Raw genomic sequence first — 72089 nt, forward strand, 5'->3', positions numbered from 1 at the left:
ACAATGGGGCCCCGACCCGCCGCCGTTGCGGGGCCGCGCACCGCCGCCGCCTCCCGCGCTCCCCCTCAACGCCGCGGCGACGGCACAAAGGCGGCGATGGCCGCCTCACGGCCCGGCGGGCACCCCGCGCCGCCGCGCGCTGCCCGGCGCCGGAGCCCCGCCCTCCTCGAGCGGGGGCGTGGCTTCGTGACAATCGGGGTGGGCGGGGCCGGGCGCTGGGGCTGCCCGAGCAACAGCTGCCGCGCGAGCGGTTTACAAACAGTGCCCCGAGCGCCAGCGCCGCCGAGTCCGGGCTCCGGCGGCACCGCGGGCGGGCTGGCGGGCGGGCGGCCACCCCCGCTCCCCTCCTCCCTCTGCCCCCACCTCAGGATGCCGGCCGGGGAGGCGGCTCAGGCACAGGTGAGGGAGGGCTGGGGGTCAACTTCCAGGAGGCTCCGGCCCCCGCTCCCGTCCTCCTCCCCCTCACAGGGGGCACCTGAGGGAGGCGCAGCCCCCTTCCCCTCGGGGCGGCCTCTGCCGTGAGGGGCCGGTTGTGTGACTGACCGGGGGGGAGGGGAGGGGGGGCAGCTGCCTTCCGGGACGTTTTAAGGGGGCTGGGGGGGGGGGGGGTATACCCCCTCTTTGTGAGGGGGGAGCTCCAGGGTACGGGCCCCCCCACCCCCGCAGAGCAGGGCCGCCCATCCCCGTGCTGTCCCGGCGCCTGGGAGGCTGGTGAGGCGCACTGACCGCCCCCGGGGAGAGGAGGAGGAAGGGCAGGTGTGGGGGGGGGCGCTCCCGGGGGCGGGGGGCCGGGGAGGGGGCCAGGTGTGTGGCAGCCGGCCCACCCCTGCTCGGCCTCGCCCCCTCACGCGGCGGAGCGGCGGCAGGTAACGAGCCCCTCCCGTCACCCCCGGGGGCCGGCCCGCAGCGCCCGCGGGCGGGCAGGGGAGCCAGCGGCAGCGGCGGGCGCGGAGAGAGGGAGGGAGAAGCCCTTCCCCTGCTCCCTCCCACCCGCAAACTTCTCGCTGTCCCCGGTTTCCTTCTCCTGCCCGGGATCGCCTCCCCCGCCCCTGCTGCCCCCCGCAAGTAGGTGTCCAAACTTGCATTGTATACCTGGGGATTTGCTCTTAAATACTCCGGGCCTCGAGCCTGGGCTGCCGGGGGGGGGGGGGGGGGGGGGGGGGCTGGAGCGGGAAGAGACTTATTTCTTTGTGAGTCAAAGATGTTCCTGGAAGAAGGATTTGTAGTAAGTGGCTCATGGAGGGGGGGGCTTGTGAGTGAAAAGTTTATTGATCCGCATTGCCAGGGTTTGTTTCATTTACCTTTGTCTTCAAAAGACTAAACCCTTCCCGGTAATTTCTTAGGCATCGTGTTTTTTTTTTTTTTTTTTTTTTAAGGGAGTAGGAAGTTTAGAAAATAAATAAATAAGCCTCAACTGACTTCTTAAACAACAAAAGAGGTTGCCAGGCGAGGACAATAAAATTCTAGAATATCTAGAGATTGGATTTCATTCCTGTTCCGTGATACCCACTGGACTTTCTGGGTGTGAGGTTTTGTTTGTTTCCCACACAGAAGACCTGCAGCCAAAGTAAGGTCTGTATGTACTCTAATGAGCCATCCCATAAAATGTGCTGTGTGACTCCCAGTAAGTATTTGAATTGAAGTGTAATAGTTTTGAAGTGGCGGTGAACAAAAATCTTTATGTTGGGTTATTGATCCGCTGATGAAAGGCGTTTGAATTTGAAAAGGGCTTGGTTTAGGGGTTTTGTGTGTTTAAAGGTTTTTTTAAGGCAATAACATTTTTTTTTCCATTTCTGAAATGACCTTGAGCTTTAAAACTACATCAGTTTCTACCAGTGGGTTTGAGGGGGAGGCCGTAGCAGAAGGATCTAGTGAAAATCGAAAATAGAAATAGGAACTGAAGTAGATGCAGTGAAATATTTTCTTATAGAAGTATGTGAAAAGGGAAGTTTTTGTAAGAATGTGTGAAAAAGGAGAGAGGGAAATAACGCAGTTTCAGATACAAGGAGAGAGAGGGAGCATATCATTCTTCACATTTTATTAGGCCCTGAAATGCAAGAGTGATATGATCTGGAAGACACAGAAATAAAACGCCTAACTACAAGTTGAATAGCAGGCATTGACTTGCTGACCAATGCTTACATGCTTGGTGGTTGGTGGGGGCTGGTTTTGTGTCTGCAAAGGTATCAGAGCACAGTGCTATGACAATGGCTTGCAAATGCTTTAACGCCATGTTTTATTGCTCTTAAGAGCTCTTACTAACTGTAGGTTTGGGAATAAGACTAATACTTAAATTAGTGATGTCCACACTAAGGTTTAAGCGTTTCCATGGATAATATAAAAGGACATTTTCAAATAAGTAGGATAAACTGCATTCTTTGGCAGAGGGGGAGGGAAGAGGGAAAGGGTGGAGGTTTTTTTCTTTTTTCTTCCTCTTACTAGTTCTGTAACTGAGACAATATTTTAAGATCTGTAGCAGGAATGTGGCTTTGTGATCACTAATTTTTCTGTAACATGTTTTTCATGAGCAATATTGTAATTCTGTGCAAAATATTTGGATTTTGTATCAAGTTCGTTCTTGAAATCAGTATGAGTTATCAAGTTTTGTTTTTTTTTAAGTTTTTAGGATGATGAATATGAAAAACAAATAACTTTAGAAACATGTTATTATAGTGATTATTGATTGGCTTGGCCTACAGCCAAGCAAACTCTTCTGCATGCACCAGAGTTGCTGATTTAAATCCTATAAATTCTTTTTCATATGTTGGCCTTTTTGAATCATTAAACAGTACGTATAGCTAATTTAAGATCAGTAGATCAGTTTTTAGTTAAGGTTGTTCAATTACGTCTTCATCGCTTTGGAGTTGGTTGAATGACTTGACATGAGATTAAGCACAACAAAAGAAAAGGCAGGGGAACAACAGCTGCCTTCCAGTACCAGAGCACTAGTATTCTGAGCAGTTAAGCATTCTACCTTTTAGTATTACGTGGTGTCAGGTTTAAATGTTAATATTTATATTTGTCTTTACAAGAATCTTGGGCATTCTGATAAAACATCAGACACTCAAATCCTGGTTATTCGTGTTTTGGCGTTGTTTGTCTCTTGCATTTGTAAGAAAATTATCTTAAGATCTTATACTGAGTGAATTGATCTCTTAACTTTTAAGACAAAAGTAGCAAACAGTCACCACTAGTTTGTACTTGTTTAGTTACTGTGTGGTAAGAACTTTAAGGTGTGTCCTTAATGGCAACTGACGATTCTTGCTGCGAAGCCTTGTTTATTTTAGGTAGATGTTTTATACAGAATTTCCAGTGGGACAAATTACTACACTGACTGCACTTATTCTTTCTGAAGACTGGCTGTAAGCATAAGAGAATGATTTTGCCATGCTGCAATCAATATATATTTTAAAATTGAAGCCATTAAGTTTTGCTGTGTATTTTGAGGCTTTTCTCCTACTTCCTTTGTTTAAACATTCTTAAACAGTGCATATCATATACGAATTTAAAACATTCATATGGCACTATTGGGGCTGAATTTAAATTTAAAATGAATACTTACATCCTTCTTGATCAAAATAGAAAAAACATTTCTTTAAATAAGTGGATGTTTTCTGGTTTTGAATGTGGTAAGAAGGCTATATTTGTATCTTGTAAACAAAGTTTCATATTAAGTAGTCTTTAGAGAATGGCTTCCAGGCTTTGGATTAGAGAATTTTCTTTCTTTTTTTTTTTTTTTCTTCGTTTTAAGTGAATAATGTTTTTTTTGTTTTGCTTTGTTTTGGTAGGGGTGGGGAGAGCAAGATTTAGGGTAGAGGCTAGAAAGAGGAAGATAATAAACTTTAGCACCTTTTATCAGGCTGTCTTACACAAAAGGTTACTTCATTTTGGTTTCCCCTTTCATTAGATCTCTCAAAAAATTCCTTTTTGAGCACTTATTTCTAATCTTCAGAATCTATCTTCTCCTTACTATATTTTCTTTTAGAACTATGTTGATAGATTAATATCATATTTTATCTGAACAAAGTGCTAAATTATTACTGTAATCAGGGGGAAATAATTTTAAAAGGGAACTGTGTGTTTCACTTAGACTTTCAAAACTGTGATTACAATAAGCTTTTAGTTACAAAAATTTGAGAGTTTGTAATTAAGCTCTGGGGAAATGTTAAGTACATTTTAACTTCCCTTTGTTCTTTGGGACTTTTTGTTGTCCCAACTCTTTCTAACCTGAATCTTGGTTTGGAATTCATTGTCCTAGTAAAAGATTCCATACACTGTATATGTAAATACACTCCCTCTTTCCTGTGTTATGAAATGCTGTAACTACTGCTGGCATATGGAAAGAACAGTCACCCCCCCTTTCCTTAAGGTAAAATGGGCTAAGCTTGCTTTTCTTTGCAAGAAGCTGAAAGAAGAGTTTGACCTTTGAACTCACCCTCACACTTCCACACTGCTTTCAGGATGATTAAATAACCAAGGATATTTGCCCGTGTCTTATGCTTATTTATCTCACTTAAAATGTTCTAATACTTAACTGTTGAGGTATTGTCTTTAAATATAGCAAGACAGTACATTTCAGTTACAGCAGGGCTGCCATTTGCCAGCTCAGCCCTCTTATTTCTGAGACTCTTGATTTAGAACATCAGCGTTCCAATCAGATATTCTTTCCACATCTCATAACTACATTAATTTCAAACTGCTATTTACTTTTAATGGACTTTGAGTAATTTCTGATGACCCCTGACCCCCCTTTTTTAAAGGTGACTTCAGTAACAAAAAAGTTTTTCTTTCTGGTGCATTAATACGATCAGGGGATTCTGCTGACTACTGTATGCATGCTTTTAGAGAGATGTGACTCATACCACAAGAGATTTGCAACTGAATACAAAAGTAAGGAAAAGGATATGACCAAGCTATGTAAGATTCTCAATATGCGTTGTATTTTAGGATTTAAAAAAACAAACACACTTCTCCAGCCTGAATTTACCTAGGTTTTTGTGCACCTCCAAACAGAAAGCTACTCTCAAAACTATTTGCTTTTAGAAATCAACTTTTTTTCAATGAAATTCCCAAATAATCTTGTTTTGTTGCTGATGAAAACTTGTTTATGGCAAACCTGGTTATATGGCAGTGGGGGGAAAAAATATTAAAATTTCTATTGTTGTAGTCATATGATTTTGGTCAGAGCATAGCTTATACTTTATCATAAATCTAGCTCTTGATTTTTCTTCCTTAACTTTTTTTTTTTAAGGGGGAGCAGTACTTTAAGTGGTATGATAAGAACAGACTTTCAATTTCAAAGTGTAACAATGTATGTGCTGGGAAAAAATGAGTTATAAATCAAAAATACAGGTGACATACTTCTTTCAAAATACAATGCCTTTGAGTTCATTGCAGAAGATTGAATTAGTTATCGGCCTGCCTTGAGAATTTCAAAAGAAAGTACAAGAGGAAATGTGGTTAGAACATGCAGGAAAATTATGTAGATCAGCATGACTTAAAGATTTGAGCAGAAACCCTTCCAAATATAAGTGAATAATTGACTGGATAGGGATTTTCTATGTGCTAAAGATTTTATGTAACTAAAAGTATCAAAGTCTGAGTTTGTTTATGCGCAATGGGTACACTTGCATTTTTCAGTGTAATAAAGTGAGTGCAGTTTACCTCTGCCATAAACTACATACGGGAAGTTAAAGGCACTTGTATTGTGCTTACGCTTTATCATGATAGTTGAGAACTGGTTTTGTGAAATCCTTGGGGTTATGTCAGCCTCTCTTTGTTCTGGTACACAGGTAGGAAGAAGCAAATTAGATGTACTCCAAAGACCATGATGATTAAGTACATTGTAAGGAAAACAGATGTAAAGATGGTCCAGAGAAGCCACAATTTCTGTTTATCTTTACTGGTTTTCTAACCTTTTTTTTCTTATGCTAGTAGAATTTGTATGTGAAACTGCCTGTTTGAAAGATCGGTTTCTTGAGGACGCTAACTGCCCTTTCTAGGTCAGTTTGGCACTGTGAAGCCCTGTAGGTTGGAGTACATCATCCCATACATCCCTTCAGTCCTCCAGTGGGAGGTAATGTAATGCTAGGCAATTAAAAAGTTTAGTCTCCATCAGTCTATTCGAGTCTGAAGGTCTCCCACCTGCATGGAAGAAAGGAGGCAGCTATTTGAAGTGTCTATTTCTAGCACTTTTCTATTTTAGTATCTTCAGATGCTAGTCCAGGGGATGACTTAAGTAGAAGTAAATGTCTTTCCCTAGGACTGCGTACCTTTTTCCATATTTCAAGACTGATTTTTGTAAATAAATAATTGTGGGTATGTTTGAAAGTGACAACTTCAAAGTGCTTTGCAGAGGGGAGGGGTAAGAAGTTACTGCTTTTTCTTCCAAGGTACAGGGTTTTAGCAGTGTTGGGCAAGAGATTCAGAGTTGAAATCAGGTGAGAGCACTAGGGAAGTTTAATGGCCTTAGCAAAGTGAACTCTTTGGAAGTGACTCCTTGTCTCAAATTCAGGAATAGTAGGAGAGTATCTCTTTTCCTGTTATTTCACCTATGGTGCCCAAAGGGATGCAACTTACCTATAATTGCTATGGAGGAACTCCTGGCTCTTGAGTAATAAGGAATTAAAGTCTAATTTGGTAAACTCTGAATTTACCACTTCTTTGTAGTTGTGGCTACTGGAGAGACCTAACATCCTTCTGCCAAGAAGTAAGAAAGTTGATTGTGCTTTTAAGGTCTCTGAAAATGCCTTCTTTCAGATGAGAACCAAGACTAAACACATAAGGCAGTCTATGTAAGGTGAGACTGACTCAACAGTAAAAATGTATCACTCATTCCACCAAGAGAGTCTTTACCTGCTGTGGAGAGAACAATAAACTGTTTTGTAAGGTAAGGGGTCATTGCCAGTTTAAGTGCATGTAACTTCTTGATTTAATGAAGTTGCATCATCTTATAGCAGTGGTGAAATGTGTCCCAGACTTGTTTAAAATAGGATCACTCTTGTGTCTTTCAGCCTTTCTACAACAGGTATTGGCTGCTTCATGTTGTCTAAAGTACACTTTGGTTTTGTGGTTGCTGAGAAATTCCCTTCTAATCAGAGGGGAAAAAAAGGAAAAAAAAATCTGGCTGTTAGAGCAGTCCTCCTGAACTTTAGAAGTCAATACTTATTTGTAGCACTTCCTCCTTTAATGCCAAGAATTAGTCTCTTTTATATTTGCTCTTGCTCAGTGGAGGAAAAACATGTGCAAAATGATGTGAGCTTATATGTTCTCTGCTTTAAAAGGAATAATTACATCTTTTGATAGAAGAGGCATTCAGCTCAATGAGGAGACACATTCAGCTCATCCATCCTCTGCCAAAACACTGTTAGACATATAGCCTTAAAGAAAAAGGGACTCCACAGGAAAAGGTTTTTTAGAGAAAGGATATCCTTTGTTTCTATTAGTATAGATGTCTGAAATGTGGGGGAGGAAGTTTTCCTAATATTGTTCATTATTAACTACTAGTTATTTTCCACTGGTGATTAAAATCCTGTTTGCTAGACTTCAGGAGGAAAATTACTTGCATGTATGTCTGTTTTATCTGACTGTAAAAGAGCTTTCAGCACAAAATCTAGTTTCTAAAGTGTTTGTGGAGAAATGCCTGGATAATAACATTCTTGCATTCTGGTGCGTATGTCTCTGTCTCTTCACTTTGTTTTTATGAATTGTCTTAGTATCATTGCATTGGAAAGCTTTGCAGTGGTGTTAGAAGGGTGTGTAACTGAGGAAAACAGAGTAGCCTCTCTCTTGGAGAGGATAAAAAGATAAGCCATAAAAAACCCTCTTAAGAGTTTAAGTTCAGGATAACTTCGAAAACTTCAAGCCTTGAGGATGAAGACTAACAAGGGGACTTAAGTTTGCAGATTTAGGGAGTGCGAATTCCAATTCGGGGTCATCTTTTATGCTCTCTTTTCAACCTGTAAGTCTTCCGTTCTGATCTTTCTGCAACTGAAACAAACAACTCTCTTCCTCCCCTCCTCCCCCTAAATCTCCATTTCCTTTAAAAGTATTCATGTTAGTTCTTTATCAGACTGAACTGTTAACAAACTATATAAAAACATTTTTGTTCTTGAGCACTTGGTGTAAAAATCTGTGTGTGGATGAGAAACAATTTTAGGTGTACTCAGGTGCTGCTCCATTAACAAAGAAATACACTGGGAAGTTGTGTTAAAATGATATACTGTTAAAAGCTAGAAGGGAGTAGCTCTCTTCCCTTCCCTAGAAAGCAATAGAACACACAGTAATGAAGAGTAAGTTATTGGCTTCATGTAGTGTTAGGAAGAAAAGCAGATTCTTCTGCTACTCTGCAAAATAATGTTTTATCTGTGCTGACTTTTATAGCTTTCCACTGTTTTAACTTAAGTCATAGGCAGATGGACAGTTGTACTCTCAGAAATAAGGCCACAGGCTGTGCAGCAAATAGTGTGTCATCTTCCCTAGATTTAGGGACTATCCTTCCTTCAGATTGGGGTAGAAAGGACGTTTCTGTCTAACAAAGGAAAACATCTTATTGCGTGAGGTGTGATGTGTATATGTTTCTTCTTAAATGGAGAAAGGAAGTTATGTGGTTCCCATAAACTCCCTAATACCTGTAGTGACAAACTTGAAATTTCATGCTGTGGATGTTTGGAAATCTGACTAATGTTTTGGAGCAGTTGGTAAATTAGAACCTCGCAATAACACTTTGCTTCCCTTTCTGACTAAACACAGGAGCCTATGAAGGCCACAGCACACCCGACGTGCTTGTACAATGGAACCATTGTCACCCATGGGTTCTGCAAACACTACGCTATAACCTGGGACACTATAGGTACTATCTGAAAAGTTTGGAGCTCTTGAATATTGTGAGCGACTACTTAGGGATGGTATTTCTGCTTAATAGTCTGTGTGTACACTAGGTGTGGTACAACTGGTTTAACTTTATGCAATGATACATATGTATATATAAAAAAAATGCACTACATAAACTAAGTTCAGCCTCTGCTCAGGCTTTTATTTGAGAATTTGAAGTTATATCTATTTATGCATGAGCCACTCTGCCTATGATCAGTATTATACCTGGATATAGATGTACCCTGACAAAATAGATAATACCCATAAGGTAGTTTTTTATTTGCGGTCTCAATGAGGAAAAAGTGATGTTAACTGGTTCATTTTATTTATGTTCATTAGACAGAACTGGAACCACTATTCTGAAAAAGCAAAACTTTTAGACTGAAATAAAGAAAAGTGCTTAAATAACTTGTGGTTTCCAATAAGCAACCAGCAGTATAAAATGTATTTCATTAGCAATGCCAAAGAGCAGCAACCTGTTCTGAGGTATAAACAAAAAAGAGAAAAGAATGTTTCATGTAAAATGACTCTTTATATCCTGAAACATCTTTAAACATGAGAAGTTAGGTTTTTTTTGTTTTAAAGGAGAATTGAGAGTTACCTAAAAATTTCTCAAGTCAAATAGACAGTAAAAATGAAGGTGGTTAATCTGCAGCAGCTGGTGCTCTGGTGGGTTTTTGAGTATGGGTTTCTTGTTCTTTGGCGCTGGATTATGTAGGACTTTGAAACTTTGTGGAACCTTAGGGTAGTGAAAGAAGCTCTGGGTGTCTTTTAAATGCTGGATCTGTTAAGAGTTTGTTCAGGTAGTTATGTCTGAGTACTTCTTGTACACAGAAAAGTAACTAATTATCATATAGTTAGTTGTAGCTTTTCTAGTTTTCTGGCTTCTATTTTTAAGGAAGTGTTGCAGCAACTAGGTAACTTCTGTAATTGTTCCAGCTTGCTTTTTATGGCTTAACGATAGTTTTGCTAGCATAGAATTAGCCAGCTATAGGGGTTTTTTTTCCTGGTACTAGCTGTGCAACTTTTATTCCCAGTGCTTTGTAGTGTTTTAAGATGAGAAATTCAATGGTTAGACTTTGCTGTTCTCTGAAAGGTGTGTCTAGAGTTTTTATTACATATTCATGGACATTTTGAAATGCAGGAAGTAGAAATGCAATAAAATTACTACTGATGGGTCATTTCCCAAAGAAATCTTAGAGAGAATGTAATATGTTGTCTTTGGTTGTGTAATTTAATAAAAAGAAATTAAACTTCTCTACAGGCATTTAATTAAAACTTTCTCTGTTTTAATAATCCATTTATATGCAGCAGCTTTTTGGTGTGGTTCTTTGGTTGTGTGGCAAGTGCAATGAAAACAAGATGTTCTCATCTGTCCAGTTCAATCTTTATATATGTTTTGTGGTGTTTATAAATATAATGGGTATCGCTGCAAACCTGTTGAAATATTTGACTAAAGGCCATATAGCCAAATATAAATCAGTTGTGAACTGAAGTTTGCTAAATGCTCAGGCTCTGGACTGTTGGAAGAATAAAGTACAATAGATGGCATCCTGCAGTTAAGAATTTGCTACTTCTGGACAGATTAGTCCAGGAAATGTCCATGTGTGCTGAGCAAGACGGGTTCGTCTGCCAGTCTCATTCACCGCAAGGCAGTTGCAGCAATCACTGGAACATGTGGGCACTGGACTCTGGGGTGACGTGCATATTGACATTTACAAATGGGTAGGGGAGTCGGAAGTCAGGGTTTCTTGACTTCACTTTATTGTGGGAAAGGATAGTAATTCTTTATTTTCAACCTTGAGATAATCTGTAGCTAATTTATCGCTTTTTCAGCTATTGGAAGGAAAGATTTCCTGTTTTGTTCTGTTCCTTTACTCAGTATCTCTTAATACTGGTGTGTTGTGTCTCTTCTTTTGTTTTCTGAAAGTGAAAGACAACAGAAGAAACCCCAGGTACTGCTGGCTGTGTGTTTGTTTTAAGCTAATATACAGAGCATCAGCCACAAATAGTTACCGTGCTCATCAAAACTGCAGGTTGTCCACTTGCTCAAGAAAGCAATAGTACAGAATTAAGGCAACTCTTGACAGTTTTGCTGCTGCCTACAGGGTTTTGAATAACAGGAATGTAATTAATCAGCATTTTTGGTTCTTAAATCCAAGACATAACATCTTCACTAGGAAGAAAGGCTTTGTTAATAATGGATAAAGTCCTAGTGTAGATACTTGGTTTGTAGTTTTAGCATGTGTTAGCTTGTCTAAACAGTAAGAATGTAAAATCATGCCTACTTATAAAAGCCATATATCTAATCAGTGGTGTGTAATCACCAAATACAAAAATAAGACTAGAACTTTGTAGCTCAACTCCTGACGCTAGTAGTAGTCTTTTTTCCTCTCATTTTAAAGATAATTCTAGTTGCCATCTGCAGTTCTCTTCAGAAATGCTACCTGCAGTTTTTATTCAGTCTGTAAGTACTATCTCCTGTATGTGATGGCATATCCAAGAAAAATAGTTGCCTGAACTGCAAATAGGCATTTCAGACTCCTAAAACAGGAATATCTTGCCCTCCTTTGCAATGCTGCCTAGAGCATGAGCTTGTGGCCAGTTCTTCCAAAGTGTTCAGAGCCTCCTGTTAAAAACAGTGAAAGCTTGAAAAGCATTCAGCAGCTGACATAGGTTGGTGGAGGTGCGTAAAGTGCATAGAAGAGCTATGGAAGAAGTCTCTGAATGGCTTGTTCAAACCTATTGATATCCACTAAAATTTGCTTCCAAACTCCTGTTAAACTCTTCATGATCCATGTGTTAGTTATATGCTCTGTATTTGTATGTGCAGTTGTGAGGACAGGTTTAGTTTTTTGGACAGCTGCAATAAGATTGAAACAGACCCATTTTCAAAGGGCTTACCAGAGAAAATGTTATTGATTGATTGAGGTGGATTTTTCACACATCAGTGACCAACCTAGGGCCTTCCCTAGGTTTGATCTATGCCCGTCCCTTAAATTCTAATAAATCTCGAAGCATATGGTTTTTACAAAATGTTTGTATTATCCTAGGTTAGGTTTGAGTAGAACCATGTGTGGTGGTCCGTGTTACAAGGATGTCTCTTCTACCCTCACCTCATCCCAGTATGCTGTAGAGGGTAGGGGACTGAGTGTGGATTTCTGCTGCTTTTCATCTGTTTTGTCTCTACAGTGACTTAATTTCTGTTTCTCTGTTTGTATATGTTGTAATGCCACAACGTGGGGAGCGTAATAAGCATAATTGGCTTTTTCTGTATTTGTAGACACTAGCAAGGAAATAGTTGGTGCAAATCTCAGCAGTTCAGTATGTGGGACTTAAGACGCTGGCATTTGTCTCTGACTTCATACCCCAGAAATGCCTCTGGCCTTTTTGTAGGATGATTCTTATACCTACTACTGCAGAGCGCTTACCTGTGTGTCTCAAAGTAAATGCATTAAACTCTTAAGTTCAATTTTTTTTATCTTGCCTAGATAGATATTCATTGTTAGGTGTTCAGGAGTCTTTCAAAGTTGAAGTTCATTTTTGGTTTGCAAATACTTTATTTTCAGGCAGATAGTCACCGTTTATGCACATGAGTTTTGCTGCAGCATGTTACCCTGTTGTGTAAAAAACGCCTCTTAAAACTACAGTAGAAATAGAACAAAACAGCAAGTTGAAACATGAAGTAAAACATGCTAACCAGCACCCTTTGATATGTTTTTCCTTATGTTTTACAAAAGGGAAAGCTTTTTGAATTACTTCAGCTTCAAACTTGTGTTATAGCTTCCTCACCTGCCTGTAGGGGGTGAGTGAAAGCCAGAAAGTCGAAACTGAGTAGGGAAGGTAGAAAGGCAAACACAAAGGCTGCAATAGAAGCAATTCCGAAGTGTCACACCATAGACTGAACCTACCTGCCTGTTACAAGAGATTCTTGAGTCATGATGCAGAGAGGAAGTGTTAATCATGGCAGTGATAAAACTGAACATGGGGGTAAAGGGTGTAGTTAGAAAGGAGACTGGCTGCAGAAAATCTAGCTTCTGTTACCATCAACCGGTCAGCCAGTGGCTTGTTCCCTCTTAGACTTTCTACCCTGCCCTGCAAGATCCCTCTGTTCACGCTTAACTTGGCTTATGATGAGTTTTTGGCCCAGGCCTGAAACAACTTGGGTTTAAAAAAAGCTAGAAGCTTCTTGGTATTAGACCTGATTGTTGTTTAGACCTGGATTAGAGGACTGTACAGTGAAGACACAAAGCTCTGAAGGTACAGAAAAAAATGGAAGACAAGCAACTGGCAACAATAACTTTATTCTGTATTGGTGGTCTGGTGTGGTTGTGGGTTTGTGTGTGTTGTGGTGGCTTTTTTTTTTTTTTTTTCTTCTTTCCCTTCCCCTTAAACCCATCTTCATGATGGTGGAGAAGGAGCTGCTAACTTTTCAAATTAAAACCAAAGAGTATTCTCGGGGCAAGGCTGTAGTGCAGGGAGTGGATAAAGTGTTTTAAGACGTTAGATCTGTGACTCCTGGCAATGTGTTGTCATGTTTCCTTTCCCAGGTGGTTATCTTGCCTGGACTTGACTGTTCTGTGGTAGGTGAAGGTATCCAATATAGTTGAAGGCATTGTATCACAACCTTATAGTCGCCTTTTCACTTCAGCTGGTTGAAGATCCTGTCCCATCAACCTCCTATGGGCTGTTAGATGTTCTGGTTCCGCTAGCAGGCGGCTTTACAGGAGCCTTCTCTGCAGATGTGTTTGGGCCACCAAACTATATAAACAGTTCAAGTCCTGGTGGCTGATTTCTAGTGAAATGGTTTAAGATTTAAGGGCTTAAGACCACCTTTTTCTCTCCAGCTAGCACTGCTGATGGGAAAAGGCAGGAGAAGGTAACCTCAGCTGCATAGATAACCACATCTTCACCTGCTATAATTAGTTGTTACGGAAATCTCTGTAGCCTGAACTATTACAGGGTTGTGGTTGGATTGCAACCCTTTCTTTGGCTTAAGTAAAGCAAAATATTTCCAACCCCCCCCCCCCCCCCCCCAAAAAAAAAAAAAAAAAGCAAGGCAGAGGTGGAAGTTGAGATGAATTTTAAAACCCTACTTTGCCTGTACTGTCTCCTGCTATAAGAGCTGTGAAGCCTATTGTATTTTAAGGCATAGTAATTCAAGTAACGTGAATTGCTGGCCAGCTGTCCTTTATGAAATAATTTTCTGAAAGTTTTACGTTTCAGCCAATTTTGAATGCATTCTTTTCATTAGATATTAATTTATTTGGAGATGTGCCTCATTTCAAAATTATTTATCTTCAGTTTATATAGTTTTGTGTTAGTTTGGTAGACTTTTCCTTTATTCAAAAACTTGATCAAGTGGAGTCCTGAGCTCTACAATACTATAATTTGCCAGCTTGAAGAGTGGTGGCCATTAATTGCTGCTAGCAGACATTATAACTCCTTTAGACTTAACTATATTATAAACCTTTTTATTCTTGTGAAACCTTAAACTTTCCCTTTTGAGTATAATTGATAAAGCACACTTTTTGTTGCATGCAGTTTGAAATGAGAAACATTTCCTTGAAGTAAACTGCTGTTCAGGGAACTATCATTCATTTATTTTGAACTTTGAGATGATCCAATTGTACCAGCCCAAAGCTGTCACAGATTGTAAAATGATAGTAAAAGCATCAGGAGTGGTATCAATGAATAGTTCTTAATGCAACAGTTTATACTGATTCTTACTGTGCACCGGAACTATGAAAACTAATTCCAAGCTGTCTAGTCTTGGGGGCGTGTGTGTGAAGTCTTCTGCTCAACAGCCTTTAGGGAGCAAACAAGTAAAGTTTTATTGAGCCTCTAAATACTGGTTTCACAGATTTGAGGAAAGGTTACTTTGGCTTGCTGCGTTTGCTTGTTAAGAATTCAGTAGTGCATGTATTGAAATACAGTTTCAGCAGCTTTGCGTAACTGGCTAAGAGTAGGTTTAGAATAGATAGTAGACAAAGTGTTGCTTTTGTATAGTGATCTTAATACAGAAGCCCAGCTTAAGGGATGTTCAAGACCATACTATTTCAACTGCAGCAGGTAGAAAAGTGACCAGAGTGCCTTCTAGCTGTTCCTCATAGACTATTAAAAGCATGCCTTCTGTGTTCAAAAGTATTTGATGGTTCTTTAGCCCTAATGTTTGTTACTTGGTATACTGTATTTTCATTTTCTTTTGAGAAGTCTGACTATTTTTTTCTCTTCTCCAGGTGCTGGAGTTCTTTGTGGCACTGAACTTGTCTGTGAGTGTATTTTGGCCAATGCAACTATTTGAAATGCTTATACAGAAAAAGTGCAACTGGCTGTTTCTATAGACTTGAAAAATTGGAAGAAAACTTCCTTCTGTCACTGAGAGAACCGAATAATACACTTGCAGTGACGTGTGAACACAGATAAAAATGAAAAAGAAGTAATTTTTGCATTTTCCTGGCAGAGGTTTTTTTAGCTTAGCAGACTTGTAAGCACATGTTGGAGAACTTTACAAGTGTCCTTATTGAGATCAGCGAGCATCCCCAAAGAACTGAAACTTACATTAAAACACGTAATAGGGAACAGAACGTAGGAAACATGCCAACTCAGCCTCTCTTGGCATACATGGATGGACCGGATGGAATAGCCAGTACTGTTGGTGCACAGATGGAGAATAGTGATGCCTCAATGACAATAAAAGGAACAAACACAATTTCTTACAAAAGCTTGCAAGAAAAGTTTCTCATGCAAGCTGAGGGTTGCATGCCTCTGGACTGCATGTTTTGTGATGAGACTTTTAAACATCCTGAAGAACTTGGTAAGCACGTTTTAACTCAGCATAGGCCCACTCTTTGTGAACCAGCTGTCCTGCGTGTTGAAGCAGAGTATCTTAGTCCTTTAGATAAATGCCAAGTAAGAACAAACTTGCCTTCACCGAACAATGGAAAGGACAGTGAAGAACTTAGTTGTGAAGTTTGTGGACAAACATTTGATGAGGCTTTTGATGTTGAGGCACACATGAAAAAGCATAAAGATTCTTTTACGTATTGGTGTAATGTATGTGGAAGAAGATTTAAAGAGCCATGGTTCCTCAAAAATCACATGCGAACACATACTGGAAAGCCTGGTTCTAGAAACAAGCACCAACAAGGTTCTGAAATCCCCGTAACAATAAATGAGGTGGTGCAGGAGCATGTAACTGAAAATGTAACGTCACCTTACAAAATTTGTATGGTTTGTGGTTTCCTATTTCTCAATAAAGAGACTCTAATTGAGCACAGTAAAGTGCACACCAAAGAATCAGTACCCAGTGGTGAAAGCCCCCAAGTGACTGGTGAATCTAATGCAGAAGAAATGTCTCAAAGAGAGGAATTTATGCGGCTCTTGAACTTAAGACCAAACTTGGGTCCAGCAAATGACAAATCACAAAAACCTGTGAAATGGATAGCTGAACTAGATCCTTTCAACACATATCAAGCCTGGCAGCTGGCTACCAAAGGTAAAATTGCAGTAGGCCATGGTCAAGTCAAAGAATCGGGACAAGAAGGAAGTACGGACAATGATGATTCATGTTCTGATAAAGAAGAACTTGGTGAAATTTGGAATGCAAATAAAGGTAGCCAGACTGAAACTACAGGGAAGTCAAAAGTAAATAAAAACAGCGGTTACACAGGGAATGGTAATTTATCCCAAGACAAACTGAAACATCCCGGTGGTGAAGTGCCTTCTATGGAGATGGATTCTAAATTGTCCCAGAACAAAGAGAAACCAACACACTGTTCGGAGTGTGGTAAAGCCTTCAGAACATACCACCAGCTTGTTCTTCACTCCAGAGTACATAAGAGAGACAGGCGGACTGATGGAGAGACTTCAGCTGCTTCAAGGACATGCTGTACTGATATAATGGCAAGTCTGGATGAAAATGGATCAGGAGAACGAATAGAAGGAGGCTCTGAAGATGGATTTGAAGATGGGCTTCCAGAAACACTTCATTTAGGTGAGTAGCGTTTTGAGCACTTCGGATTGAAATAGCTGTTAGTGTATTTTTGCAGGAACTCTTTAGACCCAAAGAATACATCTTGCCTTTGTTAGTTAGTTTTTCAAAACTTGGCCAGACATGAAATGTTATGGTGGGAGAAGGGGAAAATAGAAAAAATGAGAGGAAAGAAAGGTTCCAGCACTGCCATTTTGATATCTTTGGAGTTCTGTTGGGCCTTGCAGTTATGATTTGTTACGATTTGGGTTACTGGAATCATTGAAATAGGAGGAGTCACTGTTTACTTACCCCTTCTCTTTCTCCCTCATACCTGCAATAGCAAGAATCTTAGTTTTACTGGATGCTTTTGAGTGTTCCGTATCTTTTCTTGTTCAGCACATGTTTTTACAAATACTTGAAGTATGTTTGAAGTCATTGTGGTTTCACTTGTTTTCCCTGCATCTTGCAAGAAAGGGCAAAAAATGTCCAATGCCTGATACCATCAGTTGTTAAGAGCCTGAGGAGTAAAGAATAGTTCCAAACTTTTTCTATTAAACTGCAGGTTCTGTGTTTCTTTTGAACAATATGTAACTTGAAAGCCTGAATGTCAGAACCAGCAATTTGAAATTAATTGCATAAGGACGCGCATACAGGCAGGCTATTAATATGTGGACATCATATATGTTAGAGGTACATAGTTACCTCCTCCTCCTTAAAGGGTTGCTAACAGTTCTCTTTGGCAAAGTAGATGGGCTCAATCTGTATGTTACCCAGGATTAATTCTGCATTTCGCAGTGTCTTAGAAAAACAACTGGTACTGAACGATTCCTTAATTGAAACAGATTGCATGTCTGGGGACAAAAAGGAATAGCAAGAAGTCTTCTAGCTAATCTAGCACTTGTGTGTGACATGCTTTGAGCCTGCATTTAAAGAACAGACACTTGCATAATCTTAAGAAAAGACGCAACGTACAGAATGTCCTGGCACGGCTGACTTTTCCATTTCTGGTAATGTGCAGCCCTTTATTTTTGCCCTCGGTAACAAAGGAATGGAATTATTACCTAATGTTAACTTGCTTGTTTTGTTTCTCAGGGTCTTATCCTAAACTACAGCAGCTTTCATTGCGTGATGCTGAGTCACGCTTATTGAGACATTATCTGTTTAAAACAGCTCTGCCTTGTCTTAGCCATAGTTTAGCCATACTTAGCATTTCCAGTATAGAAGCTTTCTGACATGTAGGAACTTCACAGAACCATTTTAAGCTATCTATTATGTATCTCATATCTTAGCCAAGCGAAACGTCTCCTTCCATTTCTTCCCGCTGTAGCTTTCTTAGTCAGTTTTGACTGGATATTTTACTGGAGTTGTCTTGATCTTTTTTTTTTTCTTTCCCAATTCAACCTGCCTGAGCAGTCACGTTGATTGAGTGGTGTGTTGTGCAAGCATTCTCCCAGTTCTTGTGAGACATTTTGCTGTACTTGCCGCCCTCCAGTGGTAGCTGCAGCTGGCTACACTTGAGTGGAACCAGGTTTTAATCTGAGTTTTTCTTAAGTCTTTCAGAGAACTAGCAATGCCTGTCACTTTCCTACTCCCATATTTGTCAAAGCTTAAGCATTACTGCTTCTAGTGAAAAAAAGATTACTTGTTAGATCTAAGGATGTTGTTATACAGATATGACACTCCATCGATTAGCATAGAAATAATAACAATAATTATTAATAAGAAAAATGTTTCTTCTCGCCTGCCTTCCCTACAACACCATTCTGTGTTTTGCCATGGTGTGCAGAGGAGGTTTTACAGTCTGAATCATGCTCACCCTTACGAATTCAGACACTGCCTTTTATTAAAGAATGCAGTTTATAACCTGAATTTTTGAGATTCTCATTCAAGTTCCTGTAGGTCAGTAACAAAGGCCAACCCTCCCCCCCCCCCCCCCCCTTTTTTTTTTTTTTTTTTTTTTTGAGACCTAGTTTTGTGTTCTTGTTCTCTGGGAAGTTTTCATTACAGTCACTAACCACAGTGTTGCTTGACACAGGCAGAAACCTTTTTAACTCTTTCGCTCTGCAGCGGTACAGGACAAAAGATGCTTGTTGACTGTAGGAGTTGACAACAGTTTATCATTCTGTGTTTTTCCTTAAAAAAGGCAGTTAAAATAGGTAGGTAGAGTTTTAAATGGGACTACAAATTTGCATTTGCTCTTCATAATACAGCTATATTTTCTCCCAAAGATAAAAATGAAGATGGTTTGGAAAGAACAAAAGTTAAAAACCTTGGAGCATCCAGAGAATGCAGCTATTGTGGAAAGTATTTTCGCTCAAATTATTACCTCAATATTCATCTCAGAACTCATACAGGTAAATGGGCTTCACCTTTGTGGGAGGGGAAGGAAGTCTGCTGAATGCAGTTGGATGGTGTGTTTAGTTTTGCTTAAGAAAAACAGAACTTGCCTTCCAAATTATTGAGATTAAGAACAAAGTTTTTGCTCATGTTACAAAAAAAATTTAAATCATTCCAATTCACATTTCTTGGAAAGAACTAATTATTTACATAGGTGTAAATCTTGTTGAATAAGGCTAATTATATTAACTACTGTTAAGAACACAATATCTTTGAAAACTTTCTATGTTTAGCAGTCTAGCAAAAATTCTAGTGTTGTTTTGTTAGTTTCGTTTGACTTCTTGTTTGTGTGTGTTGGTTTTGTTTGTTTGTTTAAAAAAGCCTTTTTCCCAAGTAGTAAACTGATTGTCTGCTAGTTGCTGCTACCTGGGAAAAAGCTGTGTCTTTTTCTGTTTGTTTTCTGTAGCCAGGCAAACTCCTCCTTCTTCTGTTAATGTATGTCCCTGTTTTTTTGAAACAACTCTATTTATAGATGAACTGTAACATTTGTGTTGTTGAATAGCATACCTGTGGTATGATCAAGGGCTGTAAATTGTTGTTGACCCATGGTTGTACTTCTTGCTTATCTTTGCCAAACATACCGTCAGCTACCATCCCCATGCATAGCCAACGTGTGGAAAATATCTTCATTGCAGCCAGAAGATGTCACTGTAGTTAGTAAAAGTGGTAAGGTGTAGTGGTTTAAATGATTTAGATGAGCTTGGGAGTTACGAGTATGTGGAAAGGAAAAGAAAAATCTATTTTACTGTTTCGTGGTCTACATTATTCCCTTGTGTTTAACTGTATTCAAGACTTAAAATTGTATCAAACTTACTGACAAAACTGTGTTTCAGGTGAAAAACCGTACAAATGTGAATTCTGTGAGTACGCAGCAGCACAGAAAACTTCACTGAGGTATCACTTAGAGAGGCATCACAAGGACAAGCAAGCCGATAGTGCAGCAGATGTGAAAAGTGAGAGCAAAGTTTCATCACAGAGTCAGGAGACAGAGCTCTTGCTGGTTGCTGATGGTGCTCAAGAAACCAAAAATTCAAAAAGGCTTTTTGATTGTGCCAAAGATGCTGAGGGCCGCCCACCTACCAAGCAGCAAAAGGAAATTCTGTCCCTGAACAATGCAATAGGCAGCACAGTCTTTTTGAAAAGTAAAAATAATTCTAGGGAATTGAACAGAGGTTCCGTTTGTAACAATTCAAATCAAATACATAAGAATGTGTCCACTCTTTACCTGGAAAAACTGAAGGCTGAGAAGGAAACAAAGGAAGCTCAGCGCAATGTTCCTCATAAAAGAGAGAGGCAGGCCTCTGTGGCATCAGAGGGAGATGACGTCCAGTATGTTGGTGCTTTAAAGGATGGAAAACCCACGAATGATGTGCGAGAGAGCACTGAAAACTACAAATGCAAACCTGTGGTGGACTCTCAAGAAAAGCCCTTGAACTTATCTATTGGGACTTCACAAGAATGTTCAGTGGTTTCAACTAGAGGTCAGCTAGCACCCAGCACCTGTTCATTTTGTACTTACAGAACATTTTACCCAGAAGTCCTAATGATGCACCAGAGGCTGATGCACAAATACAATCCTGACACCGTTAACAAAAATGGCTGTAGAAACAAGGCTCCAGCTAAAGCCAGACGCACTGGATGCCCTCCAGCTCTGCTTGGTAAAGATGTGCTTCCTCTGTCTTTTAATTCTAAAAGAAGTAAGACTTCCCCATCTACACAGCAAAAGCTGTTGCCAACAGGGAAAGCTAAACAATGCCATCCTCCACAGAACAAAGTCCCTGTCTTTTCAGTGACTGACTCAAGCAGCGCAGCCCCAAGTAACCTCAAGTTTCATAAACAGCAAAGTAATATTGGAGCTCAGGCAACTAACTATAGACAACCTCAGCAAGAAATGCACTCCAGTTCCAGTATCTCTCCAGTATCGGACAGAGTAAAAAGATCTGAATCTAAAGTAAAAGCTCCCAGTATCCCAGTGTCTCAATCTCAATCTGGTCTTGTAAGCAGCAGTATGAATGGAGCTCTCGACTCTCACCTGAATGAATCTGCCTGGTCTTGTCATCGTGGAAGAGACTATCTTTGTAGTAAATCTGTGAGCAATGTAAATCTAGACTATGGTGAAACGTCTTCTAAACGAATGAAACCTAATGTATTAGCTGTTGAACATACTGACTCTCCAATGGCTAATTACAGAAGATACGAAATGAGCAGATCTCGTGTTGCAAACAGATACCCAAATCTGCTACCTCAGGAATGTTCTCGCACCAAACCTGCATCCTCTGTTTTGCCAACCAAACAAGGGCTTCTGAATTCAGATGATGTTGATCCTCCTAATATGTTGACTGTTCTCAAACCTTATGAGCCATATAGCTCTGGATCACTTTACAGTTCTTGTGGATCTAGCAATGGCCAAGTAACCAGCTCTACAGTGGAAGGTATTGTATCTCTTTCCTAGTTAAATGTCTTGCACCATTACAAAGAAAGGTGAATGAACCATAAATAATTGCGTACCCACCTTGAAATGGAGAAAATAAAGCTGTATTTAGCATTTCACCAAGTCTGGGCAATGCTTGGATTTTAAATTTAAAATTCAGGTTCAGCAAAGTCCTGGCTTGGAGAATTAGGCATGGAAAGTCTTAAAGAATCTAATTTAAAGTTCCTCAAGTTCCCTCCTCCACCCTGCCATGGTCTCTGATAGCAAACATGTATTGTTTGCTCATCAGAGCACTCCAGACATGCTTACTAATCCAGGATATGGAACGAGCCTTTCTGCTTAATATACAAGAAGTCTGAGACCATCTGGAATGTTAATAAAAACCTCTTTCTAAAAAAAAAAAAAAAAAAGTGGGGGTGGGGGGAAGCAGTCATGGACAATTGTTTCCTTCAGTTGCAGAAAATGCAGATTTTTAAAACAAATCATAAAGCTATGATTTAAATCTTATACCTGTTCTTCAACGCTTTTAAAATAATGCATAGTTTTTAGTAGGAACAGAATGCTTTATTAAATCAAGACAACATATTTCTGCTATTCTAATTATGGTGTCTCATTGGACTATGTAGTAATGCTTTGTGGAAAATTCTGGGTCTAGCAGAGAGAAATGTTTTGTGATGCATTTGGAAAACTTTGGTACTTCTATGAAACCCTTTTTTGTTTTTTGGGTTTTTTTTGTTTGTTTTTTTTTTTCTTAGTCAACATTTTCAAAACTTAGCAGGAGGCCAAGACTGAAAGGTGCTAGGTCATATTTAAGCAGTTGTCTATTTGTAGAAGTTGGTATTTATGACTAAGCTGAGGTCAGTATGGACTTAGCTGTAAATATAGGACTTTGAATTTTGAAATGAAGATCCTATTATAAAAATGAATAGTGCGTATGTGCTGTGTAGTCTTAAAGACTCTTCTACGTTCTTAAACTCTGTGAATACTCCCATTCTCTGGAAGCAGTAAGATTATTCTAAAGCAGTTTGGGTTTTTAATAAGCAGGGGTGTTACCTTAGGTCAGTGACTTGTAAAATAGTGAATCTGCATTTACTTATGCAGCAAAAAATGTGTTTGCTAACTCTTTTTTTGGTTTGTGTTTGCTTGTTTTAAGGTTGTGGGCTTCATAAATATTCAGGCTTGCTAGTGGGTTATGGAAGGATGAAGGCAAGTGTTACGGTGCTGTTTCCAGTCTGGGTAGGGAGTGGATAAAGGAAAAGACAGCATCACAGCTGACTCACTGAAGTGGTTGTGAAATGGACTTAATTCCTAGTTTCATGAAGAGCGTTGTCTGTGTACCATGAACTGTACCATGAATTGCTGTGAGGAATGTAAAATGGGCACTAGGTTATGCACAGAATGCAGAGGGACGGGCAGAAGGACAAATGGTGCTGATTCCTAGTGATCTGAGAGAATGAAATATGTCCAGGGTTTTTTCTGAGTACAGAAGTCATTCATGCAGTTGTGGAATGTACAATGCTTTGCAAGACTACCTCCCCTTCCCCCCCCCCCCCGCCCCCCTTTTTTTTTTTCCCCCCTCTTTTTCTTCTGTTTAAATTAGTGGTTGATGGTAGCTAAGAACTTCATGTATGATCTCAACATTTGGTGGAGGATTTGACTGTCCTTAAGGACTAAACTATGTTAATTTGACGTGTCCGAGGACTTGTGCTTCATGACATAGCTACCTGTTGAGCAGATAGCATGTTCAGGATTTTGAGGGGATGCTTTTTTAATTTTCACAAAAACAAGAAGGGGAAGGTTAAAAAGTCAGCCAGCTAGATGAGTAGTCTACCCTGAGGACTAGAAGGTGGGTAATGCCTTGCTCCTTTCCTTATTCCCCCTTAGTGTGCTTTGGGGATAGGGGAATTATTTTATTTTGCCAGTAGTCTTAGTGAGGTTAGCCTGCTGAAGTAGCAGTTGATGCAATGCTATTTTTAAACAGTGACTTCATTGGAATCCACCTTGTTCTTCTTTTGAAAGCTCCACCTGTCTGCCAGAAAACTCTGTGGTAGGCTTTTCTTCCTCTTCTTTGGTGCTAGCCTGGAGACAGTAGCCTATAGTCAAGAACTTCTACTGTTTCTTGTTATTTAGAGGGCTCAAAACTGGCTGCAGCTAGTTTGACAGCATTGTTGTCACGGAAATAAAGATTTCATTGTTACGTGGTGTTGTCTTAAGGCAAGAAAAGCAACTTTTTATGAACGTTACCTACATTGGAAAGACTTATGAAACAAGACCCCCCATCTGTGGGTTTTCTTAGCAACTTAATAAAAGCTCAGTGCATGAAAATACAGGTTTTAAAGGTTAATTTCCTAGTTTTCCAACCATTCTGCCTGGAAATACCCAACCCAAACCTTGATAGCTGAGAGGATATGGGGTAGCAGACAGGCAAACTTCTCGGTGTTAAGAGTTTTAATGTGGGTGGAGACAGTGGAGATGAAAGTTTTTCTGCAAATCCTTTTTTTGTTAAAAAGCTGAAGTACAGCTGTTTAAGAGTTGCAACTCCTCAGAGATTAATTTTGTAAGATACCCTATGTAAAATCCTGCAGGTCTACACCTGCAGGTTTCTGTAGCCTTTTTGTTGAACTCTGGTGATACTATAAAACATGATGTCAAAACCTTTTTTAAGGGCCTGTGTGCCTTGTGGCAACATTATTTAGGTCCTATGAACATGTTCTGTTGCATGTTAAAAGCTGGATCAAGTTGTCATGAGAATATGTTCCACTTGGCAAACTTGATTAAAGCACGATGCCTTCCGTTACTGCTTGTAAGCTCTGCCATTCTGTGTTGCCCTGAAGAGACAGAAACATTCTGAAACCACTCAGTTTGTGTTATTTTCAAATTAGTTGCCTTTGCAATGGCAACATGCTATCAAGGATAACCTGTTGGCTGATTGATCTGGCAGAGGCTGCAAATTAAAGACAATTGCTCATGACACACTCCAATGGCTTCGTAGATTCTGTTGAAATATTAATTTAGCTTTGCCATTTTAATTTAATTAAAGCTTGCTAGGTTTTTTTTCAATGCTGCATTTAAAGCTCTTACAGAATATGGATGGCAGTTGGGCTTTTTGTATCCGGTGGGAGTAATGATTCTTGACTTTTTTCCTTAATTTTATGAAGTGTTTTTGACTGCTTGCTTAAGCTAATAAGACTTAATATGGAACAGGCATTGATTTCACATATATAAATCTGAATTAATGGTCTCAGATAAACATGAAAGTACCTGTATACTAGACTGAAAATTGCTTAACAAAGGTTTTCAAGTACATGTGTATTAACGCTCTTTAACACCCTTTAAAGTGTCACAATTGCCATATAATCCATGATGGCAATAATGTAGTATACCTGGTTTTCCTTTCAAATACTTGTATTCAAAAATTCAATTTTCAAACAAATACAGAAACTGGATTATGTAGGCATCATGCTATACATTACTGCAGCACTTAAACCTTCTTGAAGTGAAGCAAGTTTTATGAGTTAAGCAAAAAAATTTTCTTGCAAATAAAATGAGCAAAAGGTGGGAAATGGACATCACATGCATACAGCTTAGAACAAAGCTGTTAAATTAATACTTTTCATTCACCTTGTATTTGTTCTCATACTAACAAGGATACTAAATTTCGTATAATCTTTTACCGGGACTAGGAATATCTGTTGTCTTCAGCCCTGCTCACGAGGTGATTTGTAGTAGTGTCTGGTATTCTGGGATTCTGGATGCTAGCATAGACCTGCTCGCAACTGAATGTCTGACCAGTTAGATTAGCAGGAAATAATTCTAACTCCTCTAAATTTTTGTCAGGAAAGAGATCGGTGTCATACCAACACTTGTCTAGCAGCGTGCTACAAAAGCGAAGCTATGAAAGTTTCATTGGTAATGCACACTTTCGACCAAGTGACAAGAAGACTTAATCATTTACTTCAAGAAACGGTAAACAAAACCTTTTGAACTAATTGTTACTTAAATGTTGCATTATGTACTCCTGGCATCAAAGGTTGCTCACAGCGTGATGAGAGGTTGTGAAAGTCTGAACCAGAATAGCTGAAAATACAAACTCCTCCTCTCTTTTCTAAGCCAACCAAATACTGGTGTAGCAGCATTAGTTAATTAGGGTGGTGGTAAAGGCTTGCATAAAAAGTACACAGACGCTTCTTTTCTAAAAGAAACGGGAGGGCTAACCATAGATGAATGTATTAATTAGTTGCCAGTGGAAGAGTTGAAGGAAAGGACTTTCCCCTTAAGTCAGTACTTGGAGGTGGGGGAGCATCCTGCAGAGAACTAGAAATGAGAGGGTGTCTGTTATCACAGTTCATGAATCCTCTAAGAGGTTACGTTGGTTAGTCCTTCCTGAAAACGTAGACGTTACTCATTTTACAACTGAAGATTGTGAGGATTGCCTCAAATGACAAGACTCTTACTTGGTAGGTTATTTCATGGAGAAGTAAGGGTTTCCTTATACCACCTCGACAGTTTTGTACTGGAGAGGTTATTCCAAATAATTTTTCCTTTGTTTGACTGAGGGGTGAGTGTAGTTTCTTAAAGAAACAGGTCAAGTGAGAAGAATCAGCCTGGTATGCTGAATTCCCATGCTTCATCTCTTCAGTCCTGTAGCTGTTTCTCAACTTAACCACCCCATTGTGTTTGCAACATTATTGGCTGCTAAGGAGATAAATACTAAGGCTATAAATAAATGTGTATGCTTTTCTCAAACCTACAGCTACAGATAATCTTCCTCATTCAAATTTAAGGAGATGTGTCTTGAATGCTGTAGCACCTGGACCAGCACACACTATTTTATGGAAAGATTTTATATATCTGGGGAGCAGAGCTATCTGACATCAAGTTGATAGTTTTAAAAAATACTTCACTATTTCTTGATGTTCTTCTAATCTTCCAGCTTTTATTGTCCCCCTACTAAGCGTATTTTTGTCTAGTTCTGCTTTTAAGCTAACTCGGTTTCCTGCCTGTATTTCTACTTGGGGCTTGAGTATCTTCAAAAGCAGACTTGATTGCCAGGTTTTATTTGGCAGGTAGAAGACACAAACCTTATATGGCAGTATCACTTTCTAAATACACTTATGTAAAGGTGCAGAAGAAATTCCCTTTGTGTTTGAAAGATACTCCTCGCAACAAAAAACATGTTGTACTATTGTATAGTTGTATACCATTAAAATATTTTCTTTTTTTTTCCACCCTCTAGGTCTAAGGAAACAAATGCATTTTCTATGGAGTTACACGTGCAGTTCATCCCTTGAGTAAAAATGAATGGTGAAAGCTACTGAACTAAGCTGTGATTGTACTGTATATAAAAACACTACAGTTTTATAATACTGGTTCTGTTAACATTTTGTACCAAATAGCCATAAAAGTAGTCTAAATAATTGGGTTATGAAGGTGTGTGGAGAATGTATATCTTGACATTGACTTTTTGGAATATTTTTCATTAGAATTAATTGACCAAATATTAGGTAGGAATTATATTTTTACATACTTGAGCGCTGCTGAAGAGTTTCTCTTTGAAAGAATATATAATTGCACCTCAGGTAAACTGTAGATGCTGAAGTTGAAATCCTGTTGGCTTAATGCTCCTTTTTCATAAAGGTGAAAGTTTCTCATCTGTTTTTTCTGTTGAACTGTGTTAGTCTTTTTAAACAACTTCCAAATAAACTGTCTGAAACTGTCCAGTTTATGAATGTTGTGAACATCTGTGAACATCAAAGCGATGGTGCTGACATTATGCTGGTCTGCCTTGTGTATGTTAGGACCATTACATGTTGGAGGGATCTGTTTCCCTGGGGTTGTTTCCAGCATATTTTTAAATGCAAGGATGAGGCAATACTTGACATTTGGATTTCAGTGTGGTGTTCCTGAAATATGGTTGGATCCTTCTCTTGGCATTGGTTGCTGTTCTTCAGAGAAGCCTCTTAACCATCTCTACCAACATGCAAACTCTTACAGCAGAAAACACCTAGGACTTGCATGAGAAACGATACTAATCTAAATGTTTCAAATGTTTAGTTTTGTACTAAACTCAATACAGTTACATTTAGAGGAAAACTACTTTGCACCTTTGTCCAAACTGTAAAGTCAGAAACAAAACAGACTTGCAATATGAATATGGGATCTACAGACTTCAAAAGGGATGTGGCTATGGTGTAGCCTGCTTGACTGTGCTTGGAAGCTTCTTGATGTCGAGTTTTAGCATCTACTGGGTGGTTAAAATAAGTGAGAAATAACCTGTAAATGGGAGAATATCTCCTTTTATTTTTTTGCAAAGACAACAAGGGTTTTTTCTAATGCACATGCAGTTTAATTTTTGTAAAGGGAAGATGGCCAGTTACCAGCCAGTAAGCAGAATCGTTGCATATTTTGACTGGTGTTCCTAGTTGCTTCTCATAAAGCCTGTAGTTAAGAGTTAATTTCTTCTGTACCTGGCTTTGACTTCCATATATTTTAGTAAAACAAAAAATGGGAAATTTTGCACTGTTCATTTTGCTCTCTTCCCTCCTACAGCAAATGTAAAATAGCAAGACCTAGAAACTCTTGTTTTTTCATTATGCAACTTGAGATGTTCTAGTTGTACGTCTTAGTTCCTGTATATGGGACCTATTTTTAATGTCTCTGTAAACTGGCGATGTAATGAAGTGCTGTGTATCAGGAAATTGTACACTATTTACCTTTTTTCCTGTTCATAAGCTGAGCCATATGTACATAATCTAGATTTTTGTTTTCCTAGTTTTGCACTTTTATAGCCTATTTTTTGAAGACGAATTCACTTGGAAAATGGTTAATCTATTTTTTTGCGTGATCTTTCAATGAGTCTTATAGAATGCATGCTGTAACTATCATCTGTGTACCTTACAGGGTTCTGTGACAAAAATGTGCCGGGCTGGTTTTTAAGTTGTTTCAATGAACAGACCTAAGACTTGTTTGTTTTTAATCTCCCTTCAAGCTGGTACAGTTTCCCTCAAGGTGCTTTTTTGGTGGGTATCTTGGGGTTGGAATGGAAAAAACGGACATGAGGACTCTTTTATTTCGTGACAGCACGGCCCTGTGCTTCAGAATACACTTTGCCCATCAGTATTAACTATTGGGATACTACTGGTTTTGTATGTTTCTTTGGAAATGACAGTGCATATATAGAGGTACAAATTGTTGATTTTTTTTTTGTTTATGTATTTATTTCATTCCATTTTGGTTTATTGTAATTGTCAAAACCGGAAGTTGTTAAGCAGTAGGCATACATTACTCATTTAATTTATGATGTATTTCACTTTAGTTGAGTATATTATTACATGTGGATGTAAATATAGACTTGGTGTTTTGCAAAACTGGTTTCTGTGTCTTGCTTTTAAAGCTTAAAGTGAGTTGTCTGGAATTTCATATTCAGTTGACCTTTTGTCATGCATGCGCTGCTGGGGGAGGGGGAGAAGGAGAACCTGCCAATACCCAAAACCAAATTCATGCCGTGTTCAGTTGGTTATATGAAAATACTGAGTCACTTCCCAGAAAATCCATCTGTGAGGCTTAGAAGGAAAACTCTTCAAAGGTTTCCTCATTGTTTTGTGTCTTCCAGTTACTTTCCTTCAGAAAAGGAAATTGGGTTATTTGTATGCATTTTTTTTTTTTGTGGTAATAAAACTGAGGGGAGTGGTTTTATTTTTTTTTGGTTGAGTTCAGAATTTGTATGGGCTTAAACTGTTTTTGAAACCAAATACGTTCTGAAAAATTTCTGATGTGTTCTTGGAGCTTACCTGAGGTGTCAGACCTCACCAACACCTCTGGCTGTGTCTCAAAACTAGATTATGAGCTTGGAAGATGGCTAGAGAAGAATCGTCCAAGGCAACTCCTCCTCGAGAGAAAGGGAGCTCATCCGATGAGATCCTCAATATAACCCAACGCTTAAGGGCACTTGTATGAGCGGCCGCAGCCTTGTTGACATCCCAGGTTAAGCTTTTGATTCCTGTGCTAGGCTGGCACTTGCTGCTGTGATAAGGCTTGTAGAAGTTGTTTAGACTAGTTTCTTCAGTAAAAGTGATGCTGTTGGGAGAGATAAAACCCTCAAAGTGTGGGAGCTTAAGAACAAAGTGATGTGGTGTGTGGGTCTGTCACTTGCTTTGGAAGGGGCAAGATCTTGGAGTGTCGGCGGTGCACGGCCAGGGGACTTGGGGTCTTGCTGCTGAAGGCATTTGGCTGGGCTTAGCGTAACTGTTCTGCGTGGTGCTGGGTGGCAGCGTCGTTGGGGTACTAAAGCCCACTGTTAACCACAGCTTCCCTTCAGCACCTCTTGGGAGCGCTGAGGGTCCTCCCGCCTGCTGTTAGTTCCGAGGTAAGTTAGACTGACGATAGCTGTGCATTCCAGGGGCTGCGTATCGGCTGCCGACGTTGCCATGCCAGTTTGTGTGTTCTGCAAGCTGTGCAATTAAAAGTCAAATTAAAGGGCAAATCTCACTGTCTGACTGAGGGGGAGGCAGTAAAGATACAGAACCAGCACAAGGACATTCAACAGAAGGTGGAAAAGTCTTCGGGTTTCTTGCATCTTCAAACAACGTGGCATTTTGGAGGTGGCTTTCAGTGCTGCCACGTCTGCGGTTTGGTTCCTCAGCGGTGAGCTACATTAACGCTGCTAAAACTTTTTTCCTTCTATTCCTCTGAGATGTTATTGCCAGCCTAACCTGGGTGAATGGAAAGGTTGGGACTTTCTTTGTGGGGGGAAGGCCAAAATCAAAAAGAAACGGAGCCAGTGGCTGAAGCTGGGGTGTCTTGTCCCTGCTGGTGTCAGTAGAGCTGCCCTAGGTGAGGGGTGGGTGAGATGTGCTGCCGCCCCCGTGGGCTGCTCTGCCAGCTGCCCCCGGTGCAGGCGCCCTGTGAGGCTGGTTGGCACAATAACCCACGGGGGGTGGGTTCTGCTGTGGCCCCCAGGCAGAGCAGCAGAGGCCTCAAGGACCGTCCCAAACGCAGGAATGCACAACTAAGGTACAGTGTCTCTCGACTGTTCAGAGCAGCGTTATAAACGCTTGTCTGAGGGTGCTTCCTCCTGTGCTTTACCCGATAAGATACGGACTGCTGTATGTCTTGAAACTATGGAGAAGGAACGCTCGGTTTCTCTTATGAGGAAGATCTAATATTAAATCACCAGTTTCTTCCCCTTTGTGAAAGAGGAAAATATGCAAGTGCGTTACTGAGCAGATTTCTCTGTTCATTTGCACGCACTTGAGAAAAGTGCATTTAATTAGGATTAGCAAGTCTCTAAATTGCAGATGGTTCTCAGGGGAAAAAATAGTTGAGTGCATTCACGACATTAAAATCAGTACATTTAATTCAATTTCATCTTAATATTAATTCATAACATCGAAAGTAGTAGTTTCTACAGAAGATACTCATATGATTTAGGATTACTGGCTAAAGTGAGATCTGGCATTTCCAAACATGCTACAGCATGATTACCACGTGTAATAATGCAGATTGAGTGAGTACATGCTAATTGCAAGAATGGCCGTTTTGACATACGTTGTTATCTGCGACAAGGGTCAGAGCACTGGCAGTTTTATTTCTTTTGTAGTTCATCATTGATAGCTGCCGAGCCCGGCACTGGGTCATGTGTGGAGCATTGCAAAGCTCGGAGCGTAATTCCAGCGAGAAGGCTGCTGGCTTGAGCGTGGCTTTACAAAACAAACGCTCTGGTTTAACTGCCACGTTGGCCTCTGTCCTGACCACAGACCTGTAGGTAAGCCATCTCTGCCTTTAAAAAGTGAAATGTAAGGTTGCAGTATCTTCCCAGATCATCTATTCTTAATTTTATTATTGGCTGCGGTTGAACTGAGCCTGCTCTGCACGGGCAGGCACAGCAGCTTCCCCGTCCTTCTGTGCACTTGGTCCGAAAGCGAAGCAACACGCCACGCTCTGGACCCAGCTGGATCTCTGCAGGATGCTGGGAGCTGGGAACTCCGGGTGGCGGTGGTCCCGCTCCCTCTTCAGCAGTTTTCAGCCGTTGTCTCCGCTGGGGTTCCCCCTGCCTGGGCTCCGCAGCCGTCGGGGCTTCACCTCCAACCTCCAACACGGAGCCTCTGCGCTGGTGTAAGATGGGGAGAGGCTGTTATGCCCAGTCCGTTCGGAGGGCCCCTCATTGCTCCGCTTGCTTTACTTTGCTCCGCTTACTTTACTTTGCTCTTACTAGCGGTGGAAGCTGTAGGGAGCGCCGGGCGTTAGATGGCAGTGTGAGCCAAGGGGAGCCACCAGCCCCCCCAGACAGCCCCGCTGGCTGGAGGTGCCGTGCAGCGTAAGGCCAAGTTGACTTTACGTTCCTCAATTAATTAGCGATCGCATAAAAGTAGAGACACAATAAAACCAACACAGAGCTGCCCCCGAACAGACCGTGCGCGCAGAGAGATGCTGACCTATTTAAATAATCTGTGCAGCAGAAATCACAGCGTCACCAGCAAACTTCACCGACAAGTGAGATGAACCAAAGGAAATCTGTAGATACAGAAACGTTATCTCCGATTTTCTCTTCTCACCCTATCAATATTTACTGAAATGTGTTGCTAGAGAGCAGATTTAGTGTGCAGTTTAGCTGCTGGCTACCATTATTTTTGACTGCTCAAGATTTTTGTGATTAATTAAATGATGCATTTTATAATGTGGTACATATCACTATGAGACAGACATTCCTCTGTGTGAATCTTAGGTACAGAACTATTTGCATGAGCAAATCTGGTCCAATAAATAATTACAGAACACTTTGGCATTTAAAACTCATTTTACACATATGAAATGTTTTCATTAATCCTCTCTGAAAGTCATGACCTAATTACAGATTTTTCGCCTTGTTGAATAATTACTTGCAAAGAACCTTTCCGCGATTTCATCCCTCCAGCTTTGGTGCCATTTATTGGAACAAGCAGTAAGTAGTGAACCGGAGGAGTCTCCGTTACTTGTGCAAGACAGAGGAAACAACAGGTTTCATGGTTTTCTGGTAATCCTGGAAAATCAGGAAGTAATTTTTACTTAAAGTAAAAAATACCCACTCCTATCAAATACATTAAAAAAAAAAAGTTTGCATTTTGTCATGAAGTTTAGGGTAGTTCTGAATTGATATATCTATATCTATATGTTCTCAAAAATCTAATTAAACATTGCTAAATAAAGTAATCCTGAGCAAACTGAATGAGATTTTAATGTCAAAGTTGAGCATAAATAGTTTGGGAAAAGAGAAGATGAGAACAACTGAGTGTAATTATAATTACTTCTGAAATACATTTTCACCAAACTTGCATTTTTTTTCCTCCTGTGTTCTCTCAGCTACCTCTCCCCAAACCCTCCGGGTGCTCCCCAGCTTTCCAGCCAGCAGGCCAAGGTGCCCTCTACATCTGCTTGTGGGTTTCAGTCCCCAGGTACACGAGGAGACATGGCTTTGCACTTCAGTTATCTGTATCGCCCAGGTAAGTTATTTTCCAGGCTCAATTTTTTGGTAAACTTTAGCACGAGTAACACGTTAAGTGAAGCACCTTCCTCGCTGCGAGCATCATGCTGCACATCCCGCAGGCGGCTGAGGATGGGGTTGGGTATTTCCTAAATGTTTCCTAAAAAATCCTTCTGTTCCTTTTTGATTTACCTTCTGCATTTCGTTTGGGTTTGTGTTTCTTGTCTGGCTCCCTCTGCAACTGTTACTTGAGGTTACAAGGTAATCGAAATCAACATTTCTATTCAAATTGGGTCTTGTAAAAGGCTCTTTTAGCAGAACCTAAATCTGGGCCTTTGACATTTTGACAGAATCTGTTTTCAGGTTGAAAAATTTCTTTCCCGATAAGAATTTTGGTTGTTTTCCTGCTTGACTCCAAAAGCCTGAGCTGATCATCTTTAAAGCATTAGCACAATTGCTTACAGATGGATTTTTATATAAAAAAATGTGATTTCCCCCCCTCCTCTAACCTAGCATTATTGCTGTTTTCCCAAGCTCAGGGGCTTCTCATTTTGTTAAATTAGCCTGAGTGTGTTCTGGGATGAGTTTATCCAGTGCTATTGATATTCCATTAGTTAGTTTGGAAAAACAAGCAAACAAAATTCTTAAATACTTGTAATGCTGCTCAGTTCTTGTCAACTAAATGGGAATATCTGAATGTCCTGGTACAATGAATGTTTTGGGTTTGGGTTTCGTTCTGGCTCTCTGTTTTTTTCACTTGTCAGTGGTTTTTGGCACTGGAATTATGGAGCCCAGTCTTGGGGCTCCCTAATCACACCCGAATTGCACCACTGACCTGCAGGCTCAGAAAACCAGGTTCAATGAATTTTGTTGCAATTGTTTAAAAATGAAGGTTGGTGAGAGTCTGCCAGCAAAAAGGACTTTGTGGTGGAGAGCCAGCTCTGGCAGCCGAGGAACCGGAGCTCTGTTGCATCATTGTAAGTGGAGTGTTAACAAAAAGCTGGCATCCATTTCTAAAAAAGAGAAACTTCATATTTAAGGTACATTTCTCTGTTTTATGTAATTTAATGTTTTCTTTGCACCTGAAATGTCCAACTTTGGCCTTGCAGCGCTGCTCCGTCTGGGTAGCTGCAGGAGCGAACACTGGACCAGAGTCTCTCCAGCATCTCAAAGGCGGCGCTCAGCGCCACAGCTATGCAAAGTCCCTAAGTGTGTTACAGCCATAAAAGCACCGTTTCACCAGCAAAGGTATGTCTTTTCTTTATTAAAGACGTTGTAAATACCTTTCCAGTGACAGTACCATTGCAGTAAATATTTTTGGTGTGTAGGCAGTCTTTGTTTCCCAAACGCTCTCATTAGCGATGAGGTTTATCTGTCTCTGCAAGGAGCCTCCTCCTCCTCACCAAGGCCCTGTAGACACGCTGTGCACTTGATGTTTCAAGGCCTGGGGTATATTTTTCAGGACAACCAGAGGAGATATCACAAGGCTTAGCCCGGGTTGCTGTTTGGACTGCAGAAACTCTGCCGAAGTCCTAAATTTTACAAAATAGAGTGGTCTGGACCTCGTTCCACAAGACTGCAGCGGTCTGATGTGCTGAGAAAAAATAAAGGCGCTATTTGAACTGCGTTTTAGCAAAGCACAGCTTGGTTAAGCACCCCTCTAGGGCACGTGGCTGGTGTCGAAGGTACTGCGCAGTCCCGGGGCAGTGGGGAGCTGGGTACCTGCGGAGAGCTCTCACTCTGTTTTGTGCTTTCTTTACCTGACCACTGTAGTGTCATATGGACTGAATCCCATTCCTGCTTGCTCATTCATGGTGCCCAGTGTGCTGCTGACCATCAAAACCGAGGCACATGAGCAGACATCACTTGAGGAGGGCCCTGTATCGCTGCCCCGGGGGATCTGGTGGGTGGGGGAGGAGGGGGTCTCCCAGCTGATTGCCCTGGATGGGGTAAGCACCCACAGCTGGGTGTCTGTGTGTGCTGTGTCCCGGGAGGATCCCATCGTCATCCTCAGGAGCTTGACTCCCTCCCACGACCAAGAAAGGTCTTTCTGGTAGTAGGGAGCAACTTGATACAGCCTGAACTTTTATACTCCCTTTTGGATTGTTTTTCTTGCAAAATTTGTTACTTCTCTTTCTGTGAGGACAACCTGAAGCCTGGAGCCCAGTTAAAAGCTCGATTTGCTCCAGAATTGCCTCTGAGCTGGGGCTGAGCAGTCAGTGTGAGCCAGGAACAGATGCTGAGGACATGTAGTGTTGCCTTTTGTTCCTCTAAACTTTTGTTTTCCCAACCATAAATCTTCCTAATAAGCTGCCCTGAGTGACATAAACCTCTCGAACCACTGTGCCGAGCGCGGTGTGCTCACAGCAGTGCCCCAAACTGGCTCAGAACCGTGGGGCATCAGCGTGTGCCAGCTCCTGGGGAAGCTCAGCCCGTGCTTGGCCCATGCGGGGGATGTCCCCGGCCAGGTACCCCTTGCCAACGGAGGGCATCGGGGTGGTGAGCGGGGCTGTCTGTGTAGGGCAGCAAGCTCAAGTGGCACTTTTGGGCTTTTAAATTTCAGAGCAAACTGTGGGTCCCTCCTGTTTTGTGCCGTCTCAGGAAGGTGAGTCAGACAATCCCACTTCTGGCGTGGCAAACCCCAGCCCCTGGTCCCAGGCTCTCCTTGCCTGCCTCGCGCAGACCTGGTGATGTCCCACCTGGAGTCCTTTGTACCATGACCTTGGTGCCCTTCTGGAGCTAATCGATCTCTCCTTAGTACCCAGACTTCACTGTCAGACCAGCTATTTAAATTGTAAAACATTCAGCAAAGGTAGACAGAATTAAATTTATTCCTGAATTGTTGAATAATGTAATATTCGTGTTGTACATAAAAGAATCACAAACCACCCAGCCTGATTTTCCTATGAAAACATTTAACTTCTATTAAATCAAGACAGTTTTAAGGAGCAGCAAAAAATGAAAGCAAAACCAACAACTGAACCAGCTTTCAAAGTTGCCCCGTAGCCAAAACATCCATCTGAAAAGCTGAAGGGTTGATTTTATTTGTTTGTTTGTTCTTCTGTTGAAGTGTATCACCAATAATTAAAAAAAAAAAAATATACAAGTTCAAACCCTTGGAATAAATTAGAGCAGTCTCTTAAGCCTGCTGAGAGCTGGTTTGGCAGTCTCCATCAACAGGGGAACGCTGCAGCGGGGGTAGGGAGGTGCTCATCCTGCCAGGTGCTGGACCCAGGGCTGCGGGACGGAGGGGACAGGGCTCCTTGCAGACCGTGCTCCTGGCTTCGCAGCCCTGCGGGTGGCACGGGCCGGTGGCCGTGGGCGAGGGCAGGGGGTGAACACGCTCCGGTGGTGCATGTGCTGCTGCTCGTGGAGTAACTAAAATATTTGGGGTCAACGCCCGTGCGCCTTGCAGGTGAGACTCCCTTCAGGCCAGGATTTGGCCCTGTACCTATAAAACATGCCTAAACCATTAACTATTCTTCCCAGGAAAGTGGCAGAGGACCCTGCGTGCTGGAGTTAAGTCAGAAAGGCTAGACAAAGCCCTGGGGAGCGGTCTGCGGGGAACAAACCTGTATTGGCAGACAGCAAGATAAATTGGATGATCTAATAGTCCTTTTCCATCTCTAAGTTTTATGATTCATTTGTTATTTTAGCCATCTATATATATTTTTTATTTTACCCTAGAGGGGTGTCTTGAAATGTGTGCAATATATTCCTTTTTAAAAAAAAAATCACTTAAAAAAAAAAAGTCAGTGTTGTAGGATCCAAGGCACTGTCTCCTAAGTGCATTTGCTAACGAAGTGCCCGGCGTGCAGAAGTTGGAGGGTGGCTCCTGCAGATCGGCCGTGGGTGTGGGATGGTCATGGCAAGGAGGGCGCAGGGCCTTTCATCGGCTTTGGCTCTGCACAGTGGGGATGGGCGGCTGAAGAAGGGCTGAGTGATACCCCGGGGGCCTGTGTCCTCCGTGCCAGGCTGGAAAGACCCCAAGGAGGGCATGGGAAAGGCAGGGCGTTTGGAGCAGATCAGAGAAGGGTGATGGCAGCGAGGGGGAGACATTCAGCTCTTTCCTCCCCTGCACAGTCCCCAGTGGGGACACCTGCCCTCTCCTCGGTGAGCAGAGAGCGTGTGGGTGGGACAGAAGGGCTGGCAGCAGCGTGGGAGGATGCTCTGCCCCGGGATGCAGCCGCACGGCTGCGCTGGCTGGCGATGGGCTCCGCTGCCCAGCATCGTACATGTCATCACGGCAAGGAGCAGCAGCAGGAATTAAATACGGCTCACGGGTGATACTGTACCCAGCAAAGCTGGATGAGTACAAGTCTCAGGCACCTCTGCCACGGGGAGCTTCGGCTCGTCGACAGTAAATAACGCGCCATGGCCAGGCGGCAGCGGCGTGTGCTGCGGTGATGGGGTGCGGGAGGCACCAGCCCGCGCGGGGGGACCTTACGGGGGACCAGGGAGTGCTTAGGGAAACTAAGTGTTAAGCAGAGCCATCCGTCTGAGGTGGAGCGCTGGAGAGAAGGGTGTTTGGTATCTCAATCATGCCTGGTTTATGGCTAGCGAGCCTTGAATTTGTGTGACAGCAGCCCAATGCCTCGCTGTAGATTACACCATAAATAACCCAGGCATGGAGTGGTCAGAGGAGCCAGATGAGGGAAGGAAAAAGATCTGTCGAAACAAATGCAGGGTGGTGTAGTTGGATTTTTTTTCCTGTCTTTTTCTTACTCTAAGTGATTATTATTTAAGGGAAAGGAGGCTGCTAGAAATCGTTCGTGAGTTTTACTGAAACAGGCACATTCCTGTGGTTTTTTTCTTTTACTCCCACAGCCTCTCCAGGTCAGTCTTTTTCTTTCTCTGCAGAGAAAGAAAGGGGAAAAAAAAGAAAGAAAGAAAAGAAAAACCCACACAAAAATCAATCCATCAAATGTCATTACAGATTTATTAAGCCTGATGTAGAAAGACTTTTAACAGTAACATCTTCAGAAAGCATAAAAAGAGCACTTCTGTTCAGTCTTGTGCTTTGAAAATCTAAATATATTTTTATCATATAAATAATTCTTTTCATGTTTTAAGTGCATCTGTTTTTTTTTTTTTTTTCCTTTTCAAATTTCCATTTTACAATTGGCCAAAACTGAAGTCTGCATTGACTGAAATGAAGCCATTTGCAAAGCTAATGATGTTGTGAAGCATGTCTATGGTGAACCATATCAGCTAGATTTCAGAAAGGTAGTTCAATGAGTGCAGCATTAAAATGAGGGACAGCCTCCAGCAAAATCATAATTGAACACACCCAAGTCCTTAATGTCTGCAGTTGGGTTTCCTGATGCAAATTACGATAACATTTCAGATGTGAGCAGTCGCTTTCCAATAGCTGCAGTGGAAAAGAGACATTTTATGCCACAAAGGAAAGAATTACCATGTTTAAAAATGTAAATAATATATGTATAGAAACCTTTTTTATGGAAATGAGGCATTCAGGATTATGTGAACAGTTTGGGCTATTTTTTTTTCTTTTAAACACAACAGATAAAGATGTGTGATCTATTATTCAGGGCTTTAATTACAGTTCTAAAACTGCAGTGATTTTATTAAAAAAAAAAATCCCTGGGCATAAAAAGTAATGTTTTCTGTGGCAAAGTTGAGAGAATTTTTTTTTTTTACAATGGGTTTACCATGGTAAAAATACAGAACAAAAAAAATCACCATTAATAGAATTCAATGCTGCAAAATCATACACAGAAATACATCTTAAATGCACTGGAATACAGTCATCTTCTTGTAAATCAGAAAAGGCCTTAGATAAATAGGTTTGACCTGATTTAAATTTAATGAGATACATAGTCCTGATTGTTAATAATTGGTTTGGGGGAACCCAAAACAATAAAAGCAGTAATCTCCTCTAGTATAAATTATACGAATTTATTTAGCAATCAGCCAAAGGAAAAAAAAATATGCCATTAACATTATCAATTTGTTTAGTTTAAGTTAGTTATAACAAGCAAATAATTTGAAGCAAAATTGCCAGCTAGGCTTTGAGAAAGGCAGTAACTGTTGGGCAGGCGGCTGGCTGTGCTGAGCCTGGGGGCCGCTAGGTGGTATGGTCCCCCCAGCAGAAAGGGCTCTTCCACTGTAAGGACCATTCATAATCATCAAAACCAAGTGAAACATGGTTTTGATTAAAACAGCCTGTTGGCTCAATAATCTTAGTAATTTTAAAAACATCCTTAATGTGGAAGAAGAACACTGCAATGTCAGAAATGGCCTTGGGGCCCATTATAAACAGCAACAAAATAAATAAGGAGGAGAAATGAGAGGTCATGAAAACAAAATTAAGCTAATGTTTCAAATTTTGACAATTATGAATTGTTCCTCCAAGAAGACATTAAAAAAAAAATTCAGGCACTATTAGATAAAATACAAAGAGAATAATTGTACATGTATGAGTTTTCCCATGGGACTAAGCATGCTTTAAAAGCAAAACTTGACTTAGATTCCCCCTCTTCCCCCCGCCCCCCTTTATAGCCAGAGATTGGGCAGGTCTCATGCAAACACAGACTTGCTTCTCAGAGTTCCGCCAAAAACTCGTCTCTAATTCCTTTATGAGCCATTAAAAGATGATGACCAAGAAAACAAACAAACAAAAATTACAAGCATATTTTCTATACAAAAAAAAAAATATCCCCCGTTATGGACCAGTTTTTTGTAGGAAACCGAAACAAGCAAATATAACAAAATCTGTGTTCATAACATGGCAATATAGTTAATATATACAAATATGTACAGTATAAAAATGCATCAAAGGCGCAACTTTTCATCCAAACAAGCTGCAGTGCACAATGAAAAGCAGCTTGGCCCCCCCTCCACTCTAAGTATACAGGCAATATATTCTATACAGCATGCACTTGTTACAAAATTAGTGCATAAGCACTGAAACATTCTACAGATAAAGTCACCGTGAGTCCTCTCGGAAAGGAGTCCCATTTGCGTTGTTAATATAAAAAATGTGTTTAATCTTTCCTTTTTGCAATTTGTAGTATATACAATTTTTTTTAAAGAGAAATGAGCTTTTGATTCTTTTTTTTTTTTAATTTATTTTTTAAACAAAATTCTAGAACTAACACCACGGGTCACAGATGTAACCTGAAGATGCTGCCAATAACAAACTTACTACATACCACAAGCGCTGGGGCAGAGCGAAACCGTCAGATTTACTATTATGGCCAACTATGCTCCTTTATTTAACATGGGGGTGGATCTCTCATGATTCGTGCTGACATATTCACAATAATAAAACCCAAAACAAATGTACAGAAAAAACCCCAAAACCCCAAAAAACAAAGGATTAATAAGTGGTGCCTGAGCACTAGACAAAAGGGCATAATGTACCGGAGACATATGACAGTGAAGTACCCTGAGCCAAATAAGAACTGTTTAGCTTGTCAGCTTTTGCAACCTGTATTGCACATTCCAGCATTTGCTGCGTTATAAAGCCAAAATACTGCATTGTACATCCTGAAGATATCTGCTGCTTCGCTTGGTGCCAACAGTGCCCAGCTGTTACTTCAGCCACAGAATTGTTGCCTGTTTATAAATAGATACACATACACGCACACGTACAGTGTGCCAGTGTACGCAGGAACGTATATAGGGGGTAGATATCTGCACCTAGCCACATATCTACCAAAATATATACAGATACATATTTTTTTAATGTCACATGGACCAGTTAGTAAGTGAAAACATTGCCCACATAAATCTTCCATATTTGAGACAATTGCATGGATGTTTAAGTACTGTAAATACATCCCTCACCCGGGGCTGATGCCCACGTGGGGATGTGGCTTTCAAGGGAAAGCATTCCTTGCATTTAATGTAGCTGCATTTTTGCTTGATGCTATTTTCATTTTATTTTTAAAATATTGATCTCTTTCTCCTGTTCTCTCATCTAGGAAGTCTAATGAAAGAATTTGTTGCCTTTACTTAGATGAAAAAAAGGAAAAAAAAAGGAGTTTGCTCAGCTAGATGGTATGAACTCAAGTGGAGATGTACGATCTGCCAGGATTAGTATTTAATCTGTTGTCTCAAACAGGGCTTTTTACAAAGGCCTGAAGACATTTCATGAGCTGAGAGTGATGATGAACTGGAAGTTTATTACCCTGCAGTTAAGTCCAGAGGTACAGCTATTTCACTTTTAAAAAGACTCTCAAAGAAAATATTGTACAGACACTTCGGTGCAAGAAACAACAGTGTCATCTTAAACTTTATCTACTCTTCGCATTTTTGCTGGCATAGTTAAACCAAAAAGTGACCACCAGTGTAGATTGAAGTATACTGGGATAAAAGTGCCTGCACTGGTATAAAAGTGGTCCAGCAAAGCAAAATAAGCTGTACCAGTATAAAGTGCTTTATAGTGATACAACTGTTTTTACATTAGGACTTTTACCAGCATAGTCACATCAATAACAAAGTTTTGCAATCACTTCCCTGACATAACTATAAACCTTCTGAAGTGCAGACCGTGCCTTAGATTTAATCTGCACGGAGCTTCAACTGTTTGTTGAAGCTGTTTTCAAAACCATCTAAACACGTTAGGAATCCAGGGTTCGGACCTTGTGGGCAGTGTTTGGAGCTGTGTAGACAGAGGGTAAATTCGAAGGAGTAGCTCTGGATTTACACTGGGATAAATGCATTCAGAATCTGGCTTCTGTTTTTTAGATGTTGGTGTAAAGCTGAAGGCTGAACTGAAATCAGAGGGAGGCGGTTGCAGGGAAGATTAGAAATGTGCTGGTGGGATGCGGCACAGCATGTGCAGGACGCACACCCCCTCCCCGGGCTTTTACGCTTGGCATGTGCTCATTTGCAAAGCTATATCAGCTTCTGTTGTCACTGTAAAGCCATTATTTTTATTTTTTTATTCTTTCACTTTCCTTCAAAAGACAATTGGAGAATAAAAAAATCCTAAATTCCGTGTGCTTGTGTGAAGTCAACCACTGCAGGAAATAATTAAGAAAAGAAGAAAAAAGAAAATCCAGGAAGCATTTCTTTCGGGAATAACTGCCTAGTTACCTCATCCAGGGGCATCGACAGAAAGACTTATCTCAACTTCAGGCGATGACAAATTAGGACCTCAGTTTGACGAAACAAGCGTTGAAATCTCTCTTTAGATGCATGCCATTTATTCCTTAGTTACAAGTTTCAAAATGTTACATTCGCTGGGGTCCAACCTGTCACATATAAAAAAAGGACGTTTGCAACTACCAATGCCCAGCTCAAACTCTGCAGCACCATTCCTGAAAAGTTCTTCGTTTTAGTGAAGTTCGACAACTTCTTGCTGATCGTTTTCAACCGAGGACAAAAAGAAAAGCTGTAACCTGTGGGATGAATTGTGAGGGGGAGCAGGAAAACCCAGCCAGCAACACCACGGCGTCCCCGACCCTGGTGTGACTTTGCAACCCAAGAAGAAGCTGGTCCGAGTTGTCCTCTTGGGTGGCCAGTGACTGGGAATTACAACTCTATGTAGCTCCTAAAGACAACTTCCCAGGAGCAAAAATAATATGTCAGGGTGTACGGTAAGAAGACGGGCACATACCAGTAGCACTTTTTCAAAATATATAACCACCTGGTTATACCAGCGCTCCTGCTCGGGGACAGATGGCCTTTAAAGCCTGCTGTAATTGCAACATATTGATCTGGAATCTGTGATCAATACTGTCTTTATAGAGAGAATTTTAAATATAAATTGCATCGTATATCTGTTTGGGAAGACAAAAGCCCCATGTGACAGAGCCCCACCTCCACTTAGCCAGGGCGCTCTCTCCAGCCCCAGAGCTATGATGGCAAGTGGAGTGGGGATGGGACCAGGGACGGGGATGGGAATGGGGATGGGGATGGGGATGGTGGGCTCAGCCTTGCCTGGCCTTGGGTGCTGAACAGGGTCATTTCTTCGCTGGGAGGAAATCTCTGCCAAAAAAATGAGGTTGCCATCTCTCATTCCCTTGTGCTTCCCTAGCAGGTTTGATTGCAAGACAATATTCACAGCAAGACCAAAAGAGCAACGCCTTGCTGGCAGGGCCAGGCCATTAGCAATTAGCAGCGCTGAGGAAAGCCCATCTCCCCTCCGTAGCTCCCACCCCGAGGCTGCCCCGGGCCAAAACTCTGCTACTTTTGTACTTTCCTGATCCCCGAGGGCAGCTGGCTTTCCATGCAAAGCCTGCGTGGATGCTTCCCAGTGGGAATAGCCCCTTCTATTTTAGGAACTGAACTGTGGTTATAAATTAGTCAATAAATATGGCACTTCATCAAAACACTATTAAGGAAGGAAAAAAAAAGGCCAGAAATGAGGGAAACAATCCTCTCCATGTGAATGTGTGAGTGTCGACTCAATAGCCTGTAAAACTGGCTTGGAGAGCTTCAACCCTTATCGTGTTAATATATAATTATTGATTTTTAAAATGACTTCTTATATCCTCCATGATCTCTAAAAAAAGCTAGGGAGGTCAGTCTTTTAAATACTTTTACAAGTAGGTGATAAAACCCATGATAAGTTGCATTGACACGTAATTACTGGGCAGGTTTGTTAACGGATTCTCAAAGATTTTTTTTTTAAAAACCAACAATTATTATTGTACTAATGACAACCATTTTTAAAGTTGTGTCCTTCTCCCTCTCAGCCTAAATAATAAGAGTCTGGAAAAAGCACCTGAGACTGATCCAATGAAATTCCTATATATTAGGCTCCAAAGAGATGTTAATTACATCTCCCTCTTTTAAAACAGAACATTTTTTCTAAGGTGATATGGCTTATTTTGACATGGATGGTGGCAGGAAGGGAGCTATGGTTTCTGAATAAATCTCTCAAAGCAGCATGTAAGGGTAACAATTCTTACTGCTTTATTGCAGTGCAAGAGCATAAACAGCTTGGATATGTGGTGTATCAATATGCCACTTGTTAATAAGCAAGGACGTGAATCATAAATATTCGGCTGTTTGATCACCAGGCTTTTAATTAATGTTTTGATGATCTCCAATAAGAATAAAAGTCAGAACGATAGATATTGAGTAGATACGACAGAGAAAAGATGCAATGATTTTCTGTGTTACCTGATTTATATGACAGATAAACTATCAACTCATCCAGTTTCGTACAGAGAAAGAGAGAGGAGAGATGTACATTTTCTTTTTTTATATCATATTGTAAAAAAAAAAAAAAATCACTTAATTCAAATGTGTACCTAAAATGTTCCCAGAGGACAGCAATGCAGGCAAAATAATCAAGGTTTAGCACTGTGTAATAAAGGTTTGTGGCCAGATTTTAAATGAAGTAGCTGTTCCCACATTTGCCTGTGCTGGAGCGAAGCCTCCTGAGCAAAACAGGCTGCTGGGCCAGCCAGACCTCCCGCGGGGCAACCGGCCCTCCTGAAAACCTTGGGGGGTTTTCAGCTTTGGGGTCCCAAGTGCCATCACAGGTGGGGCTGGGGTGGCCGATTTGTTCCGTGGGGTTCCCTGTTGTCACCACAAGCCCGCTGCTCACCAGCTACGGGGCACCAGGAAAGCCTCTTTTCTGCCAATATTGAGCAGCTGGTGCCCCAAAGAGCCCCAGCCCTGGATGCTGCGGGCTTGGCCGGGGCCATAGGGCCACCTTGTTGCTGGAAGAAGGCTCCTTGCTCCCAGCAGCAGCCCATGTTGGGATCCATGCGGCTTGGCCACAGCCAAGTGGTCAAACACACTGCACGGAGGGTTCCTACCAAAGCAGACAGCAAAACACCCCGCTGCAACCGGGAGCAAGGAGCAGGGTCGCTTGAAGTCAGTGGGAACTTCACCTGTCAGATTCTGCAATAAGCCAAATATTTTTTCTAGAGCACCCAAAAGCTGGATGGGCAAGGGAGTGGGGCTGGAGCTGCAGTTTCTCCCAAGTGGCATTGTACCACGGCGCTTGCTGCCTTTGGCTCCGTGCTGCAGGACACACCTTGTGCGACTTCGCTTAATAACTCTGAACTGGGCTGTGCAATTTAACAGCTTCTGAGGAGCTCAATGCTAATGCATTGATTTTGCTTTAATAGAATTTTGTTGTCAATGGCTGGTGCTCAGCACGGTGCAGGCTTCAATCTTAACCCATCTGAAGGCTCTGCTCGTTTCCAGTTGAGCTCCGTTCATTTCCAGTTGAATAGGTTAAGCAAAGACAGACCTCACTGTTCTCAATTCACTTTATGATCCTCCCATCATAAAAAATAATATCAGCACCTTGCTTTTCATGTCAGAACTACATTTGAGCTGCTATTCCCTATGCCCATGAGTAAATCCCATAAAAGCCGCCCCGTTGTACTGTCGCTATTTTTCCTTGTGGATGATTGATTGATGGATGAGTGCTGACACTTCAATGAAGCTATTTCGACTGCCATCTCAATCCGATGATGTGAGGGGTATATTTTCTGTCCATGCCTCATTACTTCAGAATGACATTCCTGGAACTTCATTTACTTTTTCCCTCCTTCCCTCAAGCGCCATATTTTTTCCCATCTAGGTTATGCATGCCATAAAAAAAGCAATTTGCTATTATATGTGGCATAAGGGCAACACTTTCCCTAGGAGGTAAATAAGAAGGGCCCTTTTTTCTCCTCCATGTGGAGTTTAGGGATCATGTGAAAATTTCCCAAACAACGCCAAAACAGGCCCTTCTGCACAAGCCACAGGGAATGCGGTAAAACCTACCGAGTCTGATTTTGTGAATGCTGCACTTCAGTTGTATCCTTGAACATCTAAACCGAAACAAGAGCAAAAGACACCCCAAAGCCCTTTCTGACTTGAGACAGATCCTCTTCCCAACTTGTGCCCAGCGTACTTGGAATATTTCATTTGCGACAGAGTAGCAGTTTACCACTTGATCCAGACTTATTTTTCCTTTGAGAATCAGGGAAGTTCCTCATTAAGTGCAGAGATGGATTTGTCTCCTGGAGGTTGCTTTCGCTGCGAGGAAAAGCTCGGCAAGTAAACAGGGCTGTGCCGGATTTTCCAAGCAGTGCACTAGGTGACGTGGGACTCGTGACATTAGCACCTCCTGGAAGATTGTGCGAGTTGACTCGGGACCCGATTTTAATCTGTGTAATACAGTATTCCCGTTAATAATAATGTATAATTAAGACATCCGTTAAAAATCCATAACGTTAATTTAATGGAGAAAATCTAATACAGTTCTATTGGAATTTTTACGTTAAATTAACTTTAACGGGCTTTTAATGGATGTCTTAATTAGATCTCATTATTAACGTGAATATTCCACAAATTAAAATTGGGACCTCGAAGTTTTAATGAAAAAAGTTACAAGCACAAATTTGAAATGGCCATCTTAGTAGCCCCCGTCTCCCCAGGTCTTGGTGACTCCAAGCCGGCTGTGCTTGCCAGCCTGCCCGTGCCGGCAGGACCAGCCAGGCGGGGCGGAGGGCACCGAGACCAGATTCTGATCCCATTTCGGGTGGGTAAATCCAAGGTAACTCCATTGACTGCAACATAGAGCTTTAGATTTAGGCTCACCTAATTGAGAAAGGAATTCTACTTTTATTCTTTTATATCTATATATAGATATTTATATAGTGATATTTATATATAGATATACCTATATTTATATAATGTTCAATAATCTAACAATAGTACTTTTGTTTAAAAATCACTCCATCGCATATGTCTCGTCATAAACCGTAATGGAGATTTAAATATATATATATATCTGAGGAATAAAACAAACTGAAAATAATCCATTTTAAACAAATCTTTGGCAGCAACATGGTTAAGCATAACTATTTGAACAACTTGCACAGAAGATTAACATTGTTCAGAGGTTTTTTGGCTCAGAATCTGTTTTAACTTAATAATTCTTGTACTTACTGTGATGTATTGATCCCTAGTGCAATGACTGGATTGGGCAACCCAGGTGCAACAGTAATAGCTGCACAGAATAGAAACATTTCCTTTAGACAAACTATCCCAAAGGGGTTATAAATAGGAAATGGACATTACCATGAAAAGTAAAGCTTCCAATGTGACTGCATCTTGTGTAGCACACTTGGACATTAAACTATGAAGAATTTTTTTTTCCTGTCAAGTGTTACAAATTGACGAAATAAGTACATCAATGTTCTCAGTCATTATCTTACTTCAGTGGCACTTTGTTTTAGTGACAGCAAAAAGGGACAGTGGAGACCAGACAGCCCCAGTGCAGTTTATCAATGAAAATCTAATATCGTCCATAAGCAGGGGAGTGGAAATCAATACTTCATTACCAAATTGTTAGTGAGGATGAAGAAGAATAGCGGGAGATTTTTTGGCAGTCTTCTCGGTCTGGGTTGTTGTGAGTTCAATGTCAGGATCGGAGTGACGTGCAGGGTTGCGCTGGGTGCAGGAAGCCTGGGCTGGAGAGCTGGAACTAAGGCATTCGTCCTGCAACCAGAATAATAGCAACTATCGTTACCCAGTTTCTAATCACAATTCCAGATTTTATTGAGTATGTACTTTTATCAGTAGATATCGAGTCAGCTTTGCTTTACTTTGTCCACCCATAGGCTCACAAAAAACAAGGACACAGAAGAGGGAATAAACCCCCCAGCTCCTTACGTCCGTGACCGTGCAGGGATTAGTGGATAAACTCCAGCTGATGCTGCGGGTCTGCCAGGTCCACTGAGTGTTTGCATCTCTGCTTTTCCCTCATGTTGCTTAAAACTGGCTAATACAATGAGCTTCTTTCTACTACCAGCCACGAACATACCCACATTGTGTTTAATTACACGACTATCGCTGTGTTATTTCTGGTTGTTGTGGCACCTCCCCAGCATTCAAAGCCTCTGCTCTTCCAATGGGCCTTTTCCATTCTGCAACTGCTAAAAGTGCTAAGTGACTCAAGCTGTGAAGTTGCTTCTACATAGAGACAGAAGGTGCTTGTTTCAGTTTCAAGATGTGGGTTTAAAAGTTCAGCCCAAAGTTGAGTTCTGTTTTGCTTATAACCTGGGAGAAAGATACTGAGAAAAGCAGCAGAAAAAACAACTGGAAAAACAGGGTGAGAAATGAGGCAGGCAGTAAGTGGAGTGAAAGTCAATCTGGAGAGAGCATAGAGAAAAAAAAAAAAAAAAGACCGGCAGCAGGCAAAGAGAAGTATGTTACTGAAAAATATATTATCTGTTCAAGGCCACAGACATTTCAGCAAAGACAAGTCAAATCCTGTGTTGTGTTCCCCATGTTCTGGCTAAATCAACAGGAAACTCAGCAGTAGCTTTCTTTAAAATAAAATAAACTCAGCTTTTCAAAAATTTCCATATGAAAACAAAAAAGTCCATTGACTTCATGCTCTTTAGTTCATAATTTGGTTAGTTTTACAATATCTTCACCTTTTCAGTTTTCACAGCGATGCTGAGTTTTGTGTTGGCAACCCAAAGCTGCTATGCAGAAACGGTTGGAAGGGAAGAAGAGGTTTTGGCAGCTAACGTAGAGACTTTTGGCAACCGAGGACACACGGAAGTCAGTCTGAAATTGTGGTGAATACCTTAGATCATTATTCCCACTTAAAAGATATTAAAAGCAATCCATGTTGACACTTTAAAATGTTGTCTTTAGGTTTCAGAGGTAAGGCTCCAGAGCAATTCACACTTTGAAAAGCTATTATTTTTCACTGCAAAAGGACAAAACTGTGTCAGTTTACACCTAGTTCAGATTTTAAAGAAATCCAGAAGCCTCACTATTGTAATGCCTAGAGCCGAAATACAGTAATGCCATGAGCTGGCTCTGCTTCTGCGGAACCACCCTCTGCAAAAGGTCCAAGTGCGGACAGTGGAGATGGCACAGGCGTTTGACTTTACCTTTCTGAGCAGATTTTTGTAGCCCTTAGCCCTCACCAGGATGGAAAGCTACTTGTGGCACGGCACGTAAATCCTGCCTTGGATCATATCAAGCTCTGTAGCAGCTCGGACATGCGGAGCATCTGTCTAACTCATGGATGCGGGACACAGACACCGCGGGCTGGTCCCACACAGGGCAACATGAAGGGCAGTGGTGAAACATGTGAGTGCAGCAGTGATAACTCCTGATTAATTCAACTCAGCCTCCAGAATGTCGTTAGGACAATTAAGCAGCATGTAGTATTACCGAAAGTGCTAAATCTGGGAAGGAGTCTTGGACAGAAGCAAAGTGACTGTAGAGAACTGGTTCCCTGCCAGTAGGAAATATTTATCGAGGGTTTGGATTGGAAAACCAAAAAGTCATACTCCTGCCTCCTTTTCTTTTTGATTCATTGTGGGGAAGTCCCTTGGACTGTTGTGTTAGACCAGCCGTAAAATCAGCTTAGTAATATTCCTGGTCACTCCCGCTTGACAAGGGGAGCGTGCATAAAAGCAACATGAAGAACATCATTAACTGTTGGCAGAGCTCTTCAGAGGCACATCGCTCAGGGTGTAGGTCCATGAGAAATTTTTCTGGTGACAAATTGCTTCAGAAGCTCTTGCTCCTTCCTATTATTTCCACCCCATGGTATGAACAATAATCAGCTGCATCCCTGCAACCGTCTGTGAGTCTGCACCACCCCAGCCAAACCCAGGATCCATCCTTGATGCATCTCACAAGAGACCACACAGACACTTCCAACAGGAGACCCCAGTTCAGGGTACTGGGAAGGGTGGGAACCTTTTCAACTGTTCTTGCTGCTGGAGGAACGACAAGATGGAACAAGGCACCCAGGAGCTGGAGGGGATTCTCTGCACTGCTGCATGTATGCAGGCAGATTTGGTTTAGGACTGCTATAAAAGCTATATAAAACTGCTATAAAAGCCACTTGTGGCAATTGTATAAACTTTTGAGACTAAGCATCCATATACTTGACTAATGGTAACATCAATGGATGACTAAAATCAATTGGGACTTGGCATCGATTTCAATGGGATAAGTACTTCACCCTTAGGTCTTTTGGCCAACCAAAGTCCCCATCCTTGAGTTGTTTTTTTTTTTTTTTTCTTTCTCTTTTCTACATTGATATCACTGCAGGCTGGGACAGGACTTTGGGAAATTAATTAGTGTGAGCCCTGATCAATAAGGGTCATAGTTTATGTATTTCATTATCAAGTCTCTAAGAGATTAAGGGAGTATGTGGAGAGCTTGTCACGTGCAGTCTAGGGCATAGCAGCCTGGATGTTCAAACAGCACCTGATGGGCAAAGTTGGTTGCTGTCTCGGCATTTGTTGAAATGTAGTTCAACCTGTGCCATAAAAAACCCTCTGTCATTTAAATTATGCTATGAAAATGCAGCGAGTATGTTCATTATGCTGATGTCTTATATAGCATATGTGAAATATCAGCTGCAGATACTGAAGTTTTGCTTTTATTTAACATTAATTATCAAGCCATCAACAGATGCAAAAAGTTGCAGCTATTTTAATGTGGATACGTCAGGACTCAGGGTTCGTTCTAACAATCACTTTCCCACTCCTTGTCCATGGCACAGCTCTTCCCTATCCTCATTCAAATCTTCCCATAAAAGCACAGCTGTGAAACCTTTGAAACAGGAACTCTCAAACATGGCTGCAATCGGAGACAACTGTCAACTGCATGTTAGGAGCTAATGGCACCTGTGTCCAGCCTCCGTGGGCTGGCACCAGCGCTGCTCAGCTGTTCTCCCGAGCCCTGGCATGGCTTCTGGCTCACGAGAGCAGTGGTGAGCTCACTCTTTCTTTCATGCACTCACACGCCCAAACCCATGCTTTCATTTGCTCTCTCTAGCTTCCTTTCCCCCTTTTCTCCATGGCCAAAAGCCACACTAGTTAGTTAAACGATGCAGCTTCCCGGGGTGCAGGACATGGGCTGTCTGCTCACGGGGTGGTTTTCAAGTCCTTCGCTTGGGGATTGCTGTCATTGTGTCTTTTTGGGTTCTGCAGGAGAGCACCAACCACGTCAGTGGCACGGTCCAAGGTACTCTAGGTGATGGTACTCTAGAGCCAGGCAGATGACAGTAGGTTTATGTGTTTATAATGGTTTTGGTTGGTTTTTTTGTATTTCCAGATCTTTGCTAATATAATTTTATCATCTTCTATTAGTGTAATGGGATAATAAAAATGACAGTATGCATCTGTGATCCACCCACCACAGTCCATGGGAGTCTATGAATCAAAATCTTTTCATGCTGGAGCTGTACCTATAGTAATAAATCGCAGGACTCTTAAAAGGCCAAATAGAAAGACACAGACAGTCCCTTTGTGGTTACCAAACATGTTATCTCTAGATGTCATTTTTGACCTACTTTTGCTAGATTTTTACAACGGCAGAAAATCTGTTCCTTAAAGAATCATGCTTACGTGCATAATATCTAGACAGGGAGAAAAAACAAATCTGGATATATTTTATTTCATTTAGGACTCCTCTCACCATGAATTACAATATTACAGACTCTAAATGCCTTCTCGTTACCCATAATTATAACTAAAATTATATCAATCTAAACAGTAACTACTCAAATGATTCATCCTGATTGTAAGGAGCATGCTCTCTGAAGTTAGGCCTGCCCATCCATTTTAGAGCCTTGTGTCAGGAATGGTTTTCCAGAAGGTCATTTAACAGCACATTAAATAAATAAATAGAACATATTTGTTTCAGAAAAAAACACTCTGGTAGGGTGGGAAAGCATTTTGGGAGAGGTAGGAATAACCCTCATGAAAACTAGCACTTTCAGATCATCTTCATTCTTGCTGAGGGTGCAGCACCCACCCAAAGACACGCAGAGGCTCCACATGATGCCAGCAGAAGGTCCCTAATGTTCTTCATACTGAGGGTGTCGTGCCGTGCAGAAGTGGCAGTCAGCTGCTGCCCAGCAGCAGAGCACGGGGAGGAGAGGACACACCACCACCCACCACGGTCACTGGCAGGTCCCCGAGCCCCTCGTGTCCCTGCAGAAGGTCCCAGACTTTGCATAGTCAACCCGAGCCGTCAGCCACATGGAGGGGGGAGCGTGGAAAAAGGTCTCCTTTGTTGTTAAAAGTAAAACATATTTCTATCCCATGATGTAAGCTTATGAGAATGCCAGACAAGATAATGGAAAAGAAATGTGGGCTCTAGCTCAGATGTTCCTGGGGTGTGCCTGCCTAAATACAAAATTGGCTGACTGGGGTAACACCCAGGTGGAGGAATTCAGAGACCTCATTGCTTGGGATGATGGAAACTACATTTAATAAAAATTTGAAGTCATTAAGTTGCATTTATCTCAGAAAACTCCGTTGAAGATACTTTGCTAAGAGGCTAAGGTCAAGGTCAGATAAGCGAGCTCTGGATTTCAGCAGCAAGATCATCAGAGCACATATCTGCAGCTGGGGCTAAACTCCTTCTCTGTAGGTCAATGAAGTTATGCTGATTTACCTCAGCTGGCTGGGCTTAACAGTTTTGTGATACAAAAAAAGAATCTGCTTGAAATCTGCCAAAATAACCCCCAAACCCTTCGCTTTTTGAGTTTCTTGTTTTCAGAAAGTTCTGATATCTGTGCATATGGTTTTGTATGACAGATATTTTTAGCTGTGATTCTGGATGAACAAAATTCTTCAGCATTTGCCTATCTTGTGTTGCACATAGTGCAGTGAACACAGTGATCCATCTCTGCCCGCAACGGTGGACTGACGGTACCGAATGCTATGGCTGGGCTGCACAGATGCAGCAGTGCTGACGTTTTAGGGGCATACCTGTGCAGTCATGCAAGCGTAGCAATCATGCCACCTGAGACCTAAGAGAGATGCAAAAATTCCTCTGCATATACATTATACTTTACGTACAAATAGAAATCTATTTTTATATGTCAGTACATATATGTATTTCCAGACAAAAAGCAACCTAGTCAGATGTACTGAGTACGTGCAGCAGTGCCCAGCTCATGAGGGTTACTAAACATCCCTGAACAAATACGGTTAGATCCTCCAAATCCACTTGAACAAAGTGGCTTGTGAAAATGCTGACATCTGTTAGCCTGAGCGGCTCCCCAGAGGGCAGGCAGTTTCTTCTGCGAATGACTAGAAGAGGATCCAGGAGCATTTTAAAAGCAGGGATGCTGAGACACATCCCAAAAGACAGGGAAATGAAAGGCGCGGTAAGGGTGGAGGTGAGTGCTGCTGGCTGAAGCTGCCCCATTCCTCCGTCCCTGTGCGACTGCTCACAAGTGCCAGCTGTAGGGTGCTGGTAGGTCAGGGGGTTATTCAGGCTGAGAAAAATGAGCGGGAAGAGTTTTTTTGTTTTCCTGATAGTTTGGGTAATCTAGACCTCTGCAGGGCCCAGGCAGTTAGGGCAGTGACGCCAGGTGCAGGGATCATGCAGGAGGGACCAGCGGCGTTGCTGCCGGCAGCAGCGCACACTCAGCCCATCCTCACTCCCTTTGGAGGCAGCCAGGAGAGGAAGGGAAGAGAGTGAGCTGGGTGCTAAAATCCGGTTCCTACCCCCGGAGGTCTGGTGTGCAGGGCGTTAGGCAGGTCATTTCACCTACCTGCACCCCTCAGCAGTTTTGCTGATAGATGGAGTCAGAGGAACTACTGGGGGCTGCAGCTCCGTGTCTGCAGAGAGACACGGTGAAGTGCTGGGCTGGTGGAGAGAGTGGGATTTCTGCCACTTGTGTTGAGAAAGGCCAAGATTCCACCCCTGATCTCAGCTTGGGCCTCAAGCTGACATGGGATACACACGCGCTCGGTCACAAAGAGCACACATGGGATCTAACAGGCACAAAGTATCCTGACACTTAACGGGTCCCTTCTCATTGCTCCTGCACACAAAGGCCAGTACAGGGGTGTCTGGAAGGATCAGAGGCTTGTAAAGAGAAGAAAAATGAGAGAGAACATTCAATTTTTGTCTTTTCCTATAAATGAAGCACAGTCATCAAATCACAATGTATTTGAGAGCACATGTTATTGACAGCCTATTCTTGGAGAAAAAAAAAAAAAAAAGTGGATTTTCTGGCAAAGTTTCTTTATTTGCTAAAGATTAAATTGTTCATTGTACAGGGCACCATCTGCCCTTGGAGAGAGATTTAGTTGATGGCAGCTGCAACCAAAGTGTGGAAGATAAAGCTGAATTTCTGGTTTCTTTCAACTAGCAACTGTCATTACAGGTCACATGCAAACTGTGTCATTTTCTGTGACAAGCAGGTTCTGTAGACTTGGGTGCTTGCTACATTTTAAAATGCCACCTGTATAGATCCCAGAAGAGGAATAGCTTTTGTAACACACCTTGAAAAAAGTGACTTCAGAGCAGAGAAGACAAAACAATTATGGTTCAACCATCCGGACGCTGGCAGTGGGTTCAAGTCCCAGGTTTACATGGACGGCGGTGAGGATGTACAGTGCGTCACTTAAAGCTAGACTCCTTCAATTAATCTGGGTGCTTAAAAAGGCCAAATTGTCATCTGCAAGTGTTTATTCAACTGCTGTGTAATTCCTCAATTGCGTCCTTGTTTTCCTTGTGGTGTAATTCCCAGTTAGACTAAATCCCACATTTTTTCAATTCTGAAGAGAATTTCTTAATCATCAGACTAGAGGTTATTGTGGGTGGGCTTTCTCCCCATCCCACCTCTTGAGCTATGACACTAAAATGTTCCGATTCACCACCAGACAGCAAAGACTACTTAAGAGTGGGGAGATGCGGATCTTATCTCTGTGTTCAGAGTTATTTTGATATTACAGAAAACTTGTCACTGGCTAAAGCGAACACCTCCAGGAAGGAATTTGTACCTCTTCCCTCTCTCCTGAACTCTATAACTCTTCTGCAGGAGAATTATGTTCCCTTTCTCTGCTGAACAAAATGGGAGGGGAGAAGTTAAGAGCACACTGGTCGATTTTATTAGGACTAAGAAACAAAGCAAAACAAAAAAGCAAACCCAAACCTCTTTCCTTTCATCCCTGCCTTGCTGTGAAAGTGCCTTCATATTTCCAGGCTTGCTGACAATATTTCAGGATGGTACATCACACACCGTCTCCTCTGGAACAGCAGACATTGTCACTGCTGGGAGACAACTAGTCTCTGGATTGTACTACACAGAGATTCTGTATAAAGCATTTCTATAGAAAAAAGATTTTTGAAATTTGTGAGCCTCTTAGCCTTTCAGACAAAGATGAGCTCTGGTTAATTTTCTTCTGAAGATTTCTACATTTTCTGCGAGAAAAACAACAGCTACTATTGCCTTAAGACAGACTGAACTAGTTGTAACATGCCTAGCTACAAGATTTTTTTTTTTTTTCCACATGAAAGAATTTGCAGGACACAATTTTGTTCTCAAGTATTCTGTTCAGTTTAACTTTTTGGTCTTCTACCACATTTTGTCATGGTAGGATGGTATCGTGTCTTGAAACAGAAACATACCAGCTGCTGTGGCTAAATTTTTAACAAATCTGGTCTGGTCAAATCCATGGTTTTGGAGAATATATATATATATTTTTAATGGGTAGAGGCTTTGCCTTTCCAGCAAAATATTGTTCATCACTTCAGGTGTCAGCAATCTTTCTGATTGCTCCGTGATGTGCCCAGACCGTCCAAGCCATACCTCTTTGGGAAGGCTCACACTTCTGCTGACAACAGAGCCACACTCAACCCTTGCCTTTACTTCAGTGGATGCGCCCATTTCCATCCATGATTTGACAGAGCTCAAGTCCTTTCAGGATTAGGACCTTTAAAGAGACACGCAGAAAAATGCTGAGAATCTAAGACCATGCCCATTTGGGTTATTTTTTTCGGAAAGCATTAATTGGTAGGAGAGGAGGGCTGCTTATGTGAATTAGCATGCAATATGCTAGTTTCTTCTTTCTTTGCGAGGAAGCACTTAAAACACAAATTCCCACCTTAAAAACCAAACCAGTGCGCTCAGTGTGAGCTACAAGTAAATCACCTACTCTGCGGTGCCAGAACTGCACATGCTCTTCTGCTGCTGATTTATCTACAAAATATATCACATGCCAGTTACTTGAATTAGGATCATGGGGAGAAGGGAATCATTAGAGAGTAGAAGAAACTCAAACACATAAAGAAAACTTATCCGTTTGTCTCCTCCACGATGCCTGTTTTATTTCCTCTTCATGTACTGACAGTACCGATGAGGCAACGGATGTTGTAATCCTAAGCAAATGCTTTTGGGGGTAGCATCATTAGGGTTGCAAATGGTTGAATGCAGCAATAGCTTTGAATTTCCAGGCAGGCTTTTTTTCCCTGGTCATTGCAACGTGTTTAGCAGTGTCGGTAGGTGAACGGCACAGCCTGGATCAGGTATTTCGCTCCTGCTGCTGTTTCCTTTGCTACTGGCGTGCCTTGAAAAACCAGGTAAATGAGACTTGGAGAAAGGGACACTGCAGCTTTGAGTAATGAGGCTGGGAAACAAGGAACACATTTTCCACTAGCTCATGTCTCACTGTATGGCATTCTGATTTCGTGACACTTTATAATAAATCATTGCTTATCACTCACATGGGAACATAACATGGTTCAAGTTAAGATTCGTTAGTGATTGTAAAGAAGAAACATGAATTGCTCTATATCAGGGCTTTTTGATCATCTTTCTGTCCACTGCAGGCATTTTTTTCATCATAATATTTACAGTAACTGTTGTTTAAAGCATAAATAAAAAGGAAAAGAAAGAGCAGAAAATATGAATAATGAAAATAAATTTATTTGTCTTATTTATGTGTTTATGTAAACATTTGGCAATTGCTTTGCACAGCAGCTTGTGTTCAGTGTCACAGAATGCTGCACCAACATAAGTTTCTAAAGCTGGGATTTTAAATATATATATGTATATGCGTATATAAAAAACCCTAAATGCCAATACATTCATTTTCTGGAGGAGAAGGTTCTAGCAAGCACATCTAGAGCCAATTTGCTTTAGTATGTCTACTACAGGGAGAAGAGAGTCTGAAGCTGTCCTGCAGTGCTGTCCCCCCTGGACCAGCAGCACAACGGGACCGGAAAGCTGGTGTCATCAGCCCGGAGAGGAGGGAGAGGCTGGAGCAGCTGTCCGTGGGGTGCATCGGGGCTGTTCCAGCCCGGTGACTGGGCCCAGGGGTCCACCAGGTGCTGGACAAATGCAGGAAGCAGGGCTTGCTGTTCATGCAAGGGATATCCGCGAGGTGGGACATCCTGGCTTCAGCCCCTGTTCCTGCAGCCAGCTCAGGGATGGAAAAATGAGAGCCTGTGGATGCATTCGGCTATAGATTCAGGTGGATCACTGCCTGCTCTGACATTCCAGAGATGGATATTAATCCACAACCTTTTCATCAACAGTTTAGGGAGAGGGGTGAAAAGCTTATGGGTTTACTGGTGACACCAGTAGTGCTTTAGGGGAACAGTAAATTTATTCTAAAAAGACCTACAGACTGAATAAAATGGGAGCTTGCTAAAATAAAAAGTTGTAACAAATATGCAGAAATTTTTCACCAAAAAGAAAAAATAATCTATTCCTTCCCTCGTGTTACAAATAGTTCTACTTTAATCTGTTTTCTTTACCTTTTGGGTTTGATTGTGGGAAGTACCTAAAACTTTGGGATAACCTGGGAGAAATCAGATAAGGTAAATATTTGCTGCAACTATGGCTTTGATTATTCCCCCCTCAGTAATTTGCTATTTACTTCATTAATCAACTATATAATGTGTCATTTCTACTGCTCCCTGGCTGAATAATTTCCAAAACTACAAACAGCTTTCAAGATAGTTGCCAGACAGGCACAAATTATTACTTTCAGAAATTCTTCCTAGAACTATTCCCATGAACAGAAGTTTTCATACCCTCTATTTGTGTAAAGGAAATGGAGTTGGGTTAAAAATATTGCCAAATTATTACTTTAGACAAATTCTTGCATATATTTATTCTGGTTTTATTCCAGTTGAGTATTGATTTTTTTATAAAAAAATGTGAAATATGTTAATGTTTGCCTTTGCTAGAATAAGTAGCCTTGTGAAACAAGATGGCATGGATGTAAATACAGAGTTAACTCTTTGCAGGATTAGGGGCTTAATTTAACAGTTACAAAAAGGAGAGATGTGATTTGCTTTTACAGAGGCAAATAATCCCTTTGATTTGTGGAACAACTTGTCTGAGTAAAATGGCATATGACCAAGGGGCTGTAAATTCAGTAGCCTGATCTGATCTCTCTCCCTGACACTCCAAATCACAAGTATCTGCAGCTATGCCGGTCCGTTGGCTTTGATCTCCAGCATGCTCTCTTAAACTCAGTTTTGCTTCTTGTGTTCATGGTCTGGGTCACTGTAAGACTTTCTCTTGTGCTCAGAAACCTCCCAAACCATACACAATAAATGCATTACTCACAAAAACATGGAATCCCCCAAATATCAAGTTTTTAAAAGAAAAAAAAAATATCTGTTTTGGTAAAGCACGACATTAGATGAATTAATTATATCTTACTTTTCACCTACTACCGGATAGACAATTATGTACCAGAATTAACTCCCCCAACTCTCGTCCAGGGAAAAAGACATTATTTTTCTAATATATATGATATAGACTCTTAATCTGCTCTCACTTGAAGTGGTATAGTGAATGGGATTATTCTCCATTTATTTTGGCTTACACTAAACTGGAATTTTTGCCCCATAAGCTTCCTGTAATTTTTGTAAGTGGAACTGCCTTTGTCAGCATTCTTAATATTTCCCCATGGAAATGGTATTAAAAAGCAGCACATATGCCCTACAATCTTATGTTTTATCCTTGAGAAATGAGGACTTATGGTAGATTTTTTTGTTGTTCTTTCTTTCTGCAGGAAAATGGCTTAATAACAATCTCAAACGGAGCCGTGAACAAGACGGTGTATCTTCAAAATGCTAATTCTATCGCAAACCATGCCTGAGTTAAAAACAGATATTGAAACAGGGGAATAAATATTTGACAATGCTGTTAAGGCAACTTTGCTAACGATTTTTGAACAACCTCCAACTGAGGTCTAAATGTCTGCAATATCCATAAACAACTCTATACTGTCCAATTAGGGAGACAAAGACATAGAGTCCTGTCAGGAAGATTTGCATGGCTAAGTGTCTGAGATCACAGAGACGATGAGGGATCGTTTGGAGTGATGGGGGATGCACAGAACGGATGACTATCATTACGATATTACAGAGGCTTACACCTTCCCAATTACTGGCAGGATTCATTAGTTACTGCTGCATTTCCCTAATAGAATCCTCTCTTTGGCTTATCGCTACCTTCCCTCTGTCTACATAAACCCACAACTCAGCAGTCGATCACCTATGAAAAATTAGACAGTGTAGCTTCCAGTGGCCTATTTAAAATGAAAAGGCAACTGAGTAAGAAATAAAGAGCAAAAAATAAGGGCTGTAATGCAGATATGTGGGAGCTACAGAAGTGGCATCAGATGGGTCTGGAATTCTCTTGTTATTGAACTGTTTGAGAAAAAAAAAATCAGTGGCAGCTGCAGAGGGAAGCATCATGGTGGGTTTAAAAGCACAATGAAAGCATTTTACACAGACGTACATACACACACAAACTATAGGCAGATTGCAAAGTGACAATTACTTAAGGCCTACTAGGCTGAAGTTTCACAACTAAGATTGGTGACTATTACAGGGGCTCGATGCTGTTGCAATCGACTCAGCCCCATTAAAGATAATGGTGTGAGCATTTCCATGCTGTCATCATGTTACTATCAACAGCATTATCAGTATCAACTGCTTTTACAATTATGCACAATGCACAATTACGCTCTTCCTGCACAAAGACTTAGCAACCACCAAACTCGTTTTCTTTTTAAATTCACTGAAAAGAGCGTAGATTTCAATCCTTCATCTGTTCACAGATGAAACAACATTTCCAAATCATCACTGATAGCATTTTTTTCCTCCCATTCTAAGGATGGCCAACTGTTCTCAGCGATTTCTATTACATTTCCTACCTATTATTTCATGTAATGGCATTCCTTAAATTTTAAATTAGCTTTGAAGAATAAAAATAATTGAATTCCTGCTGTTTTGTGTACATAGAGGGTGACAGGAGCTAATGTGATAATTTAAACTGTAAATGAGTCTTCACTTTGTGTTCATTAATTACAGCTAATTACTGAATTACAAACCTTCTTGGTTAGGCACTGTTATGTATTCATGTAGCATGTTGGATTTCCAGCTGGTAGAAAACTGTTTTATAGACTTACAAGCTGACACACCAAGCTACCACTGAAACAATTCAGTTTGAAAAATAAAGGAAGGGTGGGGGGCGAGTAACTGCTCTTGCTCTTTGAATTAAGTGAGTGATGAGAAACAGCGCTGCAAACTTGAACCTCAGGTGAGCGAGGCTCTTGCGTATATAATTAGAAAATATATGCTGTATCTGGTAGGCAGAAACACAATGATTTTGAGCTGCCACTTTGGGTGAAGAGCGTGAGCCTGCTCTGCTCACACCTGTTTTACACCAGCGTTAATTCCCTGATTTAAACAGAGTTAGTCTCTTTATAGAGCCATAGCAGCGAGACAGAAATGCCCCTGCAAATGGGGCCAGTGCTCCTAGCACCAATTCTTCCGTTATGCTCATGAACAGCAGGATGGTAATATAAAACTGAACATCCAAGCAAATGTGCATTTTATTCCATATGTAAGTGCTTATTGTTCCTCACTGAAGGATCATATGAAATGCTATAGGGCTGTCTTGAGCATTTACTCAACATTTTCTGCATTGAATGGTTCTGTCCAAACCTCTCCTTTGGATACCTTTTGTCTGCTGATGTTTCATATTGAAGCTGAATGCACTAGTTGAAGGCTCTCTCCCTGCAAAGTGAGCAGGAGGAGCACCACAATGACAAAATCAGCCATGTTACGATTTTACAGGCTACAAAGCTCAGTGCCCAGAGAGGGAACTGTGGCAAGTGGCAAAACAAAGAAGTGAAAATCCTCACTTACATCTCTGATAAATACATAGCCAGAAGATACAGCCGTTTTCCTCTTACTAGCAATTGCATTTTGCACTGTTTCCCTTTGCTTTGTTCTCTTTTAACAAAACAGGCCAGCAGCCGCTCCGCCGGCAGAGCCTCCCCTGCAACAGGTAGCCAAAGCACTGCTTCATGCTGAGGGCAGCACGGACTGCAAGGAACTATTGAATCAAATAATTACATTAAAGCTGTTTCATAAAATTATCCTCTAACCCACTTGGCCTTCCAGATCGGGGTCTGGGAAGACCCGGTTCAAGGGTCCTGCCCCAGGGGGCCGATGCTGGGTCTGGAAAGCAAAACCTTCTCAGAAGAGCAGAGTGTTTTGTATGGGCTGTACTGGAACAATTTAGCTGAATAATACATAAACAGCCAGAAAGTAAGAGCTACATTCTCAGCTGATGTAAAATTGTGTAGCATCATTAATTTCAGGAGAGTTATGTTGATTCACAGCAGCTGAGGATATGGCTCAATAGGTTTGTAATAATAAAGACTTTGATGGGAGGCCCCTAAAAGCGGTAACACTAATGTGTGACTGCTCGCATAAACACCAGTTCAATGACAAGGCTTTTCTGCCTAAGAACTAGTCTGTGTCTTCAGTTTTTAATGATAAGTACTAGTCTTTTGTCCTTAAATAATCATTTTCATCTGGAGAATGGCAAAGTGACTTGTGCTAACACCAACAGAAATTCAGTAGTAGGCTGCGCAATGGGATTCATGTCATGTCCTATTCCCTCATCACCTTCTCATGCTGCCTCTTCTCTTTTGGGCTACAAAAAGAGATGGGGAAACCAGGGGAGAAAAGATGTGCAGGCAGAAATTCCTTTATTTCTGTGGATAGTAACTCTCTGCTATCATATAAAGATAATGACTTTCATTAATCTTCTGTAGGTCTTTCATCGAAGGGTTCTTGGATTCTTTCCACTCCACGTACAGAGACCACTTAAATGCTACTATGTATTAAGTAAAAGGGAGAATTCTTGATAACACATATAAAAAAAACAGTATGAGAAGTAACGCTGTGCAGCATGGTACCTATAGAGGCTCAACATGACTAAAGAGGTAAGGCTGCTGTTCGGTAAGTTATCAGCCACAATTTCTAGGCAGTCTCTCGCCCAACTTGTTTTCATGTCTCACTCCTTTTTAATCTGACAGTCTTCAGCATGCAAATTTGCACGGAAACTAAGCATTTCAAATGTGCCAGAGGGAAGCAGGGACCTCACACTTATTGGTAGATTAGTGCGCCTAATGCCCTTTGGCTTTTTTCCCCCCTCTTTTTTAACATAAAGGCTGATTACTCCATTAGTTGAACAACTCGGAAGAAATGACAAGGAACTAACAAGAGAGTAACACTGTATTTTCTATTTGTTTTCTTCCATTGCAGTAGTGCTAATTGGAAGGAGTAGTTCTTGATACGGTGCTTTGGGGAATGCTGATGAGAAGCACACAAAAGGCTGAAGTGCCTCTTCTGTACAGCATTGGATGCAGCAAAACACAGCACCCTCTCAATTGTCATTACCCTAATCTCCCACACGATCTCAGTATTTGGGACATGACGGCACTTGCGTATTAGAGGCTGCACAGACTGGCCTTTCTGAAGCTTAAACCCTCACTTGGGGGTGAGTAATATTGCCTTAACCCACAGTTTATCGTATCAAAACATGTTTTCAAGTAGAAATATCAAACCTGCTTGGTAGTGGTGGGAAGGGAGGCAGGAATCAGGTGGGAATATACCTTTAGAGGGACTTGGGCTCTGTGCTGGCTGCGCACCCCTTTGCCCGTGGGGCATGGGCTGTGCTGGGTGGGAGTCAGTACCCACCATCCCTCATGCAAAAATTTGCCTCTGTGTAACCTGTCAGATTTCAGCAATTTGGGCAGGCTAGCCTCAGACATCAGGAAAAAGGCAGAGACTGCCTTAACTTCCCAAATGCCATCAACGACAACTTTTTCTTCAAAGATTTTCACCCCCTCTTGGACTCGGGAAGGGGTCATGGGGATGAAGGCGGTGAGGGTAAGACGGCACCTCTTTCCCATTCACCAAGGTTTGATTCTCTTTATGAGCATGATCCGCCAATCCGTAATCAAGGGTTAATTTCACAGCTCACTGCTTCATCTAGCATAATATCCATTCAGACTAATTAAATCTGTCTAATAATGTGAGTGTCTTTGTCTTTGTTCTTTCCATTCTTTGTTTTACACCCTTCACATCTCATCTCCAGAACTACACGCCATCACACTCTGCTTGACAAGCAGAATCCATCCCTAAAATTAAAACATTCCTGACCTATCTGCGATGACAAGGCAAGCAAGCTTCACAGCGCTGCGGCCCATGAAGGGAGCTGACACATTTGTTTTTAATTTCAAAAGAGTAGAAAGTGAAGATCTGACCCTGTCAATCAGGCCCTGTGACAAGTTTAATCATTGCTGCCCCACAAAAATCACGGCTAAATAGGAATGCAAATAATGTATCACAGGGCTCTTATAAATGCTAATCAAGGAGAAGTAATCAACTGACAATTTCACTGATCTCCTTTCTGAAGAAGTCAGTCAACGCACTGTCTCTGGACCACAAAGAGAAGAAAAGACAAAAGGCATAGATGCCGTTTCCCAAAAAAACCTATCTTTTTTCAGGGCTTTCTTTTTCTTTTTTATAGAGAAAAACAGAGAATTCACTCTTTTTGATCCTCTACTGAACTTTAAAGCAAAGCTGTTTCTCAGGAACTTGAACAGTTATATGTCAAGTGTACTTTATTAACAGTACCCTCCCAACCCAGAGACAGTGCTTGGAAACTTCTGCTAAAATAAAAATCTTCATTTGTCTTTGTCATTCATCCATCTTCAAAATTCTTTTCTGTCTTAACAGCTTCTGTCCTCTATGGGCAATATATTTAGTGATATATGAAGTTTTACAAGTGGAAAGCTAATAGTTGAGCTCACATTTTTTTCTAGCAGCTCCCCTCCCCCCAAACTGAAAAAAAAAAAAAAAAAAAAATCTTGCTTGGAATGTATTTCAGTGCAAAGGCTCTCTTCAATACCCGGATTTTTTAGCTGACTATCCTTTTATGACCTTTTTAATGTGGTAAAGAACAGACAGCGCAGGCGTAATGCCAGTCTTTCACTCATAAATGCTGCATGGCAAGAAGTCGCTGCTTAACCTATGTACGGAATAGAGAAGGACCAGGACAGACAGACGAACAAGGTTTGTAATGCTATTTGCTGTTATCATTTTATTGTGGTTTGCTATGGTAAGCTGTGGTTCACTGTGGTAGGTCCTGATGGGGCCCATCAAGCATTAGAGTCACTGCATTGGCACAAAACAAAAGGATCTGGTTTGGCCAATGAAACTCAGTGCAGGGAGACGTAAGGAGTATAAAGATTGCTGCAAGAGGTAAAGTTCAAAGAATCTAGTTGTTTGAAGTTTGGTTGGTTTTTTTTCCTATTAAACTACTTTCTTACATGAAGCCTGTAGATGAAATAACTCGAGGAGGGCTTCAGCACCAGGCTTAGGCTACCAGCAGGGCATTGTAAATAGAAATCTTCCCCTACCACAGAAGCTGGTGCTTTACAGTCCATGACAGTTAGCCACAGCACAAATAAAGCAGCAAGAACAGCTGTGTCAAAACTTTGTCCTAGTTTTCACTTGCAGCGCTGTTACAGAGATCAGAGGCTGGCTGTGCTGTGCCCCACAGGGCCGATGGCTTTGCTTTGCTCTGTACGGAGCCACCAAACCCATTTCAGACTGGACACTGAATCACCCAGATTTACACATGAGCAGAGAAAACCAGGAATGATCTTTGGTCAATGCCCAGTTTCCAGCTGAAAGAAGCATTGGGGCAGCAGCAGGAGCTTCTGTGCCACTTCTGTGAGAAATGTGACCTGGAGCTTTGTCACACAATGCTCGCTGCTAGACAGGGATGTTCCCAGCAGCAAACTCTCCATGCAGGATGTATGTGGAAGGTGGGAGTAGAGAAAGAAATTGAAAAGCACTTTGCAGTTGTCATGTCACTTAGCAACAACCTTTCCTACTTCACATCAACACAAGTGTAGTAGAAAGACTGCACAAAGCACATGTACTGAAATCTGGGGTAAGCAGCAAATGTAGGAGGGCAAGGAGGAGCTCAAATACCAGCTTATCAGAGACAGCTTTCATTTATCATTTGAGACACGTTTTACATTGCTATCCTTGGGCTAGGGCTTCTTCTGAACAAACTACTGGAGCTAGCCATCACTGATCCGAGTACTAGTGCAGAGTAAATTATACAAACACTCCTGGAGGTGGAAACCTAAGTTCAGCTATTTGTTTCCCAAATGAACTCCACCTAGGTGGTCACCCTTTTGTCTGTCATTTCACTCTCAGATTAATTCCATTTTTTTAACCTGTTTCAGTTTCCCAACATCTTCCCTGTAGAATTCCCACTCTTCTCTCTCTTTACATGCTGGATTGTCATAATAATGTCCAGACTGGCACGTCCACAACCCCTAATACTTCTTCCAGATGCTGATACTGTGGCTCCGTCTGACTCATTACAGATATTTCCATCAGGTGGAGAATGTGTCTGGGCCCTGACAAACAGAGGAGTGGGTGCCTTTCCTGCAAGACTAAATGGCTAAAACTAAAAACGTTAGCACAAAAAGAGAGACCTATGCAGGCCACTTGGCAAGTTCTGGGGAGAATGGTAAGTCAGACACCCCTCTATTTTAATTATATCACTTGTCCTCATTTGTTTAGCTTCAAAGAGTTAGGATTTAATTATTAGCTGTTCCCATACTGTTAGGGGCCAACTGACTGGCTGAAGGGCTGGTTGTGGAGACAACATGAAGAAACCCATTCTGCGTGATTCAGGAGTTCATTGAGCTACTATTTTGCTCAGGAAAAAACGAAATGGCAGGAGCAGAGCCGACTGTCTGTTCTTTCTATGGTTGCTCTCTGAATATAAAGCTCTGCAAAGTGTATGAAATATTACATAAATAGAGCATTAGTATGTGCCAAATTAATAACATGCATTATCTAGCAGCCATGCAGTGATGCTTATTGTACAATTCTAAATCATCCTAATGGGAAGAAAAAATCAGAATCCATCACTTTGTGGCTGAGTTCCTCCTCTTGCAATTACAAAAAGTGACTTTTGCACACAGAATTGTTTTAGATGCATTATGGAAAGCTGGGCATTGCAAAATGACCAGAGCACATAATTAGCAACCAGAAGCTCCTGAGCTCTGCTCCTGCTGTACGCTCAGAGGCTGTTTCTTAGCTGAAAGCAACTGCAGTGCTATGCTGGTGTGTCTTACTTTAGGGCTGGAGAGTGACAGCCTGATTTCCAGCAGTTTATTAGGCACAATCACAGACACATGCATGTTATACCTTAACTTTAACCAGGCATTCAGCACTTGTGAATGTATAAGGATATAATCGGTGGCAAACACATGTTCAGACTAAACTGCTAATCAAGTCTGCTTTCGTCCTGCCTAGACACACATGCACACACATACACACACTCCAACTCCAAAGAGACCTTGCCAAGTGGAGAGCAGACATTTTTTACAGCTGGGTTTCGTTTTCGCAGCTGCCAAGTAGCAAAGAAAAGTAACCCTGGTGATCAGGCCAGAGGACATGTCCTAGGCTTTTAAGTAGGCTTCCTGGGAGGAGACACAATAGACAATTGCGGTGCCGCCTTGCCTCTGCGAGCTGCGCCACACTGGGCTGCTGCTGGCTGGCACCAGTGCTGCCAGCATTCGGCGCAGGGTGGGTATTAATAGAGTTTTGGCTGTTCATTGCGCTCAGCCAAAAACCTAAGGAAATGCTGCCCAGGCGAATGAGGCTTTGGCACAGTAAGGATCACAAGAGCTTCTTTACGGCAGGGCTCAGCCCCCGCGCTGCTGCCGCTGCCGGGTCAACGAGGAGCTCTGGTTGGGTTCCCTCTGCAAACTCACGTGGCTGGAAAGCTAAGCTCGTAACCCTGCACACCGCACGTGCCTGCCTTATGTCACTTCATACCATCATCAACATCAACAAAGGCAAACAAACAGCATTTAGCTTTGAAATGATCTCTCATCATCGGCAGTGCTAATGGGAGCGAGGTTCAGTTCTTCTCTCCGTGTGAGCAGTGCTCCCATGGGTGCCACGGGTGAACTGCTGGGGCTTAGGTCTTTTGGACTCAAAGAGATGATCACAAAGCAAAGGGTCTTGCTGTTTTGTTGTCTTGCTTTGGCAGCCTGTGCTGGGGACCCTGCAGAGCTTATTTACAATGTTAACACCTTCTGGACATAGAAGTGATGATGAGCACACAGAAACCTCCTTTGTTGTTTTCAGCCCCCACCAAAATCTCGTCTGGGGTGGGTAACAAGGACTGGCACGACTCATTGCTATGCAGGGTGTGTGGCATTGCATATTAAATCAAATACTTTCTTATCGGACCTGAAAAAGGAAATTCTGCAGTAAAAATCCAAATGTACATAGCAGCGTAATCTATAAACTCGAGGAAATGAATACTATTATCTTACATGAAGAATACATTAAAATAGATGACCGTTACATAACACATTAACATAGCATAATAATATATTTACTCAACGTAGGCATATTTTGACATAGTGCAAGCTGTGTACAGTTGCTTAGAGAATGGGAGATTTTTATATATTTACAAATATACTTAAAAACTTGATTTTGAAAAGAAAGATGGTCTTGGGGGTACTTTGGTGCAATTCTGACAACTTCAAGTAAAATTCAGGAGAGCTTTTCCTCTCGTGTCTGGAATAATTGAGCTATCATATCTGTGTCTGTCAGATGTCAGTCATTTAACTTGCACCTCAGCTGTATGCGATGAATTGCAGAATGAGCCAAAGACTATCATCCCACAATCTGTGTGTGTTTTATCTGTGTAATCTGTATGGGAGCAGGCAGTGTATCCTGCCATGTGTTTGCATAACTTGTGACGCTGCAAGGGCTAGGTCCTCCTTGTGGTCACTAAAGCACAACTGTCCTTTTGTGTAATTTAGGCATTTGAACTCCTTATTCTTGAACTTTTTATTTCAAATCAAATGGTTGAACAAAACAATCACAGAAAAAGTAAGACTCTCCTATATTGTCCCATGGGAATCTCATTTACTGTAAAACCTACCACTAGAACAAAAGTTTGATAATGCCCATAGGAGATTTACAGTGAAAGTAAAATGGGAGAATGCTATGTTATAAAAGAAGAGAAAAAAAAAAAAAGAGGGAGAAAACAGAGTCGGAAAAAAAGCAAATACAGTGGAAAATAACCTCTGCACTTCAAAAAACGAGCTACGTTCATTATTGCTTTCCTATCATACCAAACTTTATGTTGCAAATTTGTCTTCAAAGTCTGGAGTCCCTTTTCACAAGAAGCCTGGCTAGTGCCATTCAGTTGCACGGCACAGAAAGTGGTGGCCAGTGATGCTGGTGAGGACTTCAGGGATCGTGCTCTTCACCAAGCAACAGGTACCATCTCCTTAAACCCCAAGTTAACTGACCAATCTGATCTTTATAATTCAAATCATAACTAGTCCAGAATACTAGCGTGCCTTGAATGAATGCTTCTTTATCAAAACAATACACCAAAAGCAATCTTGTTCTCTTTTTTCTTTTATTTTAAGATGATTAGAAAGTTAGTTCTGTAGTTGATTAAGTTCTGCAGAAATTGGGCTTGTGATGAATCATTAAACAAAGACATTTTTTGTACAGCAATAAAGCCTCAAATGATTAATTAAGGGCACAATGCCAAAACAAGTGTCTTTGTTTAAAACGCAGTGGACAAGACAGGCTTGGGAAAGTTGATGTCTTAAGTAGACGCCACAACATGTTTTTAATTATGTTCAGGAAGAAGAACAAGAATGGGAATTGCCAACTGTTTGGAAAGATAATTTTTTTTTTTTAGAAGAAAGATTAGAATAAAAAATAACAAACAGAGCATTATTGATTTAACACAAATGCCATTTGTTGGGCCTTTTGTAATTTCCTTATTAGTGTCATCATTCTGGAGTTCATATGCTCCCTTCTGTTATAGCATTTGGCACGCATTCAGCTCCCAGCAATATGATACAGTAAACATTCAGTGACTGCTCATATTAAAATGTTTTATTTGTTGTAACTGTACCAATGATCAGGCAGTGCAAGCCCTAAATTACCCCAACTGTTTTGCAGGCTAATTTGGTAGGAGTGAGCTAGTGACCGTCTCTGCAACACACACGCGGACACACACGTGCACATGCACATGCACACACACACTGGCTGTGCAGAGCCGCACTCTGGGTTGGAAACAAAATAAAAGTTCATGCAACATCAGCTCTCCACCGCTTCTTGTCAAGAGTGATCTGACTGCTCAGCTAACACAGACATAAGCTCCAATCACTGCCTGCTCGGTTCGACAGATTTTGTTACATCTCTCTTTGGGGCATTCCTTTGCAGTTACAATGCAGGGAAGACCCCAAATATTTTCACAGACTCAATGTTAGAGGATCTTTCTGTGCAAGTTTTATTCAAAAGGTTATTTCAAACCCATTCTAAAAATCACTGCATGCACTAGTCCTGTGTTTTCAGGTATGGAAAATTCTTTTGGGTGCTTCAGTAGAAGGGAGAAAGCTTAAGGAGCTTGGAAGGAATTTTGGAGGAGGGGCAAACAGTACTGTCCAGAAATCAGGTTTCTCCCAGGAAGAAAATAAAGAAAATAGTAACCACAGTGGCATGGGGATTGGCACAAGGAGCTCTGAAGACTTTCCAGAAAACCTTGCACTTGCAGTTGCTCTTTTTGTGTGTGTCCAGTTGCTGCCAGAATATATGCAAACAAGGCAAGGCTAGCTGTAGTCTAAAGCATGCCATATATAATGTCTTTTTTCCCCACTGAGCGATGTCAAATGCACTGGGAGCCTTTATTAATGGGGAACTCCTTTATTTCTTAAGAGTCTCGTTCTAGCTTTGATCTTTATGCAAACCTCCCAGGGTCCTCGGCAGGAGACCGCTGTGGATCAAGGGTAGTGCGTGACCTTAATGCTGTAGCGCAAGTCCCTGGATCATAATTAAAAACATAATTTGGCCCTTTCCGTAGAATGGGCTTTGACACCTCTGGAGTAGACGTGTGACCTTCTTGGCCTCCTCATCTCTCATTTGTCCCCCTAGAAATGGCACATGTGTAAGCATGTAATCAGTCTGTAATTACATGGCCAACATGTTGAAATACAGACCGTTCCTCATCCTTTCTAGGATCGGATTTACATATTAACACTTACTATTAACACCTACTAGCCTTAATGAGAGAGACCCATGGAAGTCTTCTACATAAAAAAAACAGGACAGCAGATATCTCAATTTTCTTTTTAGTCCTCCTGCTTAGAGAGTGATCCAGAAGGAAAATTAACGGCTAATTATTTCTATTGAACACACCATTAATTTACCTGTAGGTATACGACAAAAGGAAAGTTTTTTGACATGGATTTCTTTTGAAAACAGGGCTAGGGGCATTGCTGGTGAAGAAGCACAGGCGAGGCTGGGATGTGTAGCTGTCACTTTTTAGCATGAGTCGCCTGGGAATGCAGTGGCTATGGAGTGATTTAGCTCGGGACAGAAGCCAAAAGCCAGATCTGCCACTGAATGGCTCTCTAAGGCCCGGGCCCACCCTGGGTATCCATTCAGTGCTCAGGGCATGGAGTAAACACAATAACTAATCAGATGCAGCAAGTTGTCAAATCTATATGGATGCTATAAAACTTATAAGGGTCCCCTTAGGCAATAATAATAACGGTGTGTGTAAATTCTATACATAGCAAAGCAGAATGGATCCTAATGGGTTTCAGTAAAAGCAAAAAAACCCATTTATAGCAAAAAAAAAGTGTGTGCACAAATAAACTATAATTTTGTCTCAATCCTTTAATATTTCCGCCCACCTCTGTCCAAGCTGGAAGCTCATTAAACTGCTCATGAAGGTGCTGGGTGTTTCCACCAAAGGGCTGAAATCCCTGCACGCCTTGGCCATGGGTGCTCAGCACCTGTGTTTGCCGAGCACAGCTGGTACGTGGCACGCACAGAAGAGATTCTTTTCTTCTGCACCCACTGGGTACAAAAGTGGCAGGTCTGGAAAGAACTTTCCAGAAAAATAGCTGATCAAAAGCATAACCTTCTAAAGTGCTATTGATGTTAGAAAATGGTGGATTGAAGGAGTAGGATAAAACCACCAGAACTTAACTAAACAGATGTAACAGTTTCTGCTGCTTTGACTGACTTTATGAAGGTAATATAATTAAACACTTTAAACATATATAGTAACATAAACAATAATTCTGCATGATCTTTTTAAATTCGGTCTTGCAAAAAATGTTAAGTTTCTAGCATGTACATTTAAAACAAACAAAAAAAAGTTCAATAGAATTAGAAGAAGTTTTTTTTCATGACCTTGGAAAACGGGACTAAGCTGATCTCCAGGACAGTACCCTTCCCACTACACAGCCATGCGAGGCAAATGTGTGACATCAACTGTTGTATCCTGTTGCTTGTAGAAGGGATGAAAGAGTTTCAGAAATGCTCAGTAGGCTTTACAATGGCAGCTCATCCTGCTGATTAGAAAGCACCAGTGATGACAAACGAGGGTGAAGAAATCAGGAATGAGACCCCACGAAGGAAAGCGCTAACTGAAAGCCCAGCGAATACAGAGAAAGGATCCTGCTGGGTGCTGTGTCCCAGCCACTCCTGCTAAGCCTGGCACAAACTGAAGGTGCTCTAGGTCTCACAGCACGTCTTCCTTTGAAAGCCAAATATTTTCTAGTACTTTCTTGCAATGAGTTCTATGTTTAGCCATCAAACACCTCTTTTAAGCTGATTGATATTAGGTATCTTCACCCCACACCAGTCCTTAGCCACGGTGGAGCTGAGGAATGTTTAGCTGTCACCTCGGAGAGGCTGGATGCCTTTCAGGGTGACCCTTGCTAAAGAATATACCCACTGCCAGGAAACTTTTACAGGAGCTATTTCTGTGCATCTGAGCAAGTCCCACCTACTGCTACATTCAGTTTGGAAAAGCAGGAAGA

The 72089-nt window shown here is 41.5% G+C and overlaps 2 protein-coding genes across 4 annotated transcripts in view; one reads left to right on the forward strand and one right to left on the reverse strand.

Annotated features, from left to right (window-relative positions):
* The first annotated feature begins 241 nt into the window (after positions 1–241).
* On the forward strand, positions 242–29044 carry ZNF217 (zinc finger protein 217). 2 transcript variants are annotated; one of them, XM_055813893.1, is made up of 6 exons: positions 242–399; positions 15114–16870; positions 19078–19203; positions 20080–21678; positions 25515–25643; positions 26914–29044. In XM_055813893.1, exons 2-5 carry the CDS (start codon positions 15370–15372, stop codon positions 25622–25624), a joined length of 3336 nt encoding a protein of 1111 aa, XP_055669868.1. In that variant the 5' UTR covers positions 242–399; positions 15114–15369; the 3' UTR covers positions 25625–25643; positions 26914–29044. The 2 variants fall into 2 exon arrangements, with proteins under 2 accessions (XP_055669868.1, XP_055669869.1); XM_055813894.1 differs by lacking the exon at positions 242–399 and adding an exon at positions 884–1065.
* Positions 29045–38051: 9007 nt separating this feature from the next.
* Positions 38052–72089, reverse strand: part of TSHZ2 (teashirt zinc finger homeobox 2) — a 232021-nt gene continuing 197983 nt past the window's right edge. For both annotated transcript variants that reach the window (XM_005235929.3, XM_055813798.1), the window contains exon 3: positions 38052–47565. The gene's annotated coding sequence lies outside the window, so the exon portion shown is untranslated. The remainder of the gene's footprint in view (positions 47566–72089) is intronic.

The sequence above is a fragment of the Falco peregrinus genome, chromosome 9 (genome assembly GCF_023634155.1).
Source record: "Falco peregrinus isolate bFalPer1 chromosome 9, bFalPer1.pri, whole genome shotgun sequence".
Taxonomy (NCBI): domain Eukaryota; kingdom Metazoa; phylum Chordata; class Aves; order Falconiformes; family Falconidae; genus Falco; species Falco peregrinus.

Coding starts and splice junctions, on each gene's coding strand:
- ZNF217 (XM_055813893.1), top strand. CDS start 15,370: ATGTTGGAGAACTTTACAAGTGTCCTTATTGAGATCAGCGAGCATCCC. Junction 19,204..20,079: donor TCATCTCAGAACTCATACAG/GTAAATGGGCTT, acceptor ACTGTGTTTCAG/GTGAAAAACCGTACAAATGT. Junction 21,679..25,514: donor AACCAGCTCTACAGTGGAAG/GTATTGTATCTC, acceptor AATTTTTGTCAG/GAAAGAGATCGGTGTCATAC.